The sequence below is a fragment of the Vigna unguiculata genome, chromosome 1 (assembly GCF_004118075.2).
Source record: "Vigna unguiculata cultivar IT97K-499-35 chromosome 1, ASM411807v1, whole genome shotgun sequence".
Classification (NCBI taxonomy): Eukaryota; Viridiplantae; Streptophyta; class Magnoliopsida; order Fabales; family Fabaceae; genus Vigna; species Vigna unguiculata.
The window spans coordinates 15,619,531-15,691,619 of NC_040279.1; the positions used below are offsets into that span (position 1 = coordinate 15,619,531).

At 37.3% G+C, this 72,089-nt stretch overlaps 2 protein-coding genes across 2 annotated transcripts; both read right to left on the minus strand.

Annotated features, from left to right (window-relative positions):
• Nucleotides 1-45,751: 45,751 nt before the first annotated feature.
• On the minus strand, nt 45,752-46,773 carry LOC114188716. Its single transcript, XM_028077342.1, has 3 exons — nt 46,549-46,773; nt 46,279-46,386; nt 45,752-45,769 (listed from the first exon to the last, which is right to left on the minus strand). The coding sequence occupies exons 1-3, from the start codon at nt 46,771-46,773 to the stop codon at nt 45,752-45,754; spliced, it is 351 nt and encodes a 116-aa protein (XP_027933143.1).
• Nucleotides 46,774-47,530: 757 nt separating this feature from the next.
• On the minus strand, nt 47,531-47,926 carry LOC114188724 (uncharacterized mitochondrial protein AtMg00860-like). Its single transcript, XM_028077354.1, has one exon. It carries the CDS (start codon nt 47,924-47,926, stop codon nt 47,531-47,533), a length of 396 nt encoding a protein of 131 aa, XP_027933155.1.
• Between the last annotated feature and the right edge of the window lie 24,163 nt (nt 47,927-72,089).

The following is a 72,089-nucleotide window of genomic DNA, read 5'->3' on the forward strand; positions in this document are numbered from 1 at the left end:
CTTGGTGGTTTTCCAGGTCTGCAAGAGGGTTCTTGCTGTGCTGGTGTGATTCTTGTGTGATTCAAGAGTCTTTTGTGGTGTTTTTGCATATTTTGGAAGTGTAAGGGTGGATACTTTGTAAAACTTTTGAAATAGTGCAAAGCAAGCTAAGGTTGCCTTGACAAACAGGATGTAGCTCAAGTTTGAGTGAACCAGTATAAAAATTTGTGGTGTCCTCTCTTCTCTAACCTTTCTCTCTTTCATTTTCATTTTAAAGTTTCAAGAACTTGTGCTTTAATCATCTTTTTCATGTTCTTGCATGTTTTCATAGCATCTGAAGCATAAAGCATGTTTGTATAATCATTTGGAACTGATCTTGATCATTCTTGAGCATTGTTTCTAGTTTAAAATTCAAATTCGCATTTCTGCATTTTTCCCAGTATTTCAGTCGACTGTTTTTCAGTTTCAATCGATTGATTATACCATAACAGAATCTGTTTAGGAAAATCAATCTGTTAACTCTGTTTTTGATCGATTGAAAGTGTATAGTTCAATATTGTTTGCATCCTAACTTTGTGATCTATTTGATTCAATTAAAGGTGGTTTTTAACTTGCAAAGATAGCCTAAATTTTTAACTAGCCAATTCAACCCCCCCTCCCCATTCTTGGCTTTTCAACCATTTCAAAACTAACATAATATTCACAAACTTTCAGAAAACATGCATTCAAAGATCATGAGGACTTTTTTACAGGTTATAATGTGGCCAAGGCAAAGGTAGGGAAAATTTTAGGAGTTTTGGATTTTTGAAATAGTAATGTAGGAAGAATAATGGAGCATAATTTCAAAAACAACTCTTTTTCGTTTATTGCTCTTTGTTGCTCTCACTGTTTTTTTTAGAAAGCAATTATTTCAACACTTTTTTGTCAACAAGTTTTCCTTTTGCCATTTTTATTAATTTGTGGGTGAGATACTCACCTACACACTTTATTCCTCAACCATTCCTGAACACAATCCATTAGCTCCTTCTTTCTTCCTAAGGTAGAATATGGTCTTTTTCTTTTCAAGGTTATACAATAGGCTTAAAACAAGAAAAAAAGGTTTAAAGCTCAAAAGGGCTATCAATGGATTAATATCAAGGTGGGCTTATTTGGCCAAGTAGCTAGAAACAATAATTGCCTCAATCATATCAAATCATGCATATTCACCTAAGATGCAAAACAAAAGAGTCAAGCTAAACATTTGAGTATAAACAAACATGAGCAAGTCACTCAAGAAATAATAGGAATGCCATATGGCAGTTCATCCTTTACATTAAGGCTCAAGACTCACAAGGTCAAATTCTTTCACAAAATATTTAATCAAGAAATTCACAAATCAACTCAATTAGCAAATCATAGAAACAATCCACTCATACCAACATGACTTTTATTTTTCTAGAATTATGATCATCCCAATTATTGAATCAAATCCCAAAATCCAATGTCAATATGTTTTATTGAAAGCAGGGAAATATTTTTGTGGATTTCTTATGAGACATATTGTTTAAAAGTTTCACTTAATAAAAAGTTAATACTTTCACAATTTTCTCAAAAAGAAATCACAATTTTTTTTCTTTTTAAATGAAAACAAAAACAAAAAATTGAAAAACAGAAAAACAGAAAAATTCTACCTACAGTTTGTTTCCCTCTCACTTATTTCAAAAAAAATGTCCTTGATGGACTTATTTTGGGGAGGAAACGAAAAAATTTGTGACATCTGGCTCAATCTGGCCATATGTCAAAATTTATTTTCTTTAATTTTACACAGTACAAATCAGCTTGTACTAGTTTTTTTATTTTTACATTTTTATTTGTATAAAAACTAAAAACAAAAAACACATATTTTTGAATTTTTTTTTAAATTTTTCACTAAAATTAAAAGCAGAAAACAAATATGCATGCAATTTAACTTTTCTATCAACAATGATTTCAAAAGAATTTGAATCTAAGCTTTTTACCTGTTGCAGCAACCTTTCTTCTTTTTCTACAGCCATGTCAACAAAGATAACCACTGAAAACTTATTTGCATCACTCACATCAACAAACTTGATGTGTGGAATGTGTGGCTTCAACTCAACTTGAACATCATCAGGTGCATTTGGATGGTTAAGCGGATCATCAGTAATCCTTGTAATCTCATCTTGTGAGCAAAAATTTTCACCTGGTGTTGTTGACTATGCTGCTTCATCATTAACTAAGTCAGTTGCAATAGTAGATGCTTCAGCTGCATCTTCGAATACTGTTGGCTCTTCAATTACACTTGGTTCCTCCATTGTATTGTTCTCACAATTTTGCTCTTGAAAATGATCATTTGTACTCATATCCTCATCAACGGGTACAACTTTATATTCACATTGAGCATCGTCATCATATCCATCAGTAGATATGTTTGTGTAAGAATCTTTAATTTCTTCATCAACTTCAGCAACATCTTTAATATGTCCATCAGTAGACATATTACTATGACAATAAGTATATCCATTAGTAGATATATCAATGTGATGTGATTCCGCTATTGATTTTTCAGACTCACTCTACAAGCTTTGTGCGGCGACATTCATCATCTCTTTCTGATCTGTCTGATTCATCTTCATCATTTCAGTCATCATTTTCATCATATCTTCCAAAGTGACCTTTCTCACTACATCATACATTAGCAGACTCAAATCTTCAGACATTTGTTCAACTCTGATGGCCAACTTCAAAAGCACATCTTTGATTTCATGACGAAGTTCGTTAAAATCTGGATTTTAAGGAAATCTCTGATGGGGTTGAGGGGTGGTATTAACAGTTACAAGTAATTCTATGAAGTTATTCTTACTTGCATCCCTCAACATATAAGACAATATTTGCTTATTTTCGTACCACTCTAGCTCAATATTTCTGCATCTTTGATCAACTCGCAACCTTTCATCCATGGACTCTAATTTTTCTATAACTTCACCCATTAAGATCATAACTTCCTTGTAGGATGGTCCATTGGTTGCTTCAACTTGTTGTGGTGGTACATATTGTTGCTGAAAACTATTTGGAATATATAGTTGCTGAGGTGGACACTCAGAATATGGTTGTTGCTCATATCCCAAAAAAGATGATCTGGGATATAGATCATTAAATTGTCGTAAAGTTAACCCACTTATATCAAGTGCAGAAGTAGGTGTCACAATTTGTTGCTGAGAATCACGTGGTCGCTGTGGATAGCAATTGTAATCCATTTGAAAACTACAATGTAATCCATTTGTTGCATTTTCTGAAAAGCTTGTTGAGTAGACTTCCAGGAAAGAGAGGTGCGTCTGAATGGACAACTTAAGTACCTTGTCTTTCCTTAGCCAAAGTTTTTCCCAACTAGTTTCACAAATTTCCCAACAAAATTGCTCAAACAAAAACTATGCTAAAAAAATAACTAAATAAAATAAAATAAAATAACTAAAGAAAAAAAAATGTTAGAACAAAAATTGAGAAAAAAAAACTGTTTGTAATAAAAAAAATAAAAATAAAAAATAAAAAATAAAATCAAAAGAATAAAAATAAAAATAAGAACTAAAATGATAAAAATACTAAATGTGTTCCTCGGCAACGGTGTCAAATTTGATAACGCTGTCGTTGACACAATCAAATTAATACTACTTATCTATAACAACTTCAGTATTGTTAAGAAAGTAGTCAACAAAATAGTAAGGGTAAAGTAACCCAAAGTCGTCTCCCAACGAACACGGAATTGATTTTTAACAAGTTAGTTCTTATAAAACTATACAAGAGTTAGTCAAATAAAATTATAAAATATAGGGGATTAAGATAAACAAAGATAGAAATAAAATTTAAAAGATAAAAAGAAATAAAAACAATAGTAAAGAAAATAGATTGATTCCATTGTTTTTTCAAAATAGATTCATCATCGGTTATCTAAAGATTATTGCTCAATTAATTATTGTTATAGATTTACAAATTAATCAATGTAAAGTCTCAATTAATTTGTTGGCGTTCTCACTTTTAACCAAAGTACAGTCTCAATTAAAAGTGAGAACTTTTAGATTATCCATAGTAAATTCAACCAAAGTACAATCTCAATCAAATTTACTATGCCTAATCATGTCTATTCTTTTATCTCCTCACCAAATAAAAAACTTAATAAAGTCTCAATTAATTGTAGTTAGAGTAAATACCTTTAACCAAAGTAAAGTCTCAATTATTGGTAAAAACTCATTTAATCATATGAAAGTTTCTAAATAAAATCAAAGTAAAGTCTCAATTCAATTTAAAAACCCTTGGACTTATATGACCAACATGCATATAGATTTAAAACCATTACTTCTTACGTGATTTAAAGATAAAAGACATAGATGAATGAAAACCTCAACAATAATAAAAAGAACAAAGAAATTAATTGATCTAACCCTAGAATCCAATTAAGAAATTACAATGGAATCAACCCAAGAAGTTTAGAACTCCATGAATGCAAAATAAAGAGAGAAGAATAGAGAGAAGAAAAAAGAGAAAAAGAAATTAGGTCCCCCTAAGGGTTCCTCAATTCCGACGTGCCGAACTTTTTTTCTGCTTCTCCCTTGGTCTCTTTATATAAGAATTAGACTAGGCTTTTCGGTTGCTAAAACCTCTCAAATATCTTTTAAAATTGTACCACACCTAACCAAACCTAACCAGATAACTAAACAATGCATCAAGGCAGCCAAGTATTCAGCCTATTCTGAGTCAGCCTAACTTGTATCGGACCTGGTCAACTTAACCATATAAATGACAACTCTCACGCACATGCCAGAAACAACCCAAGTACACGACTTGGGCCACCATGGAATGAAACTCATAACTGAATAAGGACTAGAGTAACAACAAAGCAGTCAACCTAGGACAGTGTGCGGCCAAGGACGACATCTGACAGGTCAAGTAGTAAACGGATCAGACTGCTCTCGAAGACTTAGTAAAATGGAGCCCCCGCGTTCGATAGGCCTTAAGGGCCTGGGTTAGGGCCCAGGCCCACTCACAGCCTAACCTAGAGCCCAAGTCAAGGTCCGGCCCACGAGATAACCAGATATCATTAATGCTCTATAAATACACGTGGACCCTAGTAATTAAAGCTACGCATTCATTAATCACTGATTTGACCTTCTAAGAGTTTTAACTTAATTGAGCTTCAGAGACTCTTCTGCAGGTAACCCCTCCTGGGTCCAAGCTGACAGGTATCAACCGGGAAGAGGCCAACTGAAGAGATAGCAGACTACATGGTAAGGTGACGCTTGTGCCTAACTCATCTTGTTTGTTCTCTGCAGGAACAATTGGCGCCCACCGTGGGGCACGAGACGAACACCTTTGGTACCCGTTTTTCTCTAAAGATGGTTTCTACCCGCAGCAAAGCTGGAGTGAACAAGCAGGAGGATGCTGGTCCCTCAGGACCTGCTGGCATCACCCCTGACCTGGCCGCCATCCTAAACGGCCAAGCGAAGATGCAACAAGAATTGGCAGACCTGAAAAAGCGTAGTGCTGATGAGATGGAGGCACTGCGACAAGAGAACTCTCGCCCTAGGGAAAGAATCGAAGCTGATCCCAAACTGAAAGGAAAAGCCAAAGAAACCTCTGAAGCTGCGAAGTCTCCAGCCTTCCAGCCCACAGAGGAAGAAAGCGAGTACAACCCCACTCCTCACACCTTCACCACCACCCAACAAACACCCGTTACCTCTACCCATCCCCTTCACTTCCCATCTGGTCAATCGGGGCTCACTGCACCCCCAACCCCTGCCGCTACCCTCCCTACCACCCAGATCCCCTACAACATACCCACTACCCTACACACCACACATATTCTACCATACAACCCACAATACCTTCCGATAACCCACATCCCCCCTCACAACCTCACCTCCACCTTCCCTACTATGATCAACCATCCCGTCCCACCTCACCTGCTCCCTCCCCACCCGCCCAGATGCCGTCACCCCTTCACTGACTTTATCGCCAACACCCCTCTTCCGGCCCAGTGGGAACCTTTCACCCTAGATCGCTATACTGGCGAAACCGACCCTGACGAGCACCTTAAAGTCTACATCACCCATGTCGCCCTATACACATCCCAAGACGCAGTCTTTTGCAAAGCTTTCCCCACCACCCTCAAAGGCCCTGCCCTAGAATGGTTCACAACCCTTCCGCCTTACTCCATCGACAGTTTCAACGTCCTCTCCCACATGTTCTCCACCCATTTCGCCGGCAGCCGCCCACATCAAACTACCACCATTTCCCTCCTAGGCATCAGACAAGAACAAAACGAACCACTCAGAGCGTTCATAGATCGCTTTAGTAAGGCAGCTATTCGTACACCACACCTCAATCAGGAGATGATCCTCTAGTGCATGGCCCTTACCTTACAACTCGGCCCCTTCGCCAACAACGTCTATCTCCACCCACCTGCCTCCACGCACGAGCCCAAGTTACGTGCAGCTGACTATGTCCGCATGGAGGAAATGCAAACCCTTCACACCAAATTCTGCAACGACTTTGCAGCCACCACCGCTAACCCCACCCCACGTCCTGATACCTGCCCACGCGAACCCCGCCAACCTCGCTTCACCATATACGCCCCTGTTACCGTAGCCCGCTCCCGCATCCTCGACGAAGCCCTACAAGCTGATCTAATCCCTCCACCACGCAAGACAACCACACCTCCCAACACCGATATGACCAAATATTGCCGCTACCACCGCAACCATGGCCACACTACAGAAGAATGCAAAGCACTCCAGGATAAAATAGAAGAACTGGTCCGTGCTGGCCACTTTCGCCGCTTCACCCGTAGAGATGACCATTCCTCCTCCTCTCGATCCCGCCACCCTCCTCGATTCGATCACAGACGTCCGCCACATGACTCCCGTCATGACAGACACCCCGCCCAACCCACCAGTCAAGAACCGGAGCCAGCCCGCACCGACATCGCCCCTGTCGACCCCCCCCCCTACGTGGCACCATTAATACCATCTCTGGTGGCTTTGCTAGCGGAGGATCCACCTCCTCTGCCAGAAAAAGACATCTCCGCCATATCCAATCTATCAACCACATCACCCATTCCCACCATAAACGCCGTATGCCTCCCATCTTCTTTACAGATGATGACTTTCACGGTCTCAACCATCAACAAGATGACCCCATGGTTATCACTGTTGAAATCGAAAATTACGCTGTCAAGAAAGTCCTCGTTGATCAAGGCAGCTCCGTTGATATCCTCTACTAGGCCACCTACCACAAACTTCAACTTCCTGACACCGCCATGGTCCCATATGACAAGCCAATATATGGGTTTTCCGGTGAAAAGGTATCCACCCGGGGCTACATTGACCTCCACACCGTCTTTCGGGAAGGGACCCAGACTAAAACCATCCCAATCCGCTTCCTTATCGTCGACGCGCCAACATCCTACAACATCCTGCTAGGTCATCCTTCCCTCAATACCCTCGACGCCGTCGTTTCTACCCCTCACCTAGCCATGAAGTTCCCTGCCCCATCCGACAACATCCTTACAATCCACTACGACTAGCGCTTGGCACGCGAATGCTACATGGCCAACTTGCGCCCACAACTCCCAATCCAACAAACCAACCATATCGAACGACCCCCTGGCTCCAGCATAGCCCTATCCGGCGAGGATCTTGACCCCAGAATAGGGCGGGACGTTCGCCTCGAAGTAGTTGAGGACACCTCCCCTTTAGAGCTTCCCAATGGTCACTCTATTAACCTAGGCACCGGTTTAAAATCTGACGAGCGTGCCACCATCATACCCATCCTCATCAATAACACCGATCTTTTTGCCTGGTCAGCCGCCGACCTCCTTGGAGTGGACCTCCAGGTCCCATCCCACAAACTATCCATATATAAAGAAGCCCGCCATGTATCCTAGAAAAAATGCAAGCTTGCCAAAGAACGTCGCCAAGCAGCCAAGGTCGAAGCCGACAAGTTACTAAGCGCAGGATTTATAGAAGAAGCTCAGTACACCACTTGGCTTTCTAACATTGTCTTGGTAAAGAAAGCCAATGGCAAATGGCGGATGTGCGTCGATTACACGGACCTAAACAAGGCTTGCCCTCGTGACGCTTACCCTGTACCCAACATTGATCGACTCGTGGACGGCGCAGCAGGGAACAAGGTGCTTAGTTTCCTGGATGCATATTCTGGGTATAACCAAATTCCCATGGCCGCATTAGACATGCACAACCGCCTTCATCACGGATGATGCCAATTACTTCTACAAGGTCATACCCTTTGGCCACAAAAACGCCGGAGCAACTTACCAACGGCTTATGGACAAGGTTTTCAGCCACCTAATGGGACACTGTGTCGAAGTATACGTCGACGACATGGTTGTCAAATCTCGAAGTCATCGCCAACATGCCGAGGACCTGTCAGCAGTCTTCTCCGCACTACGCCATTACAACCTTCGCCTTAACCTTGACAAGTGCGTATTCGGCGTTGATCGGGGTAAATTCCTTGGTTTTATGTTAACCCAACGCGGCATAGAAGCCAACCCTGAAAAATGCAAGGCCATCATCGAAATGCACAGCCCCACTACTATTAAAGAGGTCCAACGTCTTATTGGCCGTCTCACAGCCATTTCCCGCTTCCTACCCAAACTAGCCGAACAAACTCAACCCATAATCCAACTCCTGAAGAAATCCACCTGGTTCACGTGGACTGATGATTGTGAACAAATTTTCCAAAAACTAAAAACAACCCTAACCTGCCCACCTATTCTCCACAAGCCAGACACCTATCAACCCCTACTTGTATACATCATAGCCACCGATTATACCGTCAGTGCCGCGCTCGTCCAAGAAATAGAAGGCACGCAGCATCCAATATATTTTGTGAGCAGAACGTTGCAAGATCCTGAAACCAGATATCAAATGGTAGAAAAGCTGGCCCTATCCTTGGTCCATGTGGCACGCCGCCTACGCCCATATTTCCAAAACCACACCATAACCGTTAAAACCGACTACCCAATCTAAAAAATATTGCAAAAACCAGATCTAGCCGGACGCATGTCATCATGGGTCGTCAAACTGTCAGAATTCAACATCTGTTATGAACCTCACGGCCCCATTAAAGCCCAGTGTCTCTTAGACTTCGTCAACGACCTACAACAAACACCTATAGAGGACCAGTGGACGCTTCATGTAGATGGTTCCTTAAATCCAAGGGGTGCCGGCGCCGGCATCGTCTTAGAAGGCCCCAACGACATCCTCATTGAAAAATCTCTTCACTTTGCCTTCAAAACGTCAAATAAACAAGCCGAATACGTGAGGTAGGCATCAAGAGATTAACGTGCAAAACCGACTCCAAACTCATTGTAGGCCATCTAAATGACGAGTTCCAGATCAAAGACCCCATCCTTCTATAGTATTACCATCTAGTCTGAGCAGTCATTCAATCTGCCTTCGAACAAGTCCGCATCGAACACATCCCAAGGATCGACAACATCAGGGCCTATATTCTCTCCAAACTAGCCAACACCAAGCTATAAAACTGTCACCGATCCTTACTACAACAAACACTATCCACGCCTTCCATCACACACACTTGTCAAAATTTAACCCACACCCCAGCCAGCGACGTCACCCCTTCTGAAAGCTAAAATTGGACCACCCCCTACATCCAGTACCTCAAAACTAGCAACCCCCTAGACGCGGACAAAACTTGGCTGGCTAAGGCCGCCAGGTACACCATGATAGACGATGACCTCTACAAACGCAGATATGGCCAACCCCTCCTTAAGTGCGTCACGGCAGAACAAGCGCAATATATTATCAAAGAGCTACACGAAGGCATTTGTGGTTATCGTTCCGGCGCATGCACCATAGCTACCAGAGTTCTCAGAGTCGGATATTTCTGGCTGACCATAGAAGCAGATTGTCAGGATCATGTCAGAAAATGCAAACCATGTCAGAAACATGGCAACTTTATCCACCAGAAACAAGAATAACTACACCACATACTATCCCCATGGCCATTCGCTAAGTGGGGAATGGACATTCTCGGCCCCTTTTCACCCGGCAAGGGGCAGGTAAAATTCATAATTGTAGCCGTCGATTACTTCACTAAATGGATAGAGGCCAAGCCGCTAACTACCATCACGGCCCAGCAAGTTCAACAATTTGTGTGGAAGGACATCATATGCAGATATGGCGTGCCACATACCATCATCACAGACAATGGCCGACAATTTATTGACAAAGAGTTAGCCAAATTCTACACTGGTCTAGGCATCAAGCACATCACAAGTTTTGTAGAACATCCACAAACCAATGGACAAGCAGAGGCGGCAAATAAACTTATCCTCGTAGAGCTGCGCAAGAGATTGGATACCGCCAAAGGCCGATGGCCCGAAGAATTAATATAAGTACTATGGGCTTACAAATGCACCCCTCAATCATCAACAAATGAATCCCCATTCAGTCTAGTCTACGGCGCAGACGCCATGATACTAGTAGAAATTGGCGAACCATCCCTGTGCCGAGAACTGTACGACCCAACTCACAATCACCAAAACATGGCCTTACACCTCGACCTTCTACCCGAACTCAGAGAAAAAGCCCAGATACGCAATTTAGCTACCAAACAACGAGCTGCCAGGAAATATAATGCAAATCTATGTCCATGATCGTTTGTCATAGGGGACCTAGTATGGAGAATGGCCAGCAGTGCTAGAAAGAAGGATGTCAAGTTCTCCGCCAATTGGGACGGCCCGTACCGCATACGCGAAGATGCAGGAGGAGGAGCATATCGCCTAGAACACTTATCTAGGGAAGAGATTCCCAACACCTGGAATGTATCCCACCTCAAGTTCTAATTCAGCTGAACGTATATTGTAATCAAACCGATACTTGTAACCCCGAGTGTACTCTTTTTCCTCACCTCGCCTTTTTTCCCTAAGGAGGGTTTTGGCCAGGGAGGTTTTAACGAGGCACCCCTATTCAATAAATAAAAAGAAGGGTTCCCAACTATACGACTTTCTCATGTGTTTCTTTTTAATTCGTTTAAGTTCACCACCCTTACCCCAAGTAAGCGGCCTGGGTCGAACACCCTTATCTTATGATTAATTCGTTTAAGTTCCCCACCCTTACCCTAAGTAAGCGGCCTGGGTAGAACACCCTTATCTTATGATTAATTCGTTTAAGTTCCCCACCCTTACCCCAAGTAAGCGGCCTAGGTTGAACACCCTTATCTAATCATTAATTCGTTTAAGTTCCCCACCCTTACCCCAAGTAAGCGGCCTCGGTCGAACACCCTTATCTTATGATTAATTCGTTTAAGTTCCCCACCATTATCCCAAGTAAGCGGCCTGGGTCGAACACCCTTATCTTAGGATTAATTCGTTTAAGTTCCCCACCCTTACCCCAAGTAAGCGGCCTAGGTCGAACACCCTTATCTTATGATTAATTCGTTTAAGTTCCCCACCGTTACCCCAAGTAAGCGGCTTGGGTCGAACACCCACATCTTAGGATTAATTCGTTTAAGTTCCCCACCCTTACCCCAAGTAAGCGGCCTGGGTCGAACACCCTTATCTTAGGATTAATTCGTTTAAGTTCCCCACCCTTACCCCAAGTAAGCGGCCTGGGTCGAACACCCTTAACATACAACTTATCGCGACACACATACACCACATATTATCACTACTCGGCATACACAATAACATACAGAACATTAATCGCATTAAACATAAACACAAAGTATACCAAGGTAAAATAATGTACCGGTTATTACAGACATAGGCTCAAATATTTTTAGAACAATAAAAGCTAAGGTCCTATTCTGCCGCGTCACCTCTCACCTCTCCAGTAGTGATAACGCTGTCGTTGACGCGATCAAATTAATACTACTAAACTATAGCAACGTCAGTATTGCTAAGATAGTAGTCAAGAAAATAGAAAGGGTAAAGCAACCCTAAGTCGTCTCCCAACGAACACGGAATTGATTTTTAACAAATTAGTTCTTATAAACTATACAAATGAGTTAGTCAAATAAAATAAAAAATATAGGGGATTAAGATAAACAAAGATAGAAATAAAATTTAAAAGATAAAAAGAAATAAAAACAATAGTAAAGAAAATAGATTGATTCCATTGCTTTTTCAAAATAGATTCATCATCGGTTATCTAAAGATTATTGCTCAATTAATTATTGTTATAGATTTACAAATTAATCAATGTAAAGTCTCAATTAATTTGTTGGCATTCTCACTTTTAACCAAAGTACAGTCTCAATCAAAAGTGAGAACTTTTAGATTATCCACAGTAAATTCAACCAAAGTATAGTCTCAATCAAATTTTACTATGCCTAATCATGTCTATTCTTTTATCTCCTCACCAAATAAAAAGCTTAATTAATCAAAGTAAAGTCTCAATTAATTTTTGTTAGAGTAAATACCTTTAATCAAAGTAAAGTCTCAATTATTGGTAAAAACTCATTTAATCATATGAAAGTTTCTAAATAAAATCAAAGTAAAGTCTCAATTAAATTTAAAAACCCTTGACTCATATGATCAATATGCATATAGATCTAAAATCATTACTTTTTATGTGATTCAAAGATAAAAGACATAGATAAATTAAAACCTCAACAATAATAAAAAGAACAAAGAAATTAATTCATTCTAACCTCAGAATCCATAATGAAATTACAATGGAATCAACCCAAGAAGTTTAGCAATTCATGGAATACAAAATAAAAAGAAGAATAGAGAGAAGAAAAGAGAGAGAAAGGAAACGAAATTAGGCACCCCTAAGGGTTCCAAAACTCTGAAATCCCGAGCTTGTTTTCTACTTCTCCCTTGGTCTCTTTATATAGGAATTGGACTGAGCTTTTCTGTTGCTAAAATCTCTCAAATATCTTTTGAAATAAAGATAAATATAAATATTTAAAAATACTTGGAGAGATATAGACTATTTGACAAATATAATTGGTTGATAATATCAATATCTAATATAATTAAATTAATTAATTACTTAAAGATATATGATAAATTATCACCAATTAATATTTGTATTAATATTCCAAATCAACCCTTTGCAATCTCCTCAAATTATCTTCTAAATAATCCAATATCTTCAAGATATATTTGTTTGTTGTGGAACTAAAAAGATTCAAGAAGATCTTGTCATATTTAAAAATATTTGGTAGTTATTATCTTTTAATATTTTATGATATAATTAAATAAGATAATTATTTAAAAATATCAAATAAAATATCTAAAGATATATTTTCCCAAATTATCTTCTATCACAAAAATAAAGAAAACCACAAGGTCCAATTTTTCTTTCCTCTCTTCTTGGTTTAGCCAAACTTCTTCACTTTTTCAAGCTTTTCTTGCCGTCTTCATGTAATGCTTGGCCTGAATTTTTGTGCTTTTGATAATTTCTTATTCTTTGATTTATCTTTAAGGTGTCATGAAGCTTTAATCAATTTATTTCCACACCTCTAAATGAGCTTAAAACTTAACTTCAGCTGCATCAACAAACGTTAAAATATCCAAAAATAATTTATGCAGCTAAAAATCACTTTTTAAGACATTTTTATCACACAAGCTCAAACAACCTAATTATCAAAATTATCAATTAAATCACTCTTTAGGCACATAAATTCAATTAAATACCCAGAATTAAACATTAAATGAGGGCAAAAATACGTACTCATCATACCCACACACTTATCCTTTTGCACTCCTGGGCAAAATCAAACAATTTCAAAACTTAATCTGAGGTATTTTATTTCACACCAACATTGGATCAAAGGAATGAACATCACTGGAGACAAATCAATACTCTAGAGATCAAATTATCATGTATATACAAACAGAAATGTTCTATTTTTCACACATAAGTTAATCTTTTGAATTCACAAGACAATCAATTATGAAAGAAAGCACTCAAGTTAAATGTGTACTTTCTCACCAAAATTCTCTCAAGTGTTTTGGCTTGTGTTTTCACTCAAAATACTCATGTAAGTAAACTCTCATAATACTTAACAAGACTCTAATATTCACAAACTTTCAGAAAATATGCATTCAAAGATCATGAGGACTTTTCACAGGTTATAATGGGGCTAAGGCAAAGGTAGGAAAAATTTTAAGATTTTTGGGTTTTTGAAATTAAAATATAGAAAGAATAATGGAGCATAATTTCAAAAACAACTCTTTTTCGTTTATTGCTTTGTTGCTCTCTCTTTTTTTTAGAAAGCAATTATTTCAACACTTTTTCATCAACAATTTTTCCTTTTGCCATTTTTATTAATTTGTGGGTGAGGTACTCACCCACACACTTTATTCCTCAACCATTCCTGAACATAATCCATTAGCTCCTTCTTTCTTCCTAAGGTAGAATATGGTCTTTTTCTTTTCAAGGTTATGCAATAGGCTTAAAACAAGAAAAAGAGGTTTAAAGCTCAAAGGGGCTACCAATGGATTAATATCAAGGTGGGCTTATTTGGCCAAGTAGCTAAAAACAAGAAATGCCTCAGTCATATCAAATCATGCATATTCACCTAAGATGCAAAACAAAAGACTCAAGCTAAACATTTGAGTATAAACAAACATGAGCAAGTCACTCAAGAAAAAAATAGGAATGACATATGGCAGTTCATCCTTTACATTAAGGCTCAAGACTCACAAGGTCAAATTCTTTCACAAAAGATTTAATCAAGAAATTCTCAAATCAACTCAATTAGAAAATCATAGAAACAGTCCTCTCATACCAACATGACTTTTATTTTTCTAGAATTATGATCATCCCAATTATTGAATCAAATCCCAAAATCCAATGTCAATATGTTTTATTGAAAGCAGGGAAATATTTTTGGTGGATTTCTTATGAGACATATTGTTTAAAAGTTTCACTTAGTAAAAAGTTAATACTTTCAAAATTTTCTCAAAAAGAAATCACAATTTTTTTTCTTTTTAAATGAAAACAAAAACAAAACAAAAAAAAAATCCTACCTACAGTTTGTCTCCCCCACACTTATTTCAAAAAAATGTCCTTGATGGACTTATTTTGGGGAGGAAACGAAAAAATTTGTGACTATTGGCTCAATCTGGCCATATGTCAAAATTTATTTTCTTTAATTTTATAAAGTACAAGTCAGCTTGTACAATTTTATTAAAGAAAACAAAAACACATATTTTTGAAATTTTTTTAATATTTTTAAAATTAAAAACAGAAACAAAAAACAAACATGCATGCAAATTAACTTTTCTATCAACAATGATTTTAAAAGAATATGAATCTAAGATTTTTACCTTTTGCAGCAACCTTTCTTCTTTTTCTGCAGCCATGTCAACAAAGATAACCACTGAAAACTTATTTGCATCATTCACATCAACAAACTTGATGTGTGGAGTATGTGGTTTCAACTCAACTTGAGCATCATCAGGTGCATTTAGATGGTTAAGCGGATCATCAGTAATCCTCATAATTTCATCTTCTGAGCAAAATTTTTCACCTGGTGTTGTTGACTCTACTGCTTCATCATTAACCAAGTCAGTTGCAATAGTAGATGCTTTAGATGCATCTTCGAATACTGTTTTCTCTTCAACTGCACTTGGTTTCTCCATTGTATTGTTCTCACAACTTTGCTCTTCAAAAATATCATCAACAGATAAAACTTTATATTCACATTGAGCATTATCAACATATCCATCAGTAGATATGTTTGTGTGAGAATCTTTAATTTCTTCATCAACTTCAGCAACATCCTTAATATGTCCATCAGTAGACATATTACTATGAAGATCATTATATCCATCAGTAGATATATCAATGTGATGTGATTCCGCTATTGGCTTTTCAGACTGATTTTGCAAGCTTTGTGTGGCGGCATTCATCATCTCTTTCTGATCTGTCTGATTCATCTCCATCATTTCAGTCATCATTTTCATCATATCTTCCAAAGTGACCTTTCTCACTGCATCATTCATTAGCTGACTCAAATCTTCAGACATTTGTTCAGCTCTGATGGCCAACTTCAGAAGCACATCTTTGATTTCATGACGAAGTACGTTAAAATCTGGATTTTCAGGAAATCTCTGATGGGGTTGAGGGGTGGTATTAACAGTTCCAAGTAATTCTATGAAGTTGTTCTTACTTGCATCCCTCAACATATCAGACAGTATTTGCTTATTTTCGTACCACTCTTGCTCAATATTTCTGCATCGTTGATCAACTCGCAACCTTTCATCCATGGACTCTAATTTCTCTATAATTTCACCCATTAGTATCATAACTTCCCTGTAGGATGGTCCATTGGTTGCTTCAACTTGTTGTGGTGGTACATATTGTTGTTGAAAACTATTTGGAACATATGGTTGCTGAGGTGGACACTCAGAATATGGTTGTTGCTCATATCCCAAAAAAGATGATCTAGGATATAGATCATTAAATTGTCGTAAAGTTAACCCACTTGTATTAGGTGCAGAAGTAGGTGTGACAATTTGTTGCTGATAATCATATGAATCACGTGGTTGCTGTGGATAGTAATCATAATTCACTTGAAAATCACACTGTTGATTATTTTCATATGAAAAACTATTTTGCATTTTTGAAAGAGGTTTTCTGAAAAGAAATACGTTGAAAGCTTGTTGAGTAGACTTCCAGGAAAGAGAGGTGTGTCTCAATGGACAACTTAAGTACCTTGTCTTTCCTTAGCCAAAGTTTTTCCCAACTAGTTTCACAAATTTCCCAACAAAATTCCTCAAACAAAAACTATGCTTAAAAAAATAACTAAATCAAATAAAATAAAATAACTAAAGAAAGAAAAAAAAATGTTAGTACAAAAATTGAGAGAAAAAAAAATGTTAGTGATAAAACAAAATCAAAATCAAAATCAAAATCAAAATCAAAAATCAAAATCAAAAGAATAAAAATAAGAACTAAAATGATAAAAATTCTAACCGTGTTCCCCGGCAACGGCGCCAAATTTGATAACGCTGTCGTTGACGCGATCAAATTAATACTACTAAACTATAGCAACGTCAGTATTGCTAAGATAGTAGTCAAGAAAATAGAAAGGGTAAAGCAACCCTAAGTCGTCTCCCAACGAACACGGAATTGATTTTTAACAAATTAGTTCTTATAAACTATACAAATGAGTTAGTCAAATAAAATAAAAAATATAGGGGATTAAGATAAACAAAGATAGAAATAAAATTTAAAAGATAAAAAGAAATAAAAACAATAGTAAAGAAAATAGATTGATTCCATTGCTTTTTCAAAATAGATTCATCATCGGTTATCTAAAGATTATTGCTCAATTAATTATTGTTATAGATTTACAAATTAATCAATGTAAAGTCTCAATTAATTTGTTGGCATTCTCACTTTTAACCAAAGTACAGTCTCAATCAAAAGTGAGAACTTTTAGATTATCCACAGTAAATTCAACCAAAGTATAGTCTCAATCAAATTTTACTATGCCTAATCATGTCTATTCTTTTATCTCCTCACCAAATAAAAAGCTTAATTAATCAAAGTAAAGTCTCAATTAATTTTTGTTAGAGTAAATACCTTTAATCAAAGTAAAGTCTCAATTATTGGTAAAAACTCATTTAATCATATGAAAGTTTCTAAATAAAATCAAAGTAAAGTCTCAATTAAATTTAAAAACCCTTGACTCATATGATCAATATGCATATAGATCTAAAATCATTACTTTTTATGTGATTCAAAGATAAAAGACATAGATAAATTAAAACCTCAACAATAATAAAAGAACAAAGAAATTAATTCATTCTAACCTCAGAATCCATAATGAAATTACAATGGAATCAACCCAAGAAGTTTAGCAATTCATGGAATACAAAATAAAAAGAAGAATAGAGAGAAGAAAAGAGAGAGAAAGGAAACGAAATTAGGCACCCCTAAGGGTTCTAAAACTCCGAAATCCCGAGCTTGTTTTCTACTTCTCCCTTGGTCTCTTTATATAGGAATTGGACTGAGCTTTTCTGTTGCTAAAATCTCTCAAATATCTTTTGAAATAAAGATAAATATAAATATTTAAAAATACTTGGAGAGATATAGACTATTTGACAAATATAATTGGTTGATAATATCAATATCTAATATAATTAAATTAATTAATTACTTAAAGATATATGATAAATTATCACCAATTAATATTTGTATTAATATTCCAAATCAACCCTTTGCAATCTCCTCAAATTATCTTCTAAATAATCCAATATCTTCAAGATATATTTGTTTGTTGTGGAACTAAAAAGATTCAAGAAGATCTTGTCATATTTAAAAATATTTGGTAGTTATTATCTTTTAATATTTTATGATATAATTAAATAAGATAATTATTTAAAAATATCAAATAAAATATCTAAAGATATATTTTCCCAAATTATCTTCTATCACAGAAATAAAGAAAACCACAAGGTCCAATTTTTCTTTCCTCTCTTCTTGGTTTAGCCAAACTTCTTCACTTTTTCAAGCTTTTCTTGCCGTCTTCATGTAATGCTTGGCCTGAATTTTTGTGCTTTTGATAATTTCTAATTCTTTGATTTATCTTTAAGGTGTCATGAAGCTTTAATCAATTTATTTCCACACCTCTAAATGAGCTTAAAACTTAACTTCAGCTGCATCAACAAACGTTAAAATATCCAAAAATAATTTATGCAGCTAAAAATCACTTTTTAAGACATTTTTATCACACAAGCTCAAACAACCTAATTATCAAAATTATCAATTAAATCACTCTTTAGGCACATAAATTCAATTAAATACCCAGAATTAAACATTAAATGAGGGCAAAAATACGTACTCATCAAGTAGCAACTGCGTCAATAACCACATCAGCCGCTTTCTCCTCCACCCTCACTTCCGCCTCCTGCCCAGCACTACCATCATCTTCATTCACTAACCTTTCGTCGATAACATCCTTGTTGACATCAAACTTCACGTCCGTGACATCCACCTCCTTATGGAAAAATGCCGTTTGACGCAATCCCTTCTCCAAACCGTTGATGTGTTCCTGTTTGATGCTATTCTTTAGATCATCGAGCTCACCAACAACTCCATCATACTTATCCTTCAAGTCATCATAGTCCTCTTCCAATTCCCCTATTCTCTTATTCAATTTCTCCTCAAAATCCAAGCAACGCACCCTCCAAGTCACCAACCTCTTTCTCTCCACATCCCAACTCTCCTTTGCCTTCTCCAACGCAGATTTTTCCTCCTCCAACTTGTCCACCTTCCCCTGTAACTCCTCCACCTTTTCCCGGCCCCCCTCCTTCGCTTCCCTCTTGTAAAGAGACCCCACACGCCGGCTCAACACTAAACACTTGCTTCCAAAGTCGACCATTGTCCTCACAAGGTGGTCCGCATCCATGCCATCAATAGAATTTATAATGGTATCCGGGAGGGTAATTGAAATGTCCTTCCTCACAGATATCTCCGGCAATTCAATCAACCCAGATTCCGGCCCTTTCTCTCCACTAGCTGACCCTGCTCCACTAGTCGACCCCGTTTTGAGTAGGACTGCCCTTACTTTCTTCACGTCTTTTCCTTTCCCGGGTCGAGGCGACAACTTGGCCTTCCTCTTCGTCCCACTGTGCACATGCACCTCCACCACAGACTCTTGCAAGTTGGGAACATCAGTCTTCCCAACTGCCTTGGCCTTAGCGGCCATCTCCTTCCTCAACGTTTGGAAAAGCGCTAAGTTCTTCTTTCTGGACTGCGCCATATGTCCTACAATAATACATTACAATTCGGATCAAAACAACTTAGAATTATTAACACAATTTAAGTAATAAACAGATACCTTCGATATCTATTATCGGATGCACTGCCATCACTTCCGCTTCCTCACCCTCACTTCCGCTTCCTCACCAGCACTGCCATCATCTTCATTCACAAGCCTCCCGTTGATAACATCCTTGTTAACATCAAACTTCACGTCCGTAACATCCACCTCCCTATAGAAAAATGCCGCTTGGCGCAAGCCCTTCTCAAAATCATTAATGTGTTTCTGTATGATACTATTCTGCAGATCATCGAGCTCACCAACAGCTCTCTCATACTTATCCTTCAAATCGTCATAATCTTCCTCCAATTCCCCTATTCTCTTGTTTAATTTTTCCTCAGAATCCAAACATCGAACCCTCCATGTCACCAACCTCTTTCTCTCTGCATCCCAGCTCTCCTTCGTCTTCTCCAGCGCAGCCTTGTCCTCCTCTAACTTGTCTACCTTCCTCTACAACTCCTCCACCTTTTCCCGACCCCCCTCCTTCACTTCCCTCTTGTATAGAGACCCCACACGCCAGCTCAATACCAAAGCCTTGCTTCCAAACTCGACCATTGTCCTCATAATATGGTCCGCATCCATGTCGTCAATAGAATTTACAATGGTATCTGGGAGGGTAATTGAAATGTCCTTCCTCACAGATATTTCCGGCAATTCGATCAACCCAGATTCCGACCCTTTCTCCCCATTGGCCGACCCTGCTCCACTAGCTGACCCCGTTCTGAGCAAGACCGCTCTTACTTTCTTCACGTCTTTTCCCTTCCCGGGTCGAGGCGGCAACTCAGCCTTCCTCTTCGTCCTGCCATGCACATGCACCTCCACCATAGACTCCTGCAAGTTGGGAACATCAGTCTTCCCAGCTGCCTTGGCCTTAACGGACATCTCCTTCCTCAGCGTTTGGAAAAGCGCTAAGTTTTTTCTTTCCAGACTGCGCCATATGACCTACAATAATACATTACAACTCGGATCAAAACAACTTAGAATTATTAACACAGTTTAAGTAATAAACAAATACCTTTGATATCTATTATCGGATGCACCGAATTATAAACTCTAACTAGGCCCTTAGTGGGCAACTTATCAACAAACTTCAACAAGATCTCCACCACCTCCTTATCACCAGTCGACAACTCATCCATCCCCATGTCTTTATACCGAGAAGGATTGCTTGGCCAACTAAAAGGAAATTTGGTACTCCCATCTGCATTCAAAAAATGAGCTTTGCCTCCTTCTTTAACGACAACCTTGAAGTACCCGTCCTTGAAATGCTTGAAAGATTGGGAAAATGCATCCAGTCTGCTGATACTGGGCGACTTATCAAAGATAGCCAAGTAGCCGGCCGTCGGGGTCTGGTATCGTAAAAATATAAAAAAGCATAAGGAGTGGGCTCCAAATATAAGGACTGGCATAAGGTACAAAAGACTTGTAAGTAGGCCCAACTATTCGGATGTAGCTGCGTAGGTGCCATATTCAATGCCCGCAATACGCCCATAGTGAAACCGTCTAACAACAATCACACATGAAGTTGAGAGAAATGGCACATATACATGTAGAAAAACTTCTCGGTAGCACCCTTCTGCCCATGACATACCCGGTCGATGGCACTAACCCTCTCCAGGGAAACAATGTCCCCACTAACGCCCTTGGAGATAACAGGTGTGCAGTTTATCCAAGAGTTCAGTAGACGAGACCACCGGAACAAAGATGATTGGTTGCGGACGTCGGCAGCCGCCCACCCATAGCCACCTTTTGCCGGCTAGTAACTTTCTGCCAACTCTTCGGGGGGATCTTCTCGAACCTCCCTCACAGTCTCCATTGGAATCCCACTTGTCACGCCCCCATAACTTGTACCATCTTCATCAAATTGTCTACCCCTACTTCTCTCCGATTCCATACTCTCACTACTACTAGACATACCTGTTTTCGTGTTTACGGGGAGATGTCGGCTGAATTTTGGAACTAGTCAGACAGTATGATGCGCACACAAGATCTCTGAATGCAAAACTCTAGCAAATGAACCAAGTAACCCCTCACCCGTTTTGAAACCTATATTTATAGTCCAGGATCCCAAACAACGAAAACTCTTCCCGCCAAAATAATACCCCAGACCAATCGACACCATCATTGCGAAAGATACGACTTTTAAAAATGACGGCGCTAAAACTTCTTGATTTGACCCCTGACACCCCTTCACCTACCTTAAGACGGTTATCACTTTTTAGCCTTAACACTATTCATCACACTTAAAGGCTGGGGGACAGGTGTATCACACCTAGCCGGTTCCGCTAGCATACCAACACATATCACCCTTGACCGACAACTCATATCGAACAAGGCAGGGGGACTGGTGTACCACACCTAACCAAACCCAACCAGATAAGTAAACAATACATCAAGGCGGCCAAGTATTCAGCCTATTCCGAGTCAGCCTAACTTGTATCGGACCTGGTCAACTTAACCATATAAATGACAACTCTCACGCACATGCCGGAAACAACCCAAGTACATGACTTGGGCCACCATGGAATCAAACTCATAACTGAATAAGGACTAAAGTAACCACAAAGCAGTCAACCTTGGACAATGTACGGCCAAGGACGACATCTGACAGGTCAAGAAGTAAACGGATCAGACTGCTCTAGAAGACTTAGTAAAATGGAGCCCTCACGTTCGATAGGCCTTAATGGCCTGGGTTAGGGCCCAGGCCCACTCATAGCCTAAGCTAGAGCCCAAGTCAAGGTCTGGCCCACGAGATAACCAGACATCATGAATGCTCTATAAATACGCGTGGACCCCAGTAATTAAAGGTACGCATTCATTAATCACTGATTTGACCTTCTAAAAGTTTTGACTTACTTGAGCTTCGGAGACTCTTCTGCTGGTAACCCCTCCTAGGTCCAAGCTGACATGTATCAACCGGGAAGAGGCCAACTGAAGAGATAGCGGACTATATGGTAAGGTGACCCTTGTGCCTAACTCATCTTGTTTGTTCTCTACAGGAACAAAAATAAAGATAAAGAAAAATATTCAAAGATATTTGGAGAGATCTAAACTAATTGACAAATATAGTTTGGTTAATAATTTATGATATAATTAAATAAATAAATTATTTAAAGATATCTAATAAATTATTAACAAATAATATTTGCATTAATTTTCTTAATAAGCCACTTTTAGTCCTGTAGTCCAAATTTGCATTAATTTAGAATAATGTTTATTAAAATTTGTGAGTGATTTGATGGATGTGATACATTAAAAATTATATTTAAATCAAGAAAAAACAAGTTTACCAAATTGTCCTTTATTTTAAAATGATTAAAAATTATCATTGTATAAGTTTGATTTGTTGTAGAAAAAAATATTAATATGTATGAATGAAAATAAAATATTTATAAAATAATGTAATAAAAAATTTTATAATTAATAATTACTTTTTAAACCTTATTTTAGTACAATTTTCAAATTTTTGTTATTAATAATTTTTGTAAAAATAATTTTAAAAGCCATATTTTTACATCATTTTCATAATTAAGTTGAAAAATAAATTGCAGATATAATTGTAATCTTGATATCACCCTCAAACAAAGACATAACATAGATGATTTAAAAATAGAAGAATTTCCCTCTTTCTTCGCCCTCTTTCTCCCTCAATGTTGATTGGAGGGAGAGGGAGAGGATGACATCAAGTAGATTACAGTAAAGTTTGTGTTGTTCACTTGAAGTGGATTAAAGGTGAAAGTGGGTGAATTTAGAGTAAAGTTTGTTAGAGTTTATGAGTGATTTGTTGGATGTAATAGATTAAAAATTATATTTAAATCAAGGAAAAATAAGATTACCAAATTGTCCTTTATTTCAAAAATAATTAAAAATTATCATGATACAAGTTTGATTTGTGGTAGAAAAAATATTAAAATGTATAAATGAAAGTAACATATTTTAATACAAAAATATTTATAAAATAACGTAATAAAAATTTTATAATTAATAATTACTTTTTAAACAATATTTTAGAACAATTTTCAAATTTTCGTTATTAATTATTTTTGTAAAAATAATTTGAAAAAAATCATATTTTTACATCATTTTGATAATTAAGCTGAAAAATAAATTGCAGACATAATTGTAATCTTGATATCACCCTCAAACCAAGACATAACATAGATGATTTGAAAATAGAAGAATTTCCCTCTTCCTTCGCCTCTTACTCCCTCAAGGGTATTTTGAGGGAGAGGGAGAGGATGACATTAAGTGGATTACAGTTTGAAGTTGTGTTGTTCACTTTAAGTGGATTAAAGGTGAAAGAGGGTGGATTTATAATAAATTTGTTAATGTTTGTGAGTGATTTGTTGGATGTGATAGATTATAAATTATATTTAAATCAAGGAAAAACAAGATTACCAAATTGTCCTTTATTTTAAAAATAATTAAAAATTATCATTATATAAGTTTGATTTTTGTAAAGCCCACTTTTATTCTGTCCTTTTATTTTTAAAGGGGACCCTAAACTATTGGGCCTAAGGGCTGGCCCAAAGGGGCAACAGACCCTAAGTCTGCCCTAATGCTCTATCCCCTTTCACTTTGTAGAAACAGTTCCTACATTCCTTCATAGCGCAATCGCAAATCCTTCTCTAGGGTTCTGAAGTTCAGTCAGATCTGAGTCAGTTTAACCTTCATCCCTGGTTGAGTTCTTCGTGTTTCTTCTTAGGGCTCTGTGTAATTAATCTCGTGCCTCATATATGTTGGGGTTCCTCAGATCTTAAATCTGCTTTGGGAGTGCTCGTACTCATTCGCTTTAGTATCGGAGTTGTTTGCTAACCCTTTCCAGGTAAGGGAAGCTAGAAACCTTTCTATTTGTTGTGATCGATGTTTGTTTTTCCTCTGTTTCGTAATTTCTGAGCTTGTATGCTACTGTAGATGCATGTGCTGGTTGATGCTATTGTTTGGGTAGGAAAAGTGTAGTTGTTGCAGGATGAACAGTGGGCGAGACCTGTTATTCTCGCCCAAGCAACCCGGTCTCGCCTAGGCGAGACTTGCAGAGAACAAACCCCAGCTCACGCTCGAGCTCTCGCTCAAGCGGAGGGTCTTAGTTTTGAGCAAGGTACTATCTCGCTCAGGCAAGAGATGCTCGCCTAAGCGAGAACGCATGGGAGCTCGAGGTGTGTTGCTGCAGTTGCAACCTAGGCGAGGGACCTCACCTTTGGGCGAGGAGTGGGCTCGTTCAAGCGAGGGAGGGCTCGTATAAGCGAGTGCGCGAAAAACCTCCCATGGCCTCTGTCGTGATCTCGCCTAAGCGAGGGCCTGTCGCTTAAGCGAGGGAACCCCTCTCGCTTGAGCGAGGGCTTCTAGCTTGAGCGAGATGCGTTGTAGGCCTCGCTGTTTGCTTCGCTTGGGTACTATAAAATTGTTTAGGTGATTGATTGATATGTTTTAAGTATGAAGTATGAGAAATGGCATGGAATATATGTAGATACGAATTGGATTGATATGTTGGTGTGACCTTGGTATGTAAAGTGAATGAGATAGGTGATATTAAATGGTAATGATATTAGTATGAGATGAGACTCTATATTCATGAAACTGGAACAATGAGATGGCATGGGTTCAACATGGAATACGAATGGAAAGGGGTTACAAATGTTGACGTGAGGTTTGAATGCATGATTATTATTATTTGGTTGTTTGAATGTATTTGGTACGTGTCAGTGCGTAATTCCTTGAAATCTCTAGGTGAGGTTTCAGGGTCGTGCTTCAGTGGTCGGGACGTAATTTCCATCGCCCCTGTTAGTAGGTGTCCCTGGTGGTGCCCCATCTATGTAACTTGGTAAGGATTCAAGGTAAGGATCGCACCCTGACACTCTAAGGGGTCAGTTAGTCTCACTTAGAGCAGACTGAATCTTGTGGTGAGAGTAGTAGGAGGTTTGAAACTCATTAATTGCTAACCTTGTGTGGGGGGGATTGATTCATCGTAACACTTGTAACACATAGCTTGGGGGTGAGCAGCTCAGGGGTGAGCAGAGGTATCCACCACAAGTGCAAGCATCCGCTGAATCTGACTTGATTATATGTATTCGGATAAGTCGAGTCGAGTCTTAGTGTATTGATTGGAAGGTTATAACATGCTTGGGTGATGTATGTATATTGGACTGTGAAAGTATATCTGATTGCATGATAAAATCTTTTAGCTCTAGCTTACCCTTTGCTTGTTTGATTGCTTTGTATGTTGCTTTTCTACTCTTGCGATGATCATCAATTTATTGATGGGAGCAGATGCGAGAGGTACTCGTGGTCAACGGGAGAGAGACGATTTCGCTGCATAGTCTACTTGGGCTGGACTTCATGTTCTTGTTGGACTTTTCTTTGGGGCCATGGCCCATGTATTAGCCTGTCGTTTATATTTCTATATGATTTTAGTAAACTTTATAACTTGTTTTTTCTGGGGCATCGTAGTGTGCCTTGGATGGTAAGAAGTGGTGTTTAAACTTTGAGACTACGCTAAAATATTATTTAGTGTGATGTTTCCTTTAATTTCGTTTATTAAATTAAATGAGGCGTTACATTTATGGTATCAGAGCAGTCATTCCTTAGGTCTGTGGACTTGGATGTCTGCTGAGCTTTCTCTGTGTCTTTCTAAGTGTTTTCAATTAAATTCATGTCTTATCAAGCCTAACCAAGTGATTTCCTGTGTGCTAGTGAACTATGGCACCTTCTCGTAGGACTCCGCAATCCTCCCAAGGTGATGTGTCAGATATCGCCAGAGCAATCGAGGCAATGGTAGCTGCCATGACGCAGCAAAGCACGGCGATGATGCAGCAACACGAAGCATCCATCCAGCGACAGGCAGCGTCGCTTGAGCAGCAACAGCTAGTGATGCAGCAGATGGAGGCTGCTAGGGTTGCTGCTGAGGATGCCCACCGGCAGCACATGGAGGCCCTCCGCCAATTGGAGGAAAACAGGGTGGCTGCCCCTGTGTTTGGTCCTAAGCCACGTCCGCCAGTCAGAGAGTGGAGTTTGGAAGACTTCCTGAAACACCATCCAGTGAAATTCAATGGGAAGACTAGCCTGGATGCAGCCGATCAATGGCTGAAGGACTTGGAGAGAATCTTCGACGTGAAGATGTGTCCAGCAGATAACAGGTTGGCTTTGTAGTCTATATGCTCATTGGAGAAGCTGAAAATTGGTGGATTAACATGAAGTCCATCATGGAGGAGCGAGGAGAGCCTATGACTTGGGAGGCCTTCAAGGGGAAGTTCCTCTCGGAATACTTCCCTGATAGTGTGAGATATGCCAAGGAGGTGGAATTCCTCCAATTGACCCAAGGAGGGAAATCTGTGACAGACTATGCTGAAAAGTTCAAGCATCTCATCCGTTTCTACACCTTGCCTCGATGAAGAGTGGAGATGCCATAAGTTTGAGAATGGCCTCCGCGACGACATCCGCTTGATGGTAGCCCGTCTATCCATCAAGGACTTTGCTGCACTGGTGGAGAAAGCACGAGTGATGGAGAAGATGAAGAATGAGGTGGAAGGTCAACGTCCACAGCAGCCACAAAGGATAGGTGGACCATCTGGGTCCAAGCCCAGACATGAGGAGCGGAGGAGACCATACGACAGACCTCACCATCAGCCTCAGGAGTCTAGGAACTTTTCCCCTCAACAGGGTCGGGTACAGTGTTATATTTGTGGAGGTCCCCACCTGAGGAGCTCTTGCCCACGCATGGAGGGTTACTGCAATTGCAACAACTGTGGCAAAGAGGGCCGCTTTGGGGGGGTCTAGGAACTTTTCCCCTCAACAGGGTTGGGTACAGTGTTATATTTGTGGAGGTCCCCACCTAAGGAGTGCCTGGCCACGCATGGAGGGTTACTGCAAATGCAACAACTGTGGCAAAGAAGGCCACTTTGGGGGGGTCTAGGAACTTTTCCCCTCAACAAGGCTGGGTACAGTGTTATATTTGTGGAGGTCCCCACCTGAAGAGTGCCTGCCCACGCATGGAGGGTTACCGTAGATGCAACAATTGTGGCAAGTAGGGCCACTTTGGGAAGGACTGCCCTAACCTTGCTAGGGCAGTGATACGCCCTCCAGTTCAGACTACCTACCAACACCAACAGAGGAATAGAGGCAACAAGCCTCAGGCGGCAGGCAGAGTGTATGCCATGACCGGAGCGGAGGCTGCTAGCTCAGGTAACCTTGTTATAGGTGATTATGTGATAGCTGGAAAGACATGCTGTGTATTGTATGATTTTGGACGACACACTCTTTTGTGTTAAATGCTTGTATGGAACGTTTGGGTCTACCGGTGTGCGAGCTGCAATGTGAGGTTGCGGTATCTACCCCGACATCGGGTTTGGTCGTGACGTCGTCCTTGTGTGCTAGGTGTCCGGTGGAGAGTAAATCTAATTTGCCTACCTCTACAAGAGTTGAAGGTAATTTTGGGGATGGATTGGCTCTCTACCAATCGTGTTCTTATAGAATGTTGAGAGAAGAGGCTGTTATTTCCCGACTTAGAGGAGCCTGAATTGGTATCTCCTCAGGGAGTGGTGAACGAGGTTCAGAGTGGCACACAATGCTTCAGAATCTTCGCTTGCATGGAGGTAGAGGAGAAGGAAGGGATGTCGGTTATACCAGTGGTGCAGGAATTTGAAGATGTATTGCTAGAGGAAGTGCCAGGGTTGCCTCCCAGTAGAGAGGTGGAATTCTCTATCGATCTGGTGCCAGGAACCGGTCCAGTGTTGATGGCTTCGTATCATATGGCTCCCCGACGGAGTTAGTGGAACTCAAGAAACAGATAGAGGAGTTATTGGGGAAACAATTCATTCGACCAAGTACTTCACCATGGGGAGCACCAATGTTGCTAGTGAAAAAGAAGGATAGGAGTTCACGTCTGTGTGTGGACTACAGACAGTTAAACAACATAACCATTAAGAACAAATACCCGCTTCTGAGAATTGATGACTTGATGGATCAGTTGCATGGGTCATCCATCTTCTCGAATATTGATTTGCGGTCGGGATACCATCAGATCTTGGTGAAGGCTGATGATATGTAGAAGATAGCCTTCAAGTCCCAGTATAGACACTATGAGTATATGGTTACGCCTTTCAGTGTGACCAACGCTCCAGCGGTGTTTATGGACTACATGAATAGAATTTTCCGTCAATTCTTAGATAAATTCGTCGTGGTCTTTATAGACGATATCCTTATCTATTACAGGACTCAAAAGGAGCATGCAGAACACCTGATGAGTCCATCTTCAAGAGTAAGGAAGCCCAGGAGAAGCCATGTGAAATTGATGAAGCTTCCACGGAGAACGATGAAGGTGCGGAAGTTAGAAGATGAGTGGAGAAGTGGTGCGACAATGGTGTTTGGAGAAGCTCTCAAGTGAGGTTGGGCCAACACTCAAGGAAGGGGGCTAGAGGAAACCAAGAAGGAGAACTCTAGCCTAAGTTGATTCACAAAAAGAGAGGAGTCTGAAGTCATCTCAACAGAGTTTCTCTACTATATTCATGAATGAAAAAACAAAGGTCTTAAGCTCTCTATTTATAGTAGAAAAGGAGAGCCAAGTGGTCTAGAAAAATTGAGGGAAAAAGGATCTAGAATATTGTATTTGGAGCCAAAAAGAGAGCATGAGGCAAGTGTGACTTGCCACCTAAGCAAGTCACAAGGGACTTGCTTCTAGGTGAATAAGAGAAGCTTGGTGACCAAGCTTGGAGCAAGAAGGATCTAGATCCTCTCACAAATGCACTTTCTCTCTCTCTTGTTGGGCTAATTTCAAGCCCAACTCTTATTTGGTCCAATTCTCTTCAAAGCCCAAAAACCCTCCAAGGCCTAATACATGGCCCAAACAAAAACCCTACTCTCTAAAGACCAAAATACAAGGCCCAAAAATAAACCCTATTCTAATATTTACAAACAAAGAGTCTTATGCTAGGTCTTCACATCTTCATTGGCCCATGTAAAGTTCATCTTGGGCCTTGTATGTGCATTGGAGGCCAATTCCTCTTTTATCCTCCTAGCCATAGCTCTTGTTGTGGGTCCGTTGGTTAGAGGCATCTCATCATCCCCTCCCTCTTGAGAAGGATTTGTCCTCAAATTTGAAACTTATGCCTCGTCATTTGTACCACCTACAAAAGGTATTAAGTCAGCAACATTAAAGGTGGCATGTACATCATATTCCTCAGGCAACTCTAGCCTATATGCATTATCAATTACTCTTTTCAGCACTTTAAAGGGACCATCACCTCGAGGGCTAAGTTCAGACTTCCTTTTCTTAGGAAGTCTGTCATTTCTAAGGTGTAGCCACACCCAATCCCCTTCTTCAAAAATCATTTCCCTCTCCCCCTTATTGTTGTACTTAGCATACCTCTCAATTTGTTGCTGGATTTGTCTTTTAATCCTCTCATGCATTTTCTTGACAAAATTAGATTTTGCCACCCCTTCTTTATGAATGAAATCAAAAGATGTAGGAAGTGGTAACAAATCCATAGGAGTGAGAGGATTAAAGCCATAAATAGCTTCAAATGGAGAGATCTTAGTAGTCCTATGAACCACTCTATTGTAGGCAAACTCAATATGGGGAAGGTATTCATCCCAAGATTTGTGGTTTCCTTTCAAAATTGCCCTTAGCATAGTAGACAGAGATCTATTAACAACTTCAGTTTGCCCATCAGTTTGTGGGTGACATGAAGTAGAGAAATTAAGTTTAGTTCCTAGCCTTGACCAAAGAGTTTTCCAAAAATGGATAAGGAACTTAGTATCTCTATCAAAAACTATGGTGCGGGGTATACCATGAAGCTTGACCACATCTCTAAAGAAAAGCCGAGCAATGTTGCTAGCATCATCCACTTTGTGACAGGGTATAAAGTGTGTCATTTTGCTAAAACGATCTACCATCACAAAAATGGAATCAAAACCCCTTTGTGTTCTTGGGAGTCCTAAGACAAAATCCATACTTATATCTTCCTAAGGGGCTGAAGCAATAGGCAAGGGGGTGTATAATCCATGAGGCATTGTTTTAGACTGAGATTGTAAGCATGAGATACATCTATTACAATGCCTTTATATGGGGCAAAATGAATTTCTCTTTTAAAAGACCTAGGATTTTTTCTACCCCAAAATGACCTATTAATCCCCCTTCATGTGTTTCTTGAACAAGGAGTTTTCTTTGTGAACCTTAGGGAATATAAAATTTTCCTTCTTTAAACAAATACCCGTCATTCAAATAGAAACCTCCTTGAGGTCTTTCCATACACTCAGCATAAGTAGAGGAAAAGTCAAAATCTTGATTATACATTTCTGGAATGTGATCAAATCCAAGAATTTGGGCTCCTAATTTTGAAAACAAAGTGTGTCTTCTATATAAGGCATCAGCCACCACATTACTTTTGCCCTTCTTGTACTTTATCACATAAGGAAATTGTTCCAAGAATTCCATCCACTTAGCATGTCTTTTATTCAGCTTGTGTTGGCCCTTTAAATATTTTAGCGACTCATGGTCACTATGAATGACAAACTCTTTGGACACAAGGTAGTGTTCCCAAGTTTAAAGGGCCCTAACCAAGGCATACAATTTTTTATCATAGGTGAGATAGTTGAGGGAGGCACCATGAAGTTTTTCACTGAAATAAGCAATTGGGTGCCTTCCTTGCAACAACACAACACATATTCCTACAACGGATGCATCACACTCTAGCTCAAAGGTTTTTGAAAAGTTTGGTAAAGCTAGAATGGGTGCATTGGTGAGCTTTTCCTTGAGTTGTTGAAAAGCAGACTCTTGTTTTTGACCCCAATTAAAAGATACATCTTTCTTGACAAGTTCATTTAGGAGTGAAGCCAAAGTAGAGAAATTAGGAACAAACATCCTATAAAAGCTTGCCAAATCATGGAAGCTCCTAACCTCTCCAACATTTTTAGGAGTAGGCCATTCTTGGATGGCCTTTATTTTTGTAGGGTCAACATGGACCCCATTTTTATTTACTAAAAAACCTAAGAAAATAACACTATCTACACAAAAAGTGCATTTCTCTTTATTTGCAAACAAACTATTTACCCTAAGGATGGTAAGGACAGACCTCAGATGGTCTATGTGCTCATGTAAGCTCTTGTTATAGATCAAAATGTCATCAAAGTAGACAACCACAAACTTTCCTATGCACTCTCTAAGAACGTGATTCATTAGTCTTATGAATGTGCTAGGTGCATTAGTAAGCCCAAAGGGCATCACCAACCACTCATATAATCCAAATTTGGTCTTAAAAGCGGTTTTCCACTCATCACCTTCTTTGATTCTTATTTGGTGATAACCACTCTTTAGATCAATTTTAGAAAACATGAGGGACCCATGTGATTCATCAAGCATGTCATCAAGCCTAGGAATGGGATGCCTATATTTAATGGTGATGTTATTTATGGCTCTACAATCACAGCACATTCTCCATTTCCCATCCGTTTTAGGTATTAACAAAACAGGCACATCACAAGGGCTAAGGCTCTTTTGAACCCAACCCTTCTCCAACAACTCTTGGACTTAAGACTCTATCTCCTTTGTTTCTTGAGGATTTGTCCTATAGGTTGGTCTATTTGGTAGACTAGCCCCATGCACTAAATCTATTTGATGTTCAATTCCTCTAAAGGGAGGAAGCCCAATAGGCCCTTCCTTAGGGAATATATGCTAAAACTCTTTCAAAAGATTTTCAATTTTACGAGGTAGATTTTTAAGCTCAAGAGTTGTGGCAGTACATGTGAGTGTTCCTTTACACAACAGGAGGCATAAAGGTTGTTCAACATTGAGAACTTGATTTAAAGATTTTATGGTTAAAATGTTCTCATTTTGAATGACCTTGGGAGAAGGAACACCAATCTCTCCCGCCTCAGATTCATCTTTATTTAGCTTTTGGACTTTTTGGGGACTTCTTTTTTTTTGTCCTCATCTTTCTCTTTTTCTCTTTTGTTCTTCATTTGAAGTTGATCCTCAGCCACTTGTGATGCAAAAGAGGATGAAGAACAAACTTTTTAGCCTTGTGAGTAAAGGTAATCTCGTTGGTGAGACCATTGTGCATGGTTTTCTTATCAAATTGCCAAGGTCTCCCCAATAAGATATGACAAGCTTCCATAGGTACTACATCACATAGCACACTATCTTCATATTTCCCTATGGAAAACTTGACCTTTACTTGATGTTTGACTGCCAAATCCCCATGTTCATTAAGCCAATGAAGTTTGTAAGGTTTTGGATGAGGTAAGACAGTCAAAGACAACTTGTCAACCAACCTAGTACTGCAACAGTTACAACACGAGCCACTATCCACAATTAGAGAACAAGTGTTTTCCAAAATTTTACACCTTGTGTGAAATATGTTCTCTCTTTGTGTTAGTGCTTGTGGACTAGGTTGATTGTTGAGGATCCTTTTAACAATTAAAAGGTCCCCATCACAAGGGTGAGCATCTTTTATATTAGACTCGTTGGATTCCTCACTTCCACTCTCACTTTCATTTCCATCCTGGCTGCTATATCTATCAACACCCCTAAGAATCATGGTCTTTTTGGTGGGGCATTGAGATGCTATGTGACCTCTACCAAGACATTTGAAGCATTTGATTTCACTTGTGCGAGTGTGTGATGATGCACTCCCTTCTTTACCTTTACCTAGATTCCTAGGTGGCTCCTCCTTTTTCTCTTCTTTCTTAAAATCTTTCTTAACATAAGAGTTAGTTTGAGCTTGATTTCTTTTTGAAAAAGATTTTCTCAAATTTTTTTGTTCTACCTTAATGCATATTTGCACCAAATCATTCAAATCTTGGTAAGATAGAAGCTCAACTCTATCTCTTATATCAAGGTTTAAGCCACTTAAGAATCTAGAAATTGTAATGGACTCTTCCTCAATTATTCCACCCTCATCATAAGTAACTCCATTTTCTGTCTATATTCTTCCACAAACATATTTCTTTGTTGAAGTCTTTGGAGCTTGTTCATGAGCTCCCTATTATAGTAGGAGGGAATGTGTCTCCTCCTAAGGGTTGACTTAAGATCATTCCAATATTCAATTGAAGGTCCAAGACTTCTTAGCCTCTCTTGGACTATAGAAGTCCACCAATACATAGCATACCCTTGAAAGCCTAGGGTAGCAAGAGGCACTTTCCTTTCTTCACTAACTTGATGGCAAGCAAAGAGTTGCTCAACCTTCATCTCCCAATCCAAATAAGCTTCAACATCATCCTTGCCTTGAAAGTGAGGCAAGTCTACTTTAACTTCTCTAGGAGTAGGGTCTTTTCTTTGCCTCTTAATGTGGGAAGGTTGTTGATAATATTCTCCTAATCTTAATCCTTCCTCTTCCCCATATATTGAAGCTCCACTTCTAGACCCTTTGCTAGAATTACTCCTACTTTTTCGCTTATTTTGGATTTTCTCATCTCTTTTCTTTAAAGCTTTGATTTGTTCCTCCAAGAGAGCAATTTGGCCATCTCTTTCCAATTGATCTTTCACCTTGTAAATTGCCACTTCTTGTCTCCATAGTTCAAGTGATTTGAATTGTTGAGAAACATGTTTTAAACTATGAATTGAATCCTCATAATCACTTACACTATGTAGGGAGGGTTGACTAGCCATGATTACTAAAAGCTAACTAAGAAATTGTAAAGAAGAAGTAAATAACAAACTTCTTGAATTATCTTCTAGGATAGATAGGTGAATCACTTGGATTGCTTACTTACCAAGTCTTTCCTTGCCAAAGTAATTCAAAGAATATTGCACAAAACTTCTAAAATAGAATTAGACACATAGTAACAATTAAGCAACAAAAACAAAAAATTGGAGTCTAACTATGCGGCCTACTTTGGTGAGGCTTGATGTTGCAAGACACATTGTCTACAAGCGCTTTTACTATTTAAGAAGGTTCTAATTAAGAGATGAGAGAACACCTAAGGCTCCCCCCAAGACACTTAATTAGTCCAAAGAGATACAAGAATGAAAACTTGAACAAATACAACTCAAATGAATACAATCACAAATTTGCGCAAACTTAAAAAGTCTTCAAGTGTTTCACTCCACTCTTTTCTTTCTTCTTTTGTCTCACTCAAGTGTTTGCTTTGAATTTTCTCCTTTGTGAACTTCACTTGTAGCTTGGAGTTCCACTTTGGTTTCCACCTCCTAGGATGTTACCTTGAGTATTTGGTTACCTCCAAAGAAATCTTCCACCAAGAATGTAACACCAAACCAAAGAAGCCAATAAGGAAAATCAAGAAAAGCTTAAATGAAAGAAGAGCTAAACTCAAGTGGAATATAGATGAAACATACTCAAACATTTAACAAAGAAAGTCAAACTAGAAATAAGGCAAAGAAACAAGTTAAGCACTCAAATGAATTACCTAAAGAATGGAACTAGAATGGATTAAAAACAACCAAAAACAAGCTAGAAATCTGCACAAAATTTGAATTTTCAGCCACTGCCAGTCCAAAAACGTGAAATTCAGCCTCTACTTCAGCGATTTATCATTTTTTCATTTCTCAACATTTTTCAATGATTTTTGTTTTCTTTTTTTCGTCTATGCTTTAGCTACAATAAGCAAAAATCAGATCGAGATTTGCAATAGCCAATTTGTTGTGATAAAACAAATACAGAAAGTGTGCAGACAGACACAACTGGAACAGCAATAAAATGCAACAGAAAAATGCTCTCAAACTCAAGTGATGGTAGTGATTCTAGTGTACTTCTTTTGCCACTTTCTTTTTATCTTTTCTTTTGATTATTTTTGGCACTTGTTTGTACTCTTTTTGTGCTCTTTTTCTTTCTTTTTTTATAGCTCTTACAGCAGTTAGTTTCAATCACAAATTAGAATCTCCACCACACTATGCTTGATCATTTGCATTTTAATAGAAACAAAAGAGAAGGAAACTTAAAGGAATCAAAAGAAGATTATGAAACTCAATGAAACACAATGGAATTTAACTCTAAAGAACTTGCCAAGAACTAATTAACAAGTATGAACTCAAATGCGAAAATTAAAAGCACATAAAGCACACTAGAAACGAAATGAAACTTAGGTGATTAAGCAAGCACAAGGAAAATTCCCATTGGACATTAAGATAACAAAGGTTATCTAGATGTGAAGGTTCATTTCCAAGGCTCCAAGGGAGAAGATAAGGTGTATTTATGAACCAAAAATAGCAGCAAAACAGTAGCAATACAGCAGCAAAACAGCAACAAAATGGAAAGCTAAACAAAGGAATTTAAGACATCATTGAACTACACATTACTCTAGACAAAACATATGGATGAGAAAATTAAAATGATTCAAATAGATGAAATAGAAAATGAACAAGACTCAAACGAAAATGTAAAAGGCACACAAATTCACCATGGTTGAGCTCTTAGGCACAATGGTCGAATGGTTCCAAAGGAACAATGATAAGAACCATATAACCAATGAGGTGAAAAGAAGAAAAAAAAACAAGACAATCAAAGGAAGTAATGAACAACATGAAAATTGAAAGAAAAACCACAAGGAAGATGAACTTATCTCTTGACATCAAGCTTGATCAACCAAGGCTCTAGATACCACATGATGAGTCCATCTTCAAAAGTAAGGAAGCCCAAGAGAAGCCATGCGAAATTGATGAAGCTTCCATGGAGAAGGATGGAGGTGCAGAAGTTAGAAGATGAAAGGAGAAGTGGTGCGACAATGGTGTTTGGAGAAAATCTCAAGTGAGGTTGGGCCAACACTCAAGGAAGGGGGCTAGAGGAAACCAAGAAAGAGAACTCTAGCCTAAGTTGATTCACAAAAAGAGAGGGGTCTGAAGTCATCTCAACAGAGTTTCTCTACTATATTCATGAATGAAAGACAAGGGTCCTAATGAAGGATTATCTTGTTTCCTTTTAAGATTATTGAATATGGTGTGAGTTGATTAAGAAAGTTAAGTGAAATCCCCACTGGACATTAAGATAGCAAGCTATCTAGATGTGAAGGTTCCTTTCACAAAGCTCAAGAGAAGAAGATGATGGATTGATTCAAAACAAAAAGGAAATGGAAAGCACATAAACGATAGAAAACCAAGAACAATTAAAGGAATAAGAAAAATTAAAATGGATAGGAAAGAAATGGTAAAAATGTGAGAAGCACACCACTACAAGGGTAGGCTAGAAGCCATGGCAACCTTGAAGATGAGTGGATGTGTGTCGCCACTTGCTATGCAAGATAAGGCTTAAAAGTATTCACTCCCTAGGGAGGAAACTCTCACAAATGATTGAGACACAAGAGTGTTTTTACTTCAAAATGTTCAAGCCTTTTACATGTCTAGGAGCATCCCTTATATAGAAGATTTTAGGGGCCTCACACTTTAAGGGGTTAGTTAGTCTCACTTAGAACATACTGACTCTTGTGGTGAGAGTAGTAGGAGGCCTGAAACTCATTAAGGGCTAACCTTGTGGGGGGGGATTGATTCTTCGTAACACTTGTAACACATAGCTCGGGTATGAGCAGCTCGGGGGTAAGCATAGGGATTTAGTGGTCGAGTCGAGTCTTAGTGTATTTATTGGAAGGTCACAACATGCTTGGGTGATGTATGTATATTGGACTGTGAAAGTATATCTGATTGCATGATAAAATCTTTTGGCTCTAGCTTACCCTTTGCTTGTTTGATTGCTCTGTATGTTGCTCTTCTACTCTTGCGATGATCATCAATTTATTGATGGGAGCAGATGCGAGAGGTACTCGTGGTCAATGGGAGAGAGACGATTCCGCTGCATAGTCTACTTGGGCTGGACTTCATGTTCTTGTTGGACTTTTCTTTGGGGCCATGGCCCATGTATTAGCCTATCTTTTAGATTTCTATATGATTCTAGTAAACTTTATAACTTGTTTCTTCTGGGGTATTGTGGTGTGCCTTGGGTGGTAAGGAGTGGTGTTTAAACTCCGAGACTGCGCTAAAATATTATTTAGTGTGATGCTTCCTTTAATTTGGTTTAGTAAATTAAATAGGGCGTTACAATTTGTCATAGAAAAAATATAAAAATATATAAATGAAAGTAACATATTTTAATAAAAAAATATTTATAAACTAATGTAATAAAAAAATTTATAATTAATAAATACTTTTTAAACCTTAGTTTAGAACAATTTTCAAATTTTCTTTATTAATTATTTTTGTAAAAATAATTTCAAAAGCCATATATTTAAATCATTTTCATAATTAAGTTGAAAAATAAATTGCAGACATAATTGTAATCTTGATATCACCCTCAAACCATTGCATAACATAGATGATTGAAAAATAGAGGAATTTCCCTCTTCATTCTTCTCTTTATCCCTCAAGGTTGATTGGAGGGAGAGGGAGAGGATGACATGAAGTGGATTACAATGTGTAGTTTGTGTTGTTCACATTAAGTGGATTAAAGGTGAAAGTGGGTGGATTTAGAGTAAAGTTTGTTAAAGTTTATGAGTGATTTTTTGGATGTGATAGATTAAAAATTATATTTAAATGAAGGAAAAACAAGATTACCAAATCGTCCTTTATTTTGAAAATAATTAAAAAATATCATTATATAAGTTTAATTTGTGGTAGAAAAAAGATTAAAATGTATAAATGAAAGTAACATATTTCAATAAAAAAATATTTATAAAATAACGTAAAAAAATTATAATTAATAATTACTTTTTATGCCTTATTTTAGAACAATTTTCAAATTTTTGTTATTAATTATTTTTGTAAAAATAATTTCAAAAGTCATATTTTTACATCATTTTCATAATTAAGTTGAAAAATAAATTAAGAAGAAATGGTAATGTTGATATCAACCTCAAATCATTGCATAACAAAGTTGATTGAAAAATAGAGGAATTTCCCTCTTCCTTCCCGTCTGTCTCCCTCAACGTTGATTGGAGGAAGAGGGAGAGGATGAATTCAAGTGGATTAGAGTGTGAAACTTGTCTTATTCACTTTAAGGGGATTAAAGGTGAAAGAGTGTGTATTTAGAGTAATGTTTGCTAATGTTGGGAGTGATTTGATAGATGTGATAGATTAAACATTATATTTAAATCAAGGAAAAATAAGATTACAAAATTGTCCTTTACTTAATTGCGGACATAAATTGTAATCTTGATTTCACCCTTAAACTATTGCATAACATAGATGATTGAAACATAGAGGAATTTCCCTCTTCCTTCCCCTCTCTCTCCCTCAACGTTGATTGGAGGGGGAGGGAGAGGATGAATTCAAGTGGATGTTGATGAAGGATTATCTTGTTCCTTTTTAAGATTATTGAATATGGTGTGAGTTGATTAAGAAAACCAAGGAAATCCCCACTGGACATTAAGATAGCAAGCTATCTAGATGTGAAGGTTCCTTTCCAAGGTTCTAGAGAGGAGGAGAATGGATTGATGGGGAGTAAGAAATCAAAAGGAAAAACATATAATAGAAACAATATAAACCAAGAAGAGTAAAGAAACATAAAATGAAAAGCAAGGGAAATGGGAGGAATGGAGGATTCACGCCACTACAAGGCTAGGCTAGAAGAAGCCATGGCAACCTTGAAGATGAGTGGTGTATGCCGCCACTTGCCAAGGCAAGATAAGGCTTGAAAGAACTCCACTCCCTAAGGAGGAATGCTCTCACAAAAGGTTGAAACACAAAGTGTATAATTTCTCCAAAATGTTCAACCCTTGTACAAGTGTTAGAGGTCCCCTTAAATAGACAAGTCTAGGGGCCCCTTAGCAAAACAACTAAGTTAAAGGATTACAAAAGAAACCTAGCATGTTCTAGAAAGTAGGTCATCTTAGGGTGCACATGGGTGAATTTTCGTCCAAGCCATCTAGGTGGCAAGTCTTCATGGCCAAGGCTCCCAAAGGTAGGTTCTAGAACATTCTAGAAGACTTGGTGTCCAAGGCATGTGGGCCTCCTCTTTCTAGATGCTTCTAGAAAGTCTTATTCCTTCTCTCTCTTCCTTAGGACGCCAAGTGTCTCCTATGTGGTCCTCCTCCTTTCTTATTCCTACAAAAGCAATTTAAGGAATTTATTAGCATGTTGGTTTAAGGTTAAGCTAATCTTTTGAGTCAACAAGTCAACCCAAAGTCAAGGTCAACAAGTCAACTCAAAAATAGTCAACCAAGCCAACTTAAAGGAATTTTAAACTAAAGAAAATAAAAGCAAAGGAAGGGATCAAGGAACTCCCTTTCTTCTAAGCATGTGCCATGGGCCATCATCCTTGGTAGGGATCAATCCTTTATCATTCTCCCCTTGTTGGAGAGAATTTGACCTCAAATTCTTGAAGTCTTTGTTGATGGAGCTTGACTTGAGTTGATGAGAACTTTCTTCATCTTTAATGATTTGATCCCTAGTCTTGGAGGTGCCCTCTTTCTTTTTAATGCCACTCTCCTTTTCTTGCTTTTGTTTTTGTTCATCTCTCTTTGTTTGGGAAGAAAATGAAGAGTGGTGTTGCACCTCTTGCTTTGAAAAACTCTTTTTGTAGGCAAGTAACTCCTTGGTGAAAGCTTGCTCCTTTTCTTTTTCTTTTTCATCTTTTATTTTACTTTTGTCCTCATTTTCTTGTGGAGGTGGGAGAGGTAGGATTGTGAACTTCTTTCCTAGGGAGGAAAAAACATAAGTGTTTGCATGGCCATCATAAACAACTTTTCTATCAAATTGCCATGGCCTACCTAGCAAAATATGGTTGGCTTCCATAGGCACAATGTCACATAACACCTCATCTTTGTAGCTTCCTATAGAGAAGTTAATTAGGACTTGTTTATTGACATCTATTTCTTCTTCCTTAAGCCATGATAGGTTGTAGGGTTTGACATGAGGAATGGTTTTCAAGCCAAACTTGTCCACCACCCTTGGGCTAGCCATATTTACACAACTTCCACTATCTATGATGAAGTGACATATCTTGTCATTGATAAGGCACCCTCCATGAAAAAGGTTTTGTCTTTGAGAAGGATCAAGTTCTTTGGGAACTTGCCCTAGTTGGCGCCTTACCATTAACAATCCACTTTCAAAGGGTTTAGTCCTTTCAATTGAAGAAGAAGTGTGGGAAGAAGTATTTTGGGGGAAGGGGAAGAAAAATGTTCACTCTCATCATCACTCTTCCTTAAGATCATTGTCCTCTTCATTGGGCAATTCAAAGCAATGTGTTTATACCCCAAACATTTAAAACATTTAATGGAACTTGATCTTTGAGAAGTGGAATGGTGAGTGTGACCACTTGGTAACTTATTTTTACTTGATGGTACTTGGTGAGACTTAGAAGGAAATTTATCATGTTTCTCTTTAGCTTTTCCCTTCCATGAGTGACTATAGTAGTGGTTGGGTGAGTAACTCTTCCTTGCCCTTCTTTTTCTTTTCAATTGAATTTCAATCCCAAGGGCAAGTGTGAAAACATTTTCAAGAGTGGAGTACTCATACAACTCTACTTGGTCTTGTATGTCTCTCCTAAGACCACTCACAAATCTTTTTATTTTCTCTTTGTTAGTTTCTTTTATTTCAACCCTACGCATTTGAGACTCTAATTCTTTAAAGTACTCACTCACACTCATAGAACCTTGGTGAAGCCTTTGGAGCTTCAAAAGAAGTTCCTTCCTATAGGAGGGAGGAACAAATCTAGCGCGCATAAGAGTTTTAATGTCCATCCAAGAAGTCGCGGGTGGCCCTTGGTCATAATTCTTACAAACTTTATGCCACCAAGTATTGGCATACTCCAAAAATCCTAAAACTACTAGATCAACTTGTGCTTGATCCTTTACATGATTTTCATTGAAAATTTGATCAACTTTAGCTTCCCAATCAAGGAAGACTTTGGGATCACTTCCACCATAGAACTTAGGAATCTTTGGAGTTTGCTTCTCTTGTGTTGGGTTGCGCCTAGAATGCCCTCTTTTCCTAGCCTCTCTTTCTTGCTCTTTAGCTTCAAGCCTTTGAATGTGCTCTTGGATTCTTAGGTCACTTTGCTCCTTGTCTTTTCTCAATTGTTCAAAGGCCTCCTTCCTAGACAACTCCAAATCCCGAAGCAATCTCATCAATGTATTGTTTTTGTTTGGTGTAGGTGCATTTGATGAACTTGCCATGATTCCTACAACAAAAACACTCAAATCCGAGACAAAATAAATGAATTAGGGGTTAGACAACATGAAAACCGAGACCAATTCCAACCCAAAATGTGACCCAAGTGTTTACATCACTCTCCCAAAGTAACAAGGCAAGGCTACACTCAAGGATTATCTTGTTCCTTTTTAAGATTATTGAATATGGTGTGAGTTGATTAAGAAAACCAAGGAAATCCCCACTGGACATTAAGATAGCAAGCTATCTAGATGTGAAGGTTCCTTTCCAAGGTTCTAGAGAGGAGGAGAATGGATTGATGGGGAGTAAGAAATCAAAAGGAAAAACATATAATAGAAACAATATAAACCAAGAAGAGTAAAGAAACATAAAATGAAAAGCAAGGGAAATGGGAGGAATGGAGGATTCACGCCACTACAAGGCTAGGCTAGAAGAAGCCATGGCAACCTTGAAGATGAGTGGTGTATGCCGCCACTTGCCAAGGCAAGATAAGGCTTGAAAGAACTCCACTCCCTAAGGAGGAATGCTCTCACAAAAGGTTGAAACACAAAGTGTATAATTTCTCCAAAATGTTCAACCCTTGTACAAGTGTTAGAGGTCCCCTTAAATAGACAAGTCTAGGGGCCCCTTAGCAAAACAACTAAGTTAAAGGATTACAAAAGAAACCTAGCATGTTCTAGAAAGTAGGTCATCTTAGGGTGCACATGGGTGAATTTTCGTCCAAGCCATCTAGGTGGCAAGTCTTCATGGCCAAGGCTCCCAAAGGTAGGTTCTAGAACATTCTAGAAGACTTGGTGTCCAAGGCATGTGGGCCTCCTCTTTCTAGATGCTTCTAGAAAGTCTTATTCCTTCTCTCTCTTCCTTAGGACGCCAAGTGTCTCCTATGTGGTCCTCCTCCTTTCTTATTCCTACAAAAGCAATTTAAGGAATTTATTAGCATGTTGGTTTAAGGTTAAGCTAATCTTTTGAGTCAACAAGTCAACCCAAAGTCAAGGTCAACAAGTCAACTCAAAAATAGTCAACCAAGCCAACTTAAAGGAATTTTAAACTAAAGAAAATAAAAGCAAAGGAAGGGATCAAGGAACTCCCTTTCTTCTAAGCATGTGCCATGGGCCATCATCCTTGGTAGGGATCAATCCTTTATCAGATGTGAAGCTTGTCTTGTTCACTTTAAGGAGATTAAAGCTGAAATTGAGTGGATTTAGAGTAAATTTTATTGAAATTTGTGAGTGATTTGATGGATGTGATAGATTAAAAATTATATTTAAATCAAGGAAAAATAAGATTACCAAATTGTCCTTTATTTTAAAATGATTAAAAATTATCATTGTATAAGTTTGATTTGTTGTAGAAAAAAAATATTAATATGTATGAATGAAAACAAAATATTTTATTAAAATAATATTTATAAAATAATGTATTAAAAAAAATTAATTAATAATTACTTTTTAAACCTTATTTTAGAATAATTTTCAAATTTTTATTATTAATTATTTTTGTAAAAATAATTTGAAAAATCATATTTTTATATCATTTTCATAATTAAGCTGAAAAATAAATTACGGACATAATTGTAATCCTGATCTGACCTTGAAACCATTGCATTAGAGAGATAATTGAAAAATAGAGGAATTACCCTCTTCCTTTCCCTTTCTCTCCATCAAGGTTGATTGGAGGGAGAGGGACATGATGACATCAAGTGGATTACAGTGTGAAATTTGTGTTGTTCACTTTAAGTTGACTAAAGGTAAAAGTGGTTGATTTAGAGTAAAGTTTGTTAAAGTTTATGAGTGATTTGCTGGATGTGATAGATTAAAAATTATATTTAAATCAAGGAAAAAAAAGATTACCAAATTGTTCTTTATTTTAAAAATAATTAAAAATTATCATTATATAAGTTTGATTTGTCTTAGAAAATTATTAAAATGTATAAATGAAAGTAACATATTTTAATAAAAAAATATTTATAAAATAATGTAATAAAAAGATTTATAATTAATAATTAATTTTTACAACTTATTTTAGAACAATTTTAATTTTTTCGTTATTAATTATTTTTGTAAAAATAATTTTAAAAGTCATATTTTTACATCATTTTCATAATTAAGCTGAAAAATAAATTGCGGACATAATTGTAATATTGATATCACCCTCAAATCAAGACATAACAAAGATGATTTTAAAATAGAAGAATTTCCCTCTTCTTTCCCCTCTTTCTCGCTCAAGGTTGATTGGAGGGAGAAGGAGAGGATGACATCAAGTGGATTACAGTGTGTAGTTTGTGTTGTTCACTTTAAGTGGATTAAAGGTGAAAGTGGGTGGATTTAGAGTAAAGTTTGTTAAAGTTTATGAGTGATTTTTTGGATGTGATAGATTAAAAATTATATTTAAATCAAGGAAAAACAAGATTACTAAATTGTCCTCTATTTTAAAAATAATTAAAAAATATCATTATATAAGTTTAATTTGTGGTAGAAAAAATATTAAAATGTATAAATGAAAGTAACATATTTTAATAAAAAAATATTTATAAAATAACGTAAAAAAATTATAATTAATAATTACTTTTTATGCCTTATTTCAGAATAATTTTCAAATTTTCAATATTAATTATTTTTGTAAATATAATTTCAAAAGTCATATTTTCACATCATTTTCATAATTAAGTTTAAAAATAAATTAAGAAGAAATGTTAATCTTGATATCACCCTCAAACCATTGCATAACATAGCTGATTTAAAAATAAAGGAATTTCCCTCTTCCTTCCCCTCTCTCTCACTCAACGTTGATTGGAGGGAGAGTGAGAGGATGAATTCAAGTGGATTAGAGTGTGAAGTTTGTCTTGTTCACTTTAAGGGGATTAAATGTGAAAGTGAGTGGATTTAGGGTAAATTTTGTTGAAATTTGTGAGTGATTTGATCGATGTGATAGATTAAAAATTATATTTAAATCAAGAAAAAACAAGATTATTAAATTGTCCTTTATTTTAAATATGATTACAAATTATCATTATATAAGTTTGATTTGTTTTAGAACAATTATTAGTATGTATAAATTAAAATAACATATTTCATTAAAACAATATTAATAAAATAATGTAATAAAAAATTTATAATTAATAATTAATTTTTAAATCTTATTTTATAACAATTTTAAAATTTTCGTTATGAATTATTATTGTAAAAATAATTTCAAAAGCCATATTTTTACATCATTTTCATAATTAAGCTGAAAAATAAATTGTGGACATAATTGTAATCTTGATATCACCCTCAAACCATTACATAACAGAGATGATTGAAAAATAGAGGAATTTCCTTCTTCCTTCACCTCTTTCTTCGTCAAGGTTGATTGGAGGGAGAGGAAGATTGTAAGAACCATGAGATTTAATTAATTAAATAATTATTTAATAAATAAATGCAGGTAATAGAAGCCTTTATGGCATTAAATTCTGATTGGTATAATGTGGAAAAGTATTAGCTCAAGTGGTTGAGAGAGTGTGGTTTTTGTGAGAGGAACTGGGTTTGAGTCATATGTATGCCAATTGTGTGTTATTTAATTATTATTATTTTAATAATATGTTTGAGTATGTTGAATGGTGGTATAATGATTGAATTGTGTTAGTTAGCAATAGATATAAATTGGCTTGATGGTTTAGCAATATATACTCGCTTGGGCGAGAAAACTAGTGCTCACCATTGTTCTCTCGTGCACAAACACTCAACAGATCACAAATGGTTCAATAATACCATACACAGGTTCACATCAGCACACCAAGCACATTAACATGATAAAACAGCAACACAAGCAGCACAACACAAAAGAAAGGAGCAAACCCTAGCTTCCCGTAACTGGAAAAATAAGCTAGCGAAATACTCTGACACACACACAGTGAGCACGACTGTCCTAAGGATGTCCAAAGAGCTGAAACGAATAATAAAATAGAAAAAGGAACGAGTTATTACCAAACCCTAACGGTAAAAGCAAAAATGGGTCCAAAAAAGTGGAATCATGAGCTGAGGAGTGACTTACGTGGAGCGGAAACTTGACTTGAGCTAGCTTGAGAAAGGTTGACGGCTAACCCTAGTAGAGAGTGGTGGCTGCTCAAAGGAGGCAAGGAGACGTGTTTTCTGGAAAGTGAATGAGAGAATGGAATTAGGGTGGATTAGGGTCTAAATCCCTATTGGGCCCGCCCTTAGGCCCATTACATTAGCGCAACCCTTTTAATTTTGGGCAGAAAAGAAAAAGAATTTAGTGGGCCTTAAATTCTCCCTAACAAGAAAAGTTTCTACCTCGCAAATGAAAACTTACCAAGCAAAAAGATGTAGGTGTGATTTTCTCATGTCCTCCTCTAACTCCTAAGTCGAGTCACCTGTCCTCCGATCCCAGATGACTTTGACAAGGCTGATTGTCTTTCCTCTACGTTCCTCAACCTTGCTATCCTCTAAAGCGATGATGAGTACTTCCACAGTAAAATCCTCTCTGATTTGTATATCTTCAACTTCCAACACATGAGCCGGATCAAACACGTACTTCCTCAACTGAGACACGTTAAACAGCGGATGAAGGTTTGCCAACTAAGGGGGTAAAGCTATCTCATAAGCCATAGGCCCAATCCTCCTCATGATTTGATAGGGGCCAAGGAACTTAGGAGAGAGCTTCCTTGAGCGGAGAGCCCTTCCCACGCTAGTGGTTTGGGTCACCCTCAAGAACACATGATCCCCAGCCGCAAGCTCTAAAGGTCGCCTCCTACGGTCAGCGTAAGCCTTCTGTCTACTCTGAAAAGCCTGCATTCTGTTCCTCACCATCCTCACCTTCTCGGTGGTTTGTTCTAATAACTCTGGTCTGACTAGTACTACTTCCCTATCCTGATACCAACGTAGGGGAGTCCTACACTTCCTGCCGTATAAAGCCTCGTATGGCGCCATGCCAATGCTCATATGAAAGTTGTTGTTGTAGGTAAACTCTATCAATGGTAACACCTCATCCCAAGCTCTTAGGTGATCCAATATATATGTCTGCAATAAGTCCTCAAGTGACTGGGTGGTCCTCTCGGACTGACCATCGGTCTAGGGATGGTAGGCTAAGCTCATAGTCAACTTGGTCCCTAAAGCCTCTTGTAAGGTTTGACAAAATCGGGATGTAAACCGTGGGTCTCTTTCGGAAACTATGCTCGAAGGCACTCCATGTAGCCTTACTATCTCCTTAATGTACAATTGAGCCAACTTCGCCATGGACATCCTTAAGTTCATCCGACCCAAGTTGTTCTCTGACTCTGTTCAGATTGGCGTCCAAGAAGTCACTAGATATAGTAAGAGTACTACACCTAATGGACTCGGACCCCAACTCCACCTGTAGCCTTATGTTCCTGAACTTCTCCAATAGTTCCACCTCCTTAATCATAAGGTGTGCAGCATATACAATCTTCCTACTCAAGGCATCCGCCACTACATTCGCCTTCCCTAGGTGATATATGAGCTCAAAGTCATAATCCTTCAGGAATTCCATCCATCTTCTCTGCCTCATGTTCAACTCCTTCTGATCAAACAGATACTTGAGACTCTTATGATCGCTGAACACACGAAACTGAGCACCATACAGATAATGCCTTCAGATCTTCAAAGCGAACACTATGGCTGCTAACTCTAGGTCATGGGTGGGATAGTTCTTCTCATGAACCTTAAGTTAGCTTGAGTCATAGGCCACCACCTTCTTTTCCTGCATTAACACGCAGCCAAGTCCGAGATGGGATGCATTACAATAGACCTCAAACGGCTTCCCCACATCCGGGATCACTAGTATCGGAGCACTAGTCAGTCTCCGCTTAAGCTCTTGAAAGCACTCCTCACACTTATCCATCCAAGTGAAGGGTTGATCTTTCCGAGTGAGTTGTGTCATGGGCGCCACTATCTTGGAGAATCCCTCTATGAATTTCCTATAGTAGCCAACTAACCCCACGAAGCTTCTTATCTCTGTCGCAGACTTGGGACTTTCCCATTTAACTACTGCCTTAACTTTCGTTGGGTCCATTGCAATGCCCTGTGCAGATATCACGTGCCCCAAAAACTGAACTTCATCCATCTAGAACTCGCATTTGGACAACTTGGCATATAATTGCTTCTCCCTCAAGACGCTAAGCACCAATCTCAAATGTTCAACATGCTCCTCTTGAGTCTTAGATTAGATGAGAATGTCGTCTATGAAGACCACAACGAACTTATCCAAGAACGATCTGAAAATCTTGTTCATATAGTCCATGAACATTGCTGGAGCATTGGTCACACCAAAAGGCATGACCACGTACTCATAGTGTCCATACCGGGACTGGAAAGTCGTCTTCTGCACATCATCAACCTTTACCAAAATCAGATGGTATCCCGACCGCGGATCAATCTTTGAGAACACCGACGACCCATGCAGCTGATCCATCAAGTCATCAATTCTTGGAAGAGGATACTTGTTCTTGATCGTCATTTTGTTTAATTGCATGTAATCCACACATAGACGTGAACTCCCATCTTTCTTCTTCACTAACAGCACTGGCGCTCCCCAAAGCGAAGTGCTGGGTCGGATAAACTGTTTCTCCATCCCTCAATCTGTTTCTTGAGTTCCACCAAATCTGCTGGAGCCATGCGATATGGGGCCATCGATACTAGACCTATTCTTGGTACCAAATCAATAGAGAACTCCACCTCTCTATTGGGAGGTAACCTTGGTATTTCATTCGGGAATACGTCTTCAAAGTCATGTACAACAGGTATGACTGATGTTCTTTCCTTCTCCTCTACCTCCATACGGGCCAAAATTATGAAACGCTGCGCGACACTCTGAACCTCATTTGCAACTCCCTAAGGGGATATCAATTTTGGCTCCTCTGAGACTAGGAATAATAACCTCTTCTCTCGATAGTCTATGAGAATTCGATTGGCAGAGAGCTAATCCATCCCTAAGATTACTTCCAACTCCTGTAGAGGTAGGCAAATCAGATTCACTTTGTATCTACGCCCTTCCACCTCCACTAGACATCTAGCACACAAGGATGACGTCATGACCAAACCCGACGCCGGAGTAGACACCACCAGCTAACACTATAGCTCACACATCGACAGACCCAAACGTTTCACACAAGCATCTGACACAAACGAGTGTGTCACTCCAGAATCATACAACACACAACAAGAAGTACCAGTTATCATGCAACTACCCATAACTAAGTTACTTAAGCCAGTTGCCTCTCCTCCTGACATAGCATACACTCTGCTCGTCGCCTGAAGCCTGTTGCCTCTGTCCCTCCGTTGATGCTGGTGGGGAGTCTGCACTATAGGGCGTGTTGTTGCCCTTGCAAGGTTGGGGCAGTCCTTTCCAAAGTGGCCTTCCCTGCCACAGTTGTTGCATCTGCGGTAGCCTTCCATGCGTGGGCAAGCACTCCTCAAATGAGGGCCCCCACATATGTAGCACTACACCACTCGACCCTGCTGGGGAGGAAGACCCCGAGACCCCTGAGGCTGATGGTGAGGTTTGTCATATGGTCTCTTCCGCTCATCATGTCTAGGCTTGGACCCAAATGGTCTGCCAATCCTCTAAGGTTGTTGTGTGGTCGTTGACCCTCTACCTCATTCTTCATCTTCTCCATTACTTTGGCCTTTGATGAAGGATTATCTGGTTTTCTTTTAAGATTATTGAATATGGTGTGAGTTGATTAAGAAAGCTAAGTGAAATCCCCACTGGACATTAAGATAGCAAACTATCTAGATGTGAAGGTTCTTTCACAAAGCTCAAGAGAAGAAGATGATGGATTGATTCAAAATAAAAAGGAAATGGAAAGCACATAAACCATAGAAAACCAAGAACAATTAAAGGAAGAAGAAAACATAAAATGGAAAGGAAAGGAATGGTAAAAATGTGAGAAGCACGCCACTACAAGGTTAGGCTAGAAGCCATGGCAACCTTGAAGATGAGTGGATGTGTGCCGCCACTTGTTATGCAAGATAAGGCTTAGAAGTATTCACTCCCAAGGGAGGAAACTCTCACAAATGGTTGAGACACAAGAGTGTTTTTACTTCAAAATGTTCAACCCTTTTACAAGACAAGGAGCACCCTTTAAATAGGAGTTCATAGGGGTCCTTTAGCAAATACAAAAACATGAAAAAGGATTAACTAGCAAACCCTAAACCTAATGTGAGAGTGAGTCTTGGCCAATTGAAGGGAGATGATTTATTGAGGCATTCCCATGAGGATTCTAGGCCAAAAGAGGAAGGAGACCAAGTGACCTTCTAAGGCATAAACCACAATGGTAAAAGGAGACAAGGTACATAACAAGACAAACAAGGATTAGCATGGTTGTTTAAGTTAATCTAATCTTTGTCAAAGGTCAACTTTGGATCAAAGTCAACAAGTCAACCAAAGTAAGTCAACTAGAAACCAACTTAGGGAATTCAAACTAAAGTAATGCAAAACAAAGATAAAGGTGATGGATTAGAAGACTCCCCTCTAGATGGAATAGAAGACTCCCCTTTAGACATGCTTCTAGTGATCCTTCTTGAGGGAGCTTCTAAGGAGGTGGTCACGCCTTCATCATCCTCCCCTTCTTGGAGAGAATTCGACCACGAATTCTTAAACCCTACATCAAAAGGAGAAAGGTCACAAACATTGAATGAGTTACTTATGTTGTAGCTTGGGGGTAAGTCTAACTCATAAGCATTGTTGTTAATTCTCCTAATGACTTGAAAGGGGCCATCCCCTCTAGGGATGAGCTTAGACTTCCTTTGAGTAGGGAATCTCTCCTTTCTCAAGTGAAGCCAAACCCACTCAATTTCAAAAGTTTTGGAGAAGCTTGGGAGGGCTAAGAGTGGTGCATTGATCAATTTTTGTTTTAAAGTTTCAAAAGCCTTTTCTTGATCTTTGCCCCACTTATAGACCACACCTTTCTTGACCAATTCATTGAGAGGGGTGGCTATGGTGCTAAAGTTTGGCACAAACCTCCTATAAAAACTAGCCAACCCATGGAAAGACCTAAGCTCACTTACATTATTTGGGGGAGGCCAATCCTTGATGGCCATCACTTTTTCTTGGTCCACATGGACCCCATGTTGATTTATTTTGAAACCTAGGAAGATCACATGATCCATCCCAAACAAACATTTCTCCATATTAGCATACAAGGATGCCTTCCTTAAAGTCTCTAACACACTCCTTAAATGATGCAAGTGGTCATCTTGAGACATACTATAAATGAGAATGTCATCAAAGTACACCACAACAAACTTCCCTAAGAACTCTCTAAGAACATGGTGCATGAGTCTCATGAATGTACTAGGTGCATTGGTCAAGCCAAAAGGCATGACTAACCACTCATATAATCCAAACTTAGTCTTGAAAGAGGTTTTTCATTCATCACCTTCTTTGATTCTAATTTTATTGTACCCACTCTTCAAGTCTATTTTGGAAAATATGGTTGCACCATGTAACTCATCAATCAAATCATCTAATCTAAGAATAGGATGCCTATACTTGATGGTTATGTTGTTGATAGCCCTACAATCTATGCACATTCTCCATGTTCCATCCTTTTTGGGGACAAGAGTCACAGGCATTGCACAAGGACTCATGCTATGTTGCACCCACCCCTTTTCTAACAACTCATTCACTTATTTTTGAATTTCCTTAGCCTCCTTGGGACTAGTCCTATAGGCTGGCCTATTAGGCAAAGATGAGCCTTGTATGAAATCAATTTGGTGTTCTATAACTCTTAGGGGTGGGAGACCCTTTGGAGGTTCTTGAAAAACATCTTTGAACTCATCTAAGACTAATGACAAGTCTAAGGGACATCTAGAGTAAGGGTTTTGGAAGGAGGGGGAAGATTCACTAGGATAAGCTAGGAAGATGGGTTTTTGGGCAAGCATTACCTTTTTCACCCCTTTGAGGGTGATCATGCTCTTCTTGGACTCATTGCCATGCCCTTGCGCCTTCTTTTGCGCCTTCTCTTCTTTTCTTTTCTTTATCATTTGCAATTGGTCCTCATTGACTTCTCTTGGTGAAAGAGGTAGTAATGTGATCATTTTTCCTTGGAAGCTAAAGGTAAATTTGTTGGCATGGCCATCATGAAAATCTTTCCTATCAAATTGCCATGGCCTTCCTAATAAAATGTGGGTTGCTTCCATGGGCACTAAGTCACATAATACCTCATCTTTGTAGTTTCCAATGGAGAAGTTAATAAGGACTTGTTTGTCCACTTTAATCTCACCTTCCTCACTAAGCCAAGAAAGCTTATAGGGCTTGGCATGAGGGATGGTTTTCAAGCCAAGCTTGTCCACAACCCTTGTGCTAGCCACATTAACACAACTTCCACTATCAATTATGAGGGAGCAAGTTTTGTTGTTGATTTGGCACCTTGAGTGAAAAATATTTTCTCTTTGGTTTTCAAATTCTTTAGGCACTTGGCCTAGCATGCGCCTAACCACCAACAAACTTCCTTCATTAGGTTTGATTTCATCCTCACTTGAACATTAGGAAGAAGTGTGGGAGGAAGAACTTTTAGGGGAAGGGGGAGAAGAATGTTCACTTTCAACCTCTCCTTTAGGGTTCAAGATCATGTTCCTCTTTGTTGGGCAATTTAAAGCAATGTGACCATAAGCCCAAACACTTAAAACATTTGATGGAACTAGTTCTTGAACTTTGAGAACAGTTTGCACTTTCATGGGAGGTTCTAGACGAATTAGTCCTAGGTGGGTGGTCTTTGGAAGATGGGTTCTCATCCTTTCTTTGGACATCAAGAACGTAATTTTTGGACCACTGAGCAGGTGCAGTTTAATCTTTTAAAATCGTGAACAGTTTCTGCCAGCATTGTTTTTATGTGGACCATTCAAAGATAGCTACACAAGACAAGGTTAGAACATGAAAACACCATATTCAAGGACAACCAAAGCTCTAGATACCAAATGATGAAGGATTATCTTGTTTTCTTTTAAGATTATTGAATATGGTGTGAGTTGATTAAGAAAGCTAAGTGAAATCCCCACTGGACATTAAGATAGCAAGCTATCTAGATGTGAAGGTTCCTTTCACAAAGCTCAAGAGAAGAAGATGATGGATTGATTCAAAATAAAAAGGAAATGGAAAGCACATAAACCATAGAAAAACAAGAACAATTAAAGGAAGAAGAAAACATAAAATGGAAAGGAAAGGAATGGTAAAAATGTTAGAAGCACGCCAGTACAAGGTTAGGCTAGAAGCCAGGGCAACCTTGAAGATGAGTGGATGTGTGCTGCCACTTGCTATGCAAGATGAGGCTTAGAAGTATTCACTCCCAAGGGAGGAAACTCTCACAAATGGTTGAGACACAAGAGTGTTTTTACTTCAAAATGTTCAACCCTTTTTCAAGACAATGAGCACCCTTTAAATAGCAGTTCATAGGGGTCCTTTAGCAAATATAAAAACATGAAAAAGGATTAACTAGCAAACCCTAAACCTAATGTGAGAGTGAGTCTTTGCCAAGTGAAGGGAGATGATTGGTGGAGGCATTCCCATGAGACCAAGTGACCTTCTAAGGCATAAACCACAAAGGTAAAAGGAGACAAGGTGTACATGTCTACTTTTGCTTTTTGCTTTCCTTTCTCTTCCACTTCATCCAAGTGCTCCAATCACCAAGTGCCACCTAGCCATGATCTACTTTCTCTTAATTACCTACAAAACAAGACAAACAAGGATTAGCATGTTGGTTTAAGTTAATCTAATCTTGGTCAAAGGTCAAGTTTGGATCAAAGTCAAAAAGTCAAACAAAATAAGTCAACTAGAAACCAACTTAGGGAATTCAAACTAAAGTAATGCAAAATAAAGATAAAGGTGATGGATTAGAAGACTCTCCTCTAGATGGAATAGAAGACTCCCCTCTAGACATGCTTCTAGTCATCCTTCTTGAGGGAGCTTCTAAGGAGGTGGTCACGCCTTCATCAGCCTTCTCCACCAGAGCAGCAAAATCCTTGATGGATAAGGGTGTTACCATAAAGCGAATGTCGCCATGGAGTCCATTCTCAAACTTGCGGCATCTCCACTCCTCATCAAGTAGTAAGGTGTAGAAGCGGCTGAGGTGCTTGAACTTCTCATCATACTCTGTTACGGACTTCCTTCCTTGAGTCAGTTGGAGGAATTCCACCTCCTTGGCATACCGAATGTTCTCTGGGAAATATTTCGAGAGGAATTTCCCCCTGAAGGCCTCCCATGTCATTGGCTCGCCTCTCTCCTCCATGATGGATTTTGTGCTTATCCCTCAATGCTCATCCTCTCCGATGACCATATATACCGTAAACGCAAGTCGGTTATCCACTGGACACATCTTCGCATCGAAGATTTTCTCCATGTCCTTTAGCCATTGGTTTACGGCATCAAGACTGGTCTTGCCTCCAAACTTTGTCGGGTGGTGCTTCAAGAAATCCTCCAGACTCCACTCCCTAACTGTAGGTCGTGGCTCGATACCAAAAGCAGGTGTTGCTGCCCTATCCTCTTCTAGCTGCCGGAGGGCTTCCATATGTTGCCGGTGGGCATCCTGATGAAGGATTATCTTGTTCCTTTTTAAGATTATTGAATATGGTGTGAGTTGATTAAGAAAACTAAGTGAAATCCCCACTGTACATTAAGATAGCATGCTATCTAGATGTGAAGGTTCCTTTCACAAAGCTCAAGAGAAGAAGATGATGGATTGATTCAAACAAAAAGGAAATGGAAAGCACATAAAACATAGAAAACCAAGAACAATTAAAGGAAGAAGAAAACATAAAATGGAAAGGAAAGAAATGGTAAAAATGTGAGAAGCACGCCACTACAAGGTTAGGCTAGAAGCCATGGCAACCTTGAAGATGAGTGGATGTGTGCTGTCACTTGCTATGCAAGATAAGGCTTAAAAGTATTCACTCCCTAGGGAGGAAACTCTCACAAATGGTTGAGACACAATAGTGTTTTTACTTCAAAATGTTCAACCGTTTTACATGTCTAGGAGCACCCCTTATATAGAAGAGTTTAAGGGCCTCTAAGCAAATAAAATATACCTAAGGATGTCTGTACAAAAACCTAACCCTAGCTTCTAGAAACTAGGTCAAATAAGGTTACAAAAAATAAGAGACAAAAGAGCTAACTATGGTGTGTGCAAGACTAATTTCGTTCTAGCACAAAAAGAGACAAAGAATGTGTCTCATATGTCTCCAAAAATTGGCCAAAGTGTGCTAAAAACAAAGGAGACCAAAGGTACATAGGTACACTTGCTTCAATGCTTTTACTTTATGCTTTATGCCTTTGCCTTACGCTCTCCTCCACATCATTTATGATCCCCAATCACCATGCGTCACCTAGCATTGCTTTCTTACTCCTAATTAACCTACAAAGCAAATAAACATAGATTAGCATGTTGGCTTAAGTCAAGTCAACTATAGTCAACAAGTCAATCCTAGTCAAGGTCAACAAGTCAACTAAAGTTGATTCAACTAAGTCAACTTAGGAAATCAAAAATAACAAACACAAATGAAAGGGATGACGGATTAGTTGAACTTCCTTTCTAAACATGCTTAGTCTTTTTAAGCATGTCTCGCCATCCTTGGTTGGGGTCAATCCGTCATCACATCCTCCACAGCCACCCTTGCAACCTTCATCTGCTGCATCACAAGCTGTTGCTGCTTAAGCAACGCTGCCTGTCGCTGCATCAATGCTTCGAACTGTTGCATCATCGCCGTGCTTTGCTACGTCATAGTAGCCACCATTGCTTCTATAGTTGATGGCTTCTTCTTGTCTCCATTGAAGCTTGTATGAAGAATGGAGGCTCCATGGATGGTATTGGATGTGAAAGCATGAAGGAAATAAGCTTAAGGTGTTTGGTTTGGTGTAGGTCAAAGGATTCTTAAGAGAGGTGAGGCCAACTCCTAAGGAAGAAGACTAGAGTAAACTAGAGAAGAGTTTACTCTAAGGTGAGCTCAAAAGAGATTTGTGCACAAATATGGGCAGCAATTCATTACTCAATTTCAAGCTGAAAAATACATCTCCTAAGCCTTCTATTTATAGGCTAAAATGAGACCAAGGAGTCTCCAAAAAGTGGAGGGAAAAAGGAGTCTAGAAAGTTGAATTTTGGAGCCAAATAGGAGCATGTGGGAGGTGTGACTTGCCACCTAAGCAAGTCACACTTGTCTTGCCATGGGAAGCTAACTCTCATCCTTGGAGAGCTAGTTTGAGAAGCTTCTAGGCTTTTTTAGAGTAGACACACTACTCTTGGCCCATTTGGCCCAATTCCCCTTTTTGGTCCAAAATTACTTCTAAAGCACAATTTCCTCTAAGGCCCAATACATGGACCAAAGAAAACCCTATTCTACTGGGCCTAAAATACAAAGCCCAAAATAAAATCCTAATCTAGTATTTACAAGCAAAATGTCCTAGGCTAGGTCTTCACATCTTCCTTGGCCCATGTGAAGTTCATCTTGGGCCTTGCATGCGCATTTAAGGCCCATTCCTCTTGTATTCTCCTATCCATGGCTCTTGTTGTAGGTCCCTTAGCTCGAGGCATCTCATCAATAGCCCTGACGATATCAGGTGCGTCGCCTTGAGAGGATTGAGAGGTCTTACGATGAGGTGCCATAGTTCAGTGGCACATAGAAAATCACTTGGTTAGGCTTGATAAGACAAGAATTTAACTAAGAACACTCATAAGACACAGAGAAAGCTAAGCGGACACCCAAGTCCACAGACCTAAGGAATGACCGCTCTGATACCATAAATGTAACGTCCCATTTAATTGATAAGCATAAATAAAAGAAACGTCACACACAAATAGTATAATAGTGCGATTCGAGGGTCTTAATCACAACCCCTACAATATCCTAGGCACACCACGATGCCCAAAACTAAACGAATACAAAGCAACAGTGTCAACATAGGAAATTAAAATATAAATGAGTACATGGGCCACAGCCCAGAAAGAAAGCCCATAAAGTTTCAAATCCAGTTCGAGCGAACTAAGCAACGGAACCTCCATCACCCTGATTAATTTGGAGAGTTCTCACCTCTGCTCACATCAACAAGTTGATGATTATTTCAAAAGAAAAGACCACACCATAGAACATACAACCACAAACAATAGGGTAAGCTAAAGCACAAAATAATTTCACAATGCAATCTGATAAACTTTTGCAGTCAACTACATATACAACACCCAAGCATGCTATGACTCTCAAACCAATACACTAAGACTCGACTCGAGTCATCCGGATACATACAATTTGGTCAGATTCAGCAAATGCTTGCACTTGTGGTGGATACCTTTGCTCACCCCCGAGCTATGTGTTACAAGTGTTACAATGAATCAATTCCCTCACACACAAGGTTAGCCCTTAATGAGTTTCAGGCCTCCTACTACTCTCACCACAAGAGTCAACCCGCTCTAAGTGAGACTAATTGACTCCTTAGAGTGTCATGATGCAACCTTACCTTGAATCCTTACCAGACCATATAGATGGGGCACCACCATGGACACCCACTAACAAGGGCCATGGAATTATGTCCCGACCATTGAAGCACGACCCTGAGATCCCACCTAGAGATCTCAAGGATTTATGCACTAACTGTCAACCAATCATACCCAAACAATCAAGGAAGATTTATCATGCATATACATATATTATGTCAACCTTTATTACCAACCCCTTTCATGTTTCAAATCAAATCCATACTAATTCATCATACTCCATCAATGAATATCCCACTCCAACTCATCTCGTTACCATGCCACTTTAATACCAACCTCCTCATGACAAACCCATTATTCACAATTCATGAATCACATCACACTCATGCATACTTATTTGTCTCATGCATTTAACACAATAGTCAAATCCAAGCAAGTATTAACCATTCAAGATTCAAGGAAAACAATCACACATCACACTGCCTCGCCCAGCTCCTCGCTCAGGCTGAAGGGTCTCGCTCAGGCGAGAGGCTCTCGCTTATGCGAGCCCCCTTCGCCTGGGCGAGGGCTCGAAAAGGGGACCAATAGCTTCACGCGGGATCTCGCTTAGGTGAGAGCCCTCTCGCTTGGGCGAGATGCTCGCTCGCTCAAGAGCAACGTGGGTCGCCTGAGCGACCACTCGCGTGAAGCAGCTTGGGCGAGCCTATATTGATCTCTCCTAGGCGAGATATACTCGCTTGGGCAAGAAAACCAATGCTCACCATTGTTCTCTCGTGCACAAACACTCAATAGATTACAAATGGTTCAATAATATCATACACAGGTTCGTATCACCACACCAAGCACATTAACATGATAAAACTGCAGCACAAGCAGCACAACACAAAAGAAAGGGGCGAACCCTAGCTTCCCGTACCTGGAAAAACAAGCTAGCGGAATACTCTGACACACACACACACACACACACACACACAGTGAGCACGACTGTCCTAAGGATGGCCAAAGAGCTTAAACGAATGGTAAAACAGAATAAGGAACGAGTTAGCTTGAGGAAGGTTGACGGCTCACCCTAGTAGAGAGTGGTGGCTACTCAAAGGAGGCAAGGAGACGTGTTTTCTAGAAAGTGAATGAGAGAATGGAATTAGGGCAGATTAGGGTTTGAATCCCTATTGGGCCCGCCCTTAGGCCCATTACATTAGGGCAACCCTTTTAATTTTGGGCAGAAAAGAAAAAGAATTTAGTGTGCCTTACATTCTCCCCAATAAGAAAATTTTCGACCTCGAAAATTTTTGAAAAAGAAAAAGAATTTAGTGGGCCTTACAATGGCAGCCTAAAGGTGGCTGAAAAACAGTCCATATTGCAACCATGAATGGCAATAAACACCCACATTTAAACCATTTTCGTTTTTATGTTATTAACCCACATTAAGGCACCATTAAAAGGAACAATTTAGGTTAGAGGAAAGGTTTTGCAAGGCTGCCATTGAGGTGATAGAATAGAGCACGAAAATTAGAGAGTGATGAGGTTGAGTGAGTCCTTGAACTGAATTGCGGAGAGCAAAGGAAAGCTATTGGAGGCAAGGGGGAGAATCAAAGGATACTCTATATTTTAAGCTAAGAAATTCCAGGTTAAGGGAGTTTTTCTCGTTATTTGTATTATGGGTGAATAATGGCATGATATGTAGTGTGAATTGTATGAATATTATCTATTTCTCCATGAACTGTTGTGTTCCTGGAAAATTCCAGAAACCACCTGGCGGGCTATGCATATTAGCTAGGCGACTCGTGAATTTTGGTGTTTCTGGGTTCCTGTGAGAGGAACCGCCTGGCGGTACATTCCCGACCACCAGATGATGCATAGAATTTTTACCCAATTCAGGGTTTTGGATGAAGGGCCTGGCGGGATTGGTTGAACCGCCAGGCGACGCGGATCAAATTGGTTTGTTTCCAAGTTTCTGGGTATTTTGTGATGATGTTAATTGGAGGGAAAGCGAGGGTGAGTATCAACAAATGATATCACGTGGAAATTCCTAGAATTTAGTAAAAATTGTTGGATAAGTTTTAATGGAACAATACTAAGGTAAGTTTAGGGTTAAAAATTAGGGAATTCGCATATTAGGTAAATTAGTTGAGTAAAAGTAAGGAATTTTTGTATATTTGGAAGTTTAACAGGAGTGTTAATCTCAAACACTTAATGGAATTGAATTGAATGAAGAGGTTGAGGAACAAGGATGAGTATTTAGTGTTCACCATTTGTGCAGTGTGATGGGGTTCTGGGAAACTGCCCAAGGAGGCACGCACCGCCTGGCGGCACGGGACTTGCTGCCAGGCACCAGCGCAGGAACAGTGCATCTGCGTGGCTGCGAGGTGCAGTTTTGACTTGGGGAATGGTTTTTGATGTCAAGTGGAGTTTAAGGAAACCAGGTATAAATCATTAGACAGAAACTAGGGATGGTGTAGTTATGCATTGATGGTATGGGTTCATTTGGGGTCTTAATCGGAAATATGATGGAGTTAATAGTGAACATACTGCAGTAAAAGTATGAGTAAACCCGAGTTTTGTAGAAATACCAATTGGGGTGTACAAGGGAATTAGCCATAGGTTTGAGTGCACTGAACTAGTATACTTGAGCGGTTAGAGATGTAGTTAAAATAGTAAAGAATGCTGGTATACAAGTGGAGTGGCCTTGGATGGCACACTGTGAACCAGGAATTGTGAACTTGTGGAACCTATGCGGTGGTGAACCCTTCTGCAAATATGAATATAGAGAAAAGTATAGTCAAGTAACTGATTTTGGGGTTCTTTTTGATAAAATCCATTTGGTATGAATGGTTTAGATGTGGATTGTAAGACCCAATAAATTTAAATAATTAAATAAATAATTATTTAATAAATGCGGGTAGGAGAAGTCTTTATGGCACTAAATGTTAACCCTCATGACGTGGAAATGTACTAGCTCAAGTGGTTGAGAGTACTTTATATGTGAGAGGACTTGGGTTCGAGTTCTATATATGGTAGTTGTGTGTTATTTAATTTTATTATTTTCTGATGATGTGTTTGGAGCGTGATAAGTAAGGAATAATTTTTGAGGTATGAATGTTATCATGAAAAATGACTTGGGTGAATTGGTTGTGCACTTGAATTGCAATTGTGTGGAGATGGGTTCAAACCTTGGCTTGGACAAAATAAACTTTCTTTTTTGCCAATTTTAATTTTGGCATGAATGTGAAAGGGTAAGGGAAACCGTAGCAGAAAGAGCAGCCAATGGGAGCTGAAAATAGTCCATTATGATTCATTGAATGGCAATTACCCTTCACAATTAACCATTTTCGTTTTGGCCAAATTAACTCTGGTTAAAGTGCAATTAAAGAGCCAAATTAGGAGTGAGAGGAGGGTGAATTAAGAGCTAGAGTTATTCTAAAGTTTGAGAGGAGATACAGAACGAAAGTGGAGAGTGTGTTGTGAGGGTGAGACAAACTAGAGGCTGAATAGGGAGGGAGCTTGAAGAAGGCATTAATGAGCAAGTGGTGGAACACTCAATTGTCCAAATTTTAAGCAAGGATTCCAGGTTAGGGGAGTTTCTTATCCTGATTTAATCATGATTGTTTGTTGTCATATTGTACTTGAGAATTGGAAATGCCAAGTATGTCAATTTTTCTTCATTTCATTGCATTTATGGAAATCTTCAGGAACCACCTGGCAGCGTTGAATGACCCGCCAGGCGACGCATGCTCTAGAAACCCAAATTCTGGGTTTTCACTATCAATCGCATGGCGGCTGAAGGAGACCCGCTAGGTGGCACGAACTGGGTTGCCCAGTTTTCTCGGTTTGTTAATGTTTCCGTGGTGTGATGATTCTGGGATTGAAATTCTATTGTGCGTGAATCATTGGCTTGATGAATTATTGCTTATAATTGAGTAGTTGCGAAAATTGCATGAATCCTTGTTTGATTGGGTATGGGAGGCTACATTGAAATGAGAAATGAGATAATATGTATCATATAGGTTGATTTGGTACTTTGTGTAATATCAAGAATGAAATGGGAGTTAATATTGAATTGAACAACTTGTTTGCTAATGGTAATGAGTCAAAACGTGTAGAAGAGTGGAAATTGGGGAAGTTAGGGCTCACATCGTGCAGGAAGAATCTGGATTGAATCCAGAAGTTTGTGAGCCGCGTGGCGGCCAATAGCTACTACTAGGCAACGCCGCAATTTAACTAGAGTGTGAATACTGTGTGTATTGTGAGTGATGGTGTGTGTGTGGGATATAATATGAAATGAATGAGAAGGTGTGATCAAGATATATGTGTAAGTAAATAATTTGCATGCTGATATGAACCTCAGTTATTAGAAAACTATAATTATGTGATATATATGGTTGGGAGTAGAGGACTATTGGAGTGCGTGTGCCTAGCGGTGGAGGTTTTCTGCCAGGCGGTACCTATAGCTTTGAGTGGTTCTGAGGCACTTGGCGCCTAGCAGTACGCGTCCCCCGCCAGGCGGTCCGGAAGCGAGTAGCGCGTAGCGTCACGTGTCCCCTGCTAGGCGATTTAGCTATTGTATCTTCGAGTGGTTGATTTTGTATGCGTGATCTACAAGGCTTTTGGTGATGCTCCAAAGGTGGGGTTGCTGGTGTTCCTTGAGATGTGGCTCCGAACATATCCCTTGAGTTGTGGCTTGGGATGGGGGTTAAAGCACGTGGTATTCTGATGAGTACGTATTTTTGCCCTCATTTAATGTTTAATTCTGGGTATTTAATTGAATTTATGTGCCTAAATAGTGATTTAATTTATAATTTTGATAATTAGGTTGTTTGAGCTTGTGTGATAAAAATGTCTTAAAAAGTGATTTTTAGCTGCATAAATTATTTTTGGATATTTTAACGTTTGTTGATGCAGCTGAAGTTAAGTTTTAAGCTCATTTAGAGGTGTGGAAATAAATTGATTAAAGCCTCATGACACCTTAAAGATAAATCAAAGAATAAGAAATTATCAAAAGCACAAAAATTCAGGCCAAGCATTACATGAAGACGGCAAGAAAAGCTTGAAAAAGTGAAGAAGTTTGGCTAAACCAAGAAGAGAGGAAAGAAAAATTGGACCTTGCGGTTTTCTTTATCTTTATGATAGAAGATAATTTGGGAAAATATATCTTTAGATATTTTATTTGATATTTTTAAATAATTATCTTATTTAATTATATCATAAAATATTAAAAGATAATAACTACCAAATCTTTTTAAATATGACAAGATCTTCTTGAATCTTTTTAGTTCCATAACAAACAAATATATCTTGAAGATATTGGATTATTTAGAAGATAATTTAAGGAGATTGCAAAGGGTTGATTTGGAAAGTTAATACAAATATTAATTGGTGATAATTTATCATATATCTTTAAGTAATTAATTAATTTAATTATATTAGATATTGATATTATCAACCAACTATATTTGTCAAATACTCTATATCTCTCCAAATATTTTTAAATATTTATATTTATCTTTATTTTAAAAGATATTTGAGAGATTTTAGCACCAGAAAAGCCCAGTCCAATTCTTATATAAAGAGACCAAGGGAGAAGCAGAAAACAAGCGGGGGACTTTGGAGTTTTGGAACCCTTAGGGGTGCCTAATTTCGTTTCCTTCCTCTCTCTTTTCTTCTCTCTATTCTTCTTTTGTATTTCATGGATTGCTAAACTTCTTGGGTTGATTCCATTGTAATTTCATTATGGATTTTGAGGTTAGAATGAATTAATTTCTTTGTTCTTTTTATTATTGTTGAGGTTTTAATTCATCTATGTCTTTTATCTTTGAATCTCGTAAAAAGTAATGATTTTAAATCTATATGCATGTTGATCATATGAGTTCAAGGGTTTTTAAATTTAGTTGAGACTTTACTTTGATTTTATTTAGAAACTTTCATGTGATTAAATGAGTTTTTACCAATAATTGAGACTTTACTTTGGTTAAAGGTATTTACTCTAATGAAAATTAATCGAGACTTTACTTTGATTAATTAAGCTTTTTATTTGGTGAAGAGATAAAAGAATAGACATGATTAGGCATAGTAAAATTTGATTGAGACTGTACTTTGATTGAATTTACTATGGATAATCTAAAAGTTCTCACTTTTAATTGAGACTGTACTTTGGTTAAAAGTGAGAACGCCAACAAATTAATTGAGACTTTACATTGATTAATTTGTAAATCTACAACAATAATTAATTGAGCAATAAGCTTTAGATAACCGATGATGAATCTATTTTGAAAAAAGCAATGGAATCAATCTATTTTCTTTACTATTGTTTTTATTTCTTTTTATCTTTTAAATTTTATTTCTATCTTTATTTATCTTAAACCCCTATATTTTTTATTTTATTTGACTAATCGCTTTATATAGTTTTATAAGAACTAATTTGTTAAAAATCAATTCCGTGTTCGTTGGGAGACGACTTTGGGTTACTTTACCCTTACTATTTTGTTGACTACTTTCTTAACAATACTGAAGTTGTTATAAGATAAGTAGTATTAATTTGATCGCGTCAACGACAGCGTTATCATATTCCTTGAGTTGTGGCTTAGAATAGCATCTCTTGAGTTGTGGCTCGGGAAGGCGAACACGAGTAACTCTTGATTTGTGGCTCAAGTTGGCGAGTGATGCCGGTGTGAGTGTGCTGGTTGTGGCCAGTACGGATGGGTCCAGATAGATTGCCCTCCTCAGTAGTTGACTAACGAGTTTGGTAGTCTTGGGACGTTATGAACTATGTTCGTATTTGGGAACTCCACCTGGCGTTACAGTGTATGATCTGTAACATGGTTTCCCGCACGTGCTATATCGGTTGTGGCCAATAGGTTTGGCAGCAAGTCATCTTGAAGTAATCACTAGAAGATGTAGAACACGAATAACCTGGTTGTGGCCAGGTGGTATGAACCAAAGGAAGGGAAATCCTTTGGAATGTTTGTGTATATATATTTGTATATATTTTATCTATTAAGCTCACCCTATCTTTTTGTGTTTGGCGATGATCGTGTACGCGGTACACGTGGACATATGATGTTGATGCAGGTGGTTCTGGTGAGACTTAACCACGGAGCAGGGATAGCATGGGAGCTATAGATATATCTTTTATTTTGGGAGCTATAGATATATCTTATGAGAGGTTTTTTTTTTATTATTTTCCTTTTATAAACTATGGATTTTGGAATTTTATTTGGAAGTAATAAAGTTTTAAATTTCCCGTGCTTTATGGGAAATGAGGTACTATTAATTGCGATGTAATTATTTTAAATCCGTAATATCCTGACAGAATGTTATAGAGATGATGAATTCAAGTGGATTAAAGTGTGAAGCTTGTCTTTTTTACTTTAAGGGGATTAAAGGTGAAAGTGAGAGGATTTAGAGTAAATTTTGATGAAGTTTGTGAGTGATTTGATGAATTATTAAAAATTATATTTAAATCAAGAAAAAACAAGATTACCGAATTGTCCTTTATTTTAAATATGATTAGCAATTATCATTATAAAAGTTTGATTTGTTGTAGAAAAAAATATTAATATGTATAAATGAAAATAACATATTTCATTAAAAAAATATTTATAAAATAATGTAATAAAAAAATTTATAATTAATAATTACTTTTTAAACCTTATTTTATTAAAACTTTAAAATTTTCGTTATTAATTATTTTTGTAGAAATAATTTCAAAAGGCATACTTTTACATCATTTTCCTAATTAAGCTGAAAAATAAATTGCGGACATAATAGTAATCTTTACATCACCCTCAAATCATTGCATAACAAAGATGATTGAAAAATAGAGCAATTTCTATCTTCCTTCCCCTCTCTCCGTCAATTGGAAGGAGAGGGAGATGATCAATTCAAGTGGATTAGAGTGTGAATTTTGTGTTGTTCACTTTAAGTAGATTCAAGTTGAAAGAGGGTGGTTTTAGAGTAAAGTTTGTTAAAGTTTGTGAGTGACTTGATGGTGTGATAGATTAAAAATTATATTTAAATCAAGGAAAAATAAGATTACCCAATTGTGCTTTATTTTAAAAATGATTAAAAGTTATCATTGTATAAGTTTGATTTGTGTTAGAAAAAATATTAATATGCATAAAGGAAAATAAAATATTTTAATAAAAAATATTTATAAAATAATGTAATAAAAAATTTTATAATTAATAATTACTTTATAAACCTTATTTTGTAACAATTTTCAAATTTTCGTTATTAATTATTTTTGTAAAAATAATTTCAAAAGCCATATGTTTACATCATTTTCGTTATGAAGCTGAAAAATAAATTGCGGACAGAATTGTAAACTTGATATCACCCTCAAACCATTGCATAACAGAGATGATTGAAAAATAGAAAAATTTTCATCTTCCTTCCCCTTTCGCTCCCTCAAGGTTGATTGGAGGGAGAGGGAAATGGTGAATTCAAGTGGATTAGAGGGTGGTTTTAGAGTAAAGTTTGTTAAATTTTGTGAGTGATTTGATGGTGTCGTAGATTAAAAATTATGTTTAAATCAAGTGGTGTCATTGTATATGTTTAAATCAAGTGGTGTCATAGATTTGATGGTGTCACCAAATTGTGCTTTATGTTAAAAATAGTTAAAAATTATCATTGTATATGTTTCATTTGTGGTAGAAAAAATATTATTATGTATAAATGAAAATAAATTATTTTTATAAAAAAATATTTATAAAATAATGTAATAAAAAATTTATAATTAACAATTACTTTTTAAACCTTATTTTTGAACAATTTTCAAATTTTCGTTGCTAATTATTTTTGTAAAAATAATTTCAAAAATCATATTTTTATATCATTTTTATAATTAAGCCGAAAAATAAATTGCAGACATAATTGTAATCTTTATATCAACCTCAAACCATTGCATAACAAAGATGATTGAAAAATCGAAAAATTTTCATCTTTCTTCCCCTCTCTGCGTCAAGGTTGATTGGAGGGAGAGGGAGATAATGAATTCAAGTGGATTAGAGTGTGAAGCTTGTCTTTTTAACTTTAAGTGGATTAAAGGTGAAAGAGGGTGGATTTAGAGTAAACTTTATTAAAGTTTGTAAGTGATTTGATGGATTGATAAATTAAAAATTATTTTGAAATCAAGGAAAAACAAGACTACCAAATTGTCCTTTATTTAAAAATGATTAAAAATTATCATTGTATAAGTTTGATTTGTGTAGAAAAAATATTAATATGTATAAATGAAAATAAAATAGTTTATTAAAAAAATATTTATAAAATAATGTAATAAAAAAATTTATAATTAATAATTACTTTTTAAACCTTAATTTATTACAATTTTAAAATTTTCGTTATTAATTATTTTTGTAAAAATAATTTGAAAAGGCATATTTCATATGATTTTCATAATTAAGTTGAAAAATAAATTGTGGCCATAATTAAAATCTTTATATCAACCTCAAATTATTACATAACAAAGACGATTGAATAATAGTCGAGTTTCCATTTTCCTTCCTCTATCTCTCCGTCAAGGTTGATTGGAAGGAGAGGGAGATGATGAATTCAAGTGAATTAGAGTGTGAAATTTTTTTGTTGTTTAATTTAAATAGATTAAAGGTCAAAGAGGGAGGACTTCGAGTAAAATTTGTTAAAGTTTGTGAGTGATTTGATGGATGTGATAGATTAAAAATTATATTTAAATCAAGGAAAAATAAGATTACCCAATTGTGCTTTATTTTAAAAATGATTAAAAGTTATCATTGTATAAGTTTGATTTGTGTTAGAAAAAATATTAATATGTATAAAGGAAAATAAAATATTTTAATAAAAAATATTTGTAAAATAATGTAATAAAAAATTTTATAATTAATAATTACTTTATAAACCTTATTTTGTAACAATTTTCAGATTTTCGTTATTAATTATTTTTGTAAAAATAATTTCAAAAGCCATATGTTTACATCATTTTCGTTATGAAGCTGAAAAATAAATTACGAATATAATTGTAATCTTGATATCACCCTCAAACCAGTGCATAGCATAAGATGATTGAAAAATAGAGAATTTTCTCTCTTCCTTCCCCTGTCTCTCCCTCAAAGTTGATTGGAGGGAGGGAGAGGATGAATTCAAGTGGATTAGAGTGTGAAGCATGTCTTGTTCACTTTAAGGGGATTAAAGGTGGAAGTGATTTGATTTAGATTAAAGTTTGTTGAAGTTTGTGAGTGATTTGATGCATGTGATACATTAAAAAATATATTTAAATCAAGAAAAAACAAGATCACCAAATTGTCCTTTATTTTAAATATGGTTAAAAATTATCATTATATAAGTTTGATTTATTGTAGAAAGAATATTAATATATATAAATGAAAATAACATATTTCATTAAAAAAATATTTATAAAATATTGGAATAAAAAATTTTACAATTACTAATTACTTTTTAAACCTTATTTTATTAAAATTTTAAAATTTTTGTTATTAATTATATTTGTAAAAATAATTTCAATAGACATATTTTTACGTTATTTTCATAATTAAGCTGAAAAATAAATTGCAGACGTAATTGTAATCTTTATATCACCCTCAAATCATTGCATAACAAAGATGATTGAAAAATAGTGGAATTTTGATCTTCCTTCCCCTCTCTCTCCGTCAAGGTTGATTGGAAGGAGAGGGAGATGATCAATTCAAGTGCATTAGAGTGTGAAGTTTGTGTTGTTCACTTTAAATAGATTAAAAGTGAAAGAGGGTGGTTTTAGAATAAAGTTTGTTAAAATTTGTGAGTGATTTGATGGTGTGATAGATTAAAAATTATATTTAAATGAAGAAAAACCAAAATTACCAAATTGTCCTTTATTTTAAATATGGTTAAAAATTATCCTTGTTTAAGTTTCATTTGTGGTAGAAAAATATTATTATGTATCAATGAAAATAAAATATTTTAATAACAAAATATTTATAAACTAATGTAATATAAAAATTTATAATTAATAATTACATTTTAAAACTTATCTTTAAACAGTTTTCAAATATTCATTATTAATTATTTTTGTAAATATAATTTCAAAAGCCATATTTCTACATCATTTACATAATTAAGCTGAAAAATAAATTGCGGACATAATTGTAATATTGATATCACCCTCAAACCATTGCATTACATAGATGATTGCGAAATAGAGGAATTTCCATCTTCCTTCACCTCTCTCTCCGTCAAGGTTGATTGCAAGGAGAGGGAGACGATGAATTCAAGTGGATTAGAGTGTGAAGCTTGTGTTTTTCACTTTAAGGGGATTAAAGGTGAAAGTGAGAGGATTTAGAGTAAATTTTGTTGAAGTTTATAAGTGATTTGATGTATGTGATAGATTAAAAATTCTATTTAAATCAAGGAAAAAAAAAAGATTACCAATTTGTGCTTTATTTTAAAAATAATTTAAAATTATCATTGTATAAGTTTGATTTGTGTAGAAAAAATATTAATATGCATAAATGAAAATAAAATATTTTATTGAAAAAATATTTATAAAATAATGCAATAAAACATTTTATAATTAATATTTACTTTTTAAACCTTATTTTAGAACAATTTTCAAATTTTCATTATTATTTGTTTTTGTAAAAATATTTTCAAAAGCCATATTTTTACATCATTTTCATAATTAAGCTGAAAAACAAATTGCGGACATAATTGTAATCTTTATATCACCTCAAACCATTGTATAACAGAGATGATTGAAAAATAGAGAAATTTCCATCCTCCTTCCCCTTTCTCTCCGTAAAGGTTGATTGGAGGGAGAGGGAGATAATGAATTCAAGTGGATTGGAATGTGAAGTTTGTATTTTTCACTTTAAGTGGAATAAAGGTGAAAGAGGGTTGATTTAGAGTCAAGTTCATTAAAGTTTGTGAGTGATTTCATGGATGTGATAGATTAAAAATTATATTTAAATCAAGGAAAAACAAGATTACCAAATTGTGCTTTATTTTGAAAATGATTAAAAATTATCATTGTATAAGTTTGATTTGTGTAAAAAAAATATTAATATGTATAAATGAAAATAAAATATTTTATTAAAAAAATATTTATAAACTAATGTAACAAAACATTTTATAATTAATAATTACTTTTTAAACCTTATTTTAGAACAATTTTCCAATTTTCGTTCATAATTATTTTTGTAAAAATAATTTCAAAAGCCATATTTTTACATCATTTTCATAATTAAGCTGAATAATAAATTGCGGACATAATTGTAATCTTTATATCACCCTCAAACCATTGCATAATAGAGATGATTGCAAAATAGAGGAATTTTCATCTTCCTTCACTTCTCTCTCCGTCAAGGTTGATTGGAGGGAGAGGGAGATGATGAATTCAAGTGGATTAGAGTGTGAAGCTTGTCTTTTTCACTTTAAGTGCATTAAAGGTGGAAGAGGGTGGATTTAGAGTAAAGTTTGTTAAAGTTTGTGAGTGATTTAACGAATTGATAGATTAAAAATTATTTTTAAATCAAGGAAAAACAAGATTACCAAATTGTCGTTTATTTTAAAAATGATTAAAAATTATCATTCTATAAGTTTGATTTGTTAGAATTGATGCACCAATATTTCACAACCAAGAGGGGGGGGAGTGAATTGGTATTAACAAATTTTGCCCAGTTTTAGCACTTTTGAAATTGTCTTAATAAAAACCTTTTCTTTTGAATCAATTGAAATAGTATGGTTTGATGCTTAATGTATGGATCATTTATACTATGACAAGATATAGAGAGAAAGAGATAAAGCACACAAAATTTTTATACTGGGTCGATTCTTAAGAATCTACATCCAGTTCATCTAGCAAACCACAGCTAGAGATATTCACTATATCACAAGAATTTCAAGATTTACAAATACACTTGATAAATCTAAATACTAAGATAAAGGAACACACACGCAAGGACCCCACACACTTGCACAACCACACAACAACAAGGCTATCACACACACTTGCTTTAGAAAGAAAAAAACAAAAATAAATAGTTTTAAACTATAGCAAAACACAAGAACAAAGCCTACAAAATGGATTCAGTACACCTTTTCCAAGACTGAAATTTCTTCTTCTTGCCAAGTCAAAATTAAATGTGTCTTGATAGAATTCTTCAAGAGGACCTTCCAAGATAGCTCCAAGAACCTGTTTCACACTTCTCTTTCTTTCTTTTGGTTGAACAAATTCAGCTTCAGAAAGTGCAGAAACTGTTTTTATATAACAGCTGCTATCAGGCACGAACCTAGTCGACTACATTAGTTGGCTAGTCGACTATCGGACATGTTAGAATTGATGCACCAATAATTCACAACCAAGAGGGGGGGGGGGAGTGAATTGGTATTAACAAATTTTGCCCAGTTTTAGAACTTTTGAAATTGTTTTGCTAAAAACCTTTGCTTTTGAATAAATTGAAATGGTGTGGTTTGATGCTTCATGTTTGGAGCATTTATACTATGACAAAATATAGAGAGAAAGAGATAAAGCACACAAAATTTTTATACTGGTTCGATTCTTAAGAATATACATCCATTTCTATCTAGCAAACCACAGCTAGAGATATTCACTATATCACAAGAATTTCAAGATTTACAAATACACTTGATAAATCTAAATTCTAAGATAAAGGAACACACGCGCAAGGCATCCACACACTTGCACAACCACACAACAGCAAGGCTATCACACACACTTGCTTTAGACCGAAAACAACAAAAATAAACAGTTTCAAACTGTATCAAAACACAAGAACAAAGCCTACAAAATGGATTGAGTACACCTTTTCCAAGACTGAAATTTCTTCTTCTTGCCAAGTCAAAATTGAATGTGTCTTGATAGAAATCTTCAAGAAGACCTTCCAAGATAGCTCCAAGAACCTGTTTCACACTTCTCTTTCTTTCTTTCTTTTGATTCAACCGATTTTTTTTTCCAGAAAGTGCAGAAACTATTTTTATATAACAGCTGCTATTAGGCACGAACCTAGTCGACTACATTAGTTGGCTAGTCGACTATCGGGGCAGCTGATTAACATTTTCATATTATCACACACATGTCATGTTAATCATTGTCATGCTATTATGGACATCATCAAAAACATTTCAGATACACTTAATCAGCAACAATCTCCCCCTTTTTTGATGATGGACAAACTTGCATAGAACAACAAACCTTTCTCCCCCTTTGGACATGATCAAAAACAGGGAAAAAAAATAATGCAGAAAAATAGCCAATCTCAATGAAGTATATAGCTAAAAGCATTCAAAACCATGGGCTTCCTTTGCTCCCCCTAACTTGAAACCCCATGTATGATGAATAGGCCAATGAAATCATAGAATGTCATAACTATGGAATGCATGTCATTATATAATATGGTATCAAAGTAAAATGCAGCATTTAGAAAAATAAGGAACTGACAGTAAAAAAATATGCAAACGATGAGACATATTCAGTATCACTACCACAAATATTTGTTTAGACAAATATGCAACATAGCAAGGACAAACATGATACAAAATATGTTTGCAACATTAAGCTCATACAACATATAGGCAAAAGAGATATCCTATTTACGTTACTGAAACTAGATCAAGCAGTGTACATGTTAACACCAATTTAAGCCAAAATGAAAACAAAAGGAGAAAGATAGAAAGATTATAATCCCATTAATCGGAAATTTCAGCTTGTGGAGATCCTTCCTCATCATCAACAATGACAACGACAAATTTCTTTTCTCATATGAAGGTTGCGGGAAGGATGAACAACAACAACACAATTCAAATAGCACAATGAAAAGGGAA

Excerpts from the sequence above, each read along its gene's own strand:
- LOC114188716 (XM_028077342.1), bottom strand. The coding sequence starts at position 46,773 with ATGGCGCCATACGAGGCTTTATACGGCAGGAAGTGTAGGACTCCCCTA. Across the intron at positions 46,387-46,548 it reads GGGATCATGTGTTCTTGAGG|TTGAGGAAGTACGTGTTTGA; the intron begins GTGACCCAAACC and ends AACGTGTCTCAG.
- LOC114188724 (XM_028077354.1), bottom strand. The coding sequence starts at position 47,926 with ATGGATGAAGTTCAGTTTTTGGGGCACGTGATATCTGCACAGGGCATT.